The sequence below is a fragment of the Homarus americanus genome, unplaced genomic scaffold (assembly GCF_018991925.1).
Source record: "Homarus americanus isolate GMGI-L3 unplaced genomic scaffold, GMGI_Hamer_2.0 scaffold34360, whole genome shotgun sequence".
NCBI lineage: Eukaryota > Metazoa > Arthropoda > Malacostraca > Decapoda > Nephropidae > Homarus > Homarus americanus.
Genome location: NW_024739403.1, coordinates 3,267,401 through 3,324,366, shown reverse-complemented (window position 1 = coordinate 3,324,366; position 56,966 = coordinate 3,267,401). Strand labels below are relative to the sequence as shown.

The 56,966-nt window shown below is 39.7% G+C and overlaps 1 protein-coding gene across 2 annotated transcripts; it reads right to left on the bottom strand.

Annotated features, from left to right (window-relative positions):
• Positions 1–691: 691 nt before the first annotated feature.
• Positions 692–10,401, bottom strand: LOC121874531 (josephin-1-like). 2 transcript variants are annotated; one of them, XM_042378698.1, is made up of 5 exons: positions 10,291–10,401; positions 7,321–7,455; positions 6,261–6,478; positions 4,173–4,353; positions 692–3,688 (listed from the first exon to the last, which is right to left on the bottom strand). In XM_042378698.1, exons 2-5 carry the CDS (start codon positions 7,426–7,428, stop codon positions 3,374–3,376), a joined length of 822 nt encoding a protein of 273 aa, XP_042234632.1. In that variant the 5' UTR covers positions 7,429–7,455; positions 10,291–10,401; the 3' UTR covers positions 692–3,373. The 2 variants fall into 2 exon arrangements, with proteins under 2 accessions (XP_042234632.1, XP_042234633.1); XM_042378699.1 differs by having other exon boundaries at positions 9,979–10,309.
• Positions 10,402–56,966: the final 46,565 nt, after the last annotated feature.

Genomic DNA, 56,966 nt, shown 5'->3' with positions numbered 1-56,966 from the left:
CGCCTCACTCTCACTCTCGCTCAGTGGAATACAGCGCTGCGCCCATGTGTGAGATTTTCGCCACTATAACCAGTGGTTGTTAGGGTCGGTGATCAATAAGGGCTTCTGCATTTTTGCCTGTGGGGGCTAGGGGAGGTGGTGGAGGGAGTGATTTGCCACCTGAATGACAGGGAACTTTCAAAGTGAGGAAATTGAACTGTCCTGAGTCTACAGTGCGAAATATTAAGAGGAACTTAGAGGAGACCAAGAAGAGTATTGTGCTGGCTAAAAATATTTCGGTAGTGATGGAAATGCAAGGCGAGCTATGAATGATAAAGGCGATGGAAACAGGTTGTTAGTGATAACAGAGCATTTTCTTGTGAAATGGTTAGCCTGTAGAATGAAAGACAGTGCAAGTGTTAGTGACCCTCAGATATGGAACAACCACCACACCAAGCACCTCAAAAACTCCCCCAAGCTAAGTGTTATATTACTCAAACTCTTTATTTTGATGATTGAATAACAATTCTTTTTATTTCAGCTAACAAAAAGTGTTAGGAGGGCTTCAAGGGGAAAAAATGGGTGAAATTCTTGTGGCGGCGGCACCAATAAACCCTTTTTACATGTATTTTAAAGTCACACAAATAACGTTTTCGCTAATAACGGTGTTTTTCAGGCACCTATTAAACGTTATTGGTGAGAGCCTTCTGTATATGGTATTTAGCCCCCCCCCCCCCAACAAAATTGTAGAAATTTATGAAGACGGATAGAGACACATCACTAATCTGATGGCGTCGTATCCGTTTTCTTTCATCCAAACAGCAGCCCTGGACCGAGTGCAAGGTGCATGGCACTGGGTCCAGTAAGGTGAAATAAATATCTTAAAGGAAATTTTTGGTATACTTTTGGGGGGCTCCAGTCCCGCCCTCTGTATTTCCTATTGAAATATACGGTATAGACAAATAGATTGTGATTCACTACTTCATAATAATTCTCGGGCCCCTTCTTGAGATGCAACGAGGGTTTATTGTAGTAATTATAACGGTAACATCACCATTATGAAATGAGGTTAATGATTGCTGCTATATATATTTATAAACATATTTAAAACATTTAACCTTAATATAATATTGTATAGAAATCTAGTATTTACCCTTTTTAGTTTGAAACCATCCTTGGAAGATTGGCACATGTTTTCAACCAACTTGTGCACCAATAGACCAAAAAATGCATTATTAATTTATTTTTAAAGATTTGGATAAAATATCTATCACCCATACACTAGCTTAAGTATTTTGAATGAGGCAGTGTTTAGTATAAGTATTCCAGAACATTTAAACGGTTAGAGAAGGAACAGAACCTGGCCTTGGTAGATTAAATACTTTTGTTTGAGAAATAAGTAGTACATGATGAACCACTTGAAGGATTTGATCCAACAAATATATTCACACCACACTTGGCTTGATATCTCCTGTGATGACCTTGGAAACCTGTGGGTACTTAAAATTGGATACCATCGTTGGTAAAACGGTGTACAAAATATAAAACATTGATATTCAAAACCATGATTGGTAAACCCGTGATTGGCGATTGAGTTACTGTACAAATACAAAATTCAGAAAATAACAAATACAGCTATGAAGAGACCCCATACTCAAAACACAAGGAAATACCAAGGAAAAATACCAGAAGTTTCATGGTTCAGTTGGTGTCATTCTGAACTCTCAAGAGACGTGTTCAATCCCATGGCCAGGAAGAGCAGGTAGAACATCATGTGCCCCAATTTGGTCACTTATTACGTCATAGCCCTAAACTAACTCTTCCTCCTCAGTTAGATATTTCCATTCTACAAAATTAAAGATGGCATAAAAGATGCTAATTTTACCATTTAAAGAGCTGGTCACTCATTTAGTCAAAGCCCCCAGATTAAACTAACTGGCCTCAGCTAAGGATTACCACCCTATAAAATTAGAGATCATAGTTTTGCCTTTTTAAATGGTTCCATGTAATCTAACAATCTCTGAAAAAGATTATGTATGTCCTACCTGTGGCATAAATGATATTGACAAGTAGATAGAAAATATGGTGTCATGTTCAGTGACATCTGGGCTTAATGTAGGATTGGAACCAAGTCTTCATTTATGCTATACGTACTGTAACTACAATCATGAAATTTAGTATCAATATTTACAGTACATTCCTAAAAAATAGAGCTGATTCCAGATAATTATACCATTAGATGACAAAGAAGCATATGCACAAAGGTTGACACTTTTAACCATATTAAGCTCATATATCTCTTGAATACAGACATCAACCCCAGCTATTGATTACAAGGTGCATCATGTTAATGGGGCTAATTACAATGAAGATTATAAACTTTATTCAAATATTTATATATAATAAAACTACTATACTTCTAAAATCTTTGACATAAGGCCTATTCCACTTTTTTGATATTTAGGAAGTGGACATGAATTAAAAACAAGAACATAGTGACAAGTACTGTAGTTATCATAAATGTCTTCAAATAGACATTTTTGAGGCTCATCACTTGTACATTTGTGAGTATAATATATGCCTGGCTAGAAGTACCTCTATCACAGTAGCCATCTGTTGATACAACAGATACACGAGTGGAGGGAAGAGTGTTGGTGTCCCAGCTTACCACACTCGGTAAGTCATAATAATTATATACTCCACTTACGTGTCTTTTCCTCTAGACTCATAATAAAATTTTAAAAAGCTGATCTCTAAACATCAACACAATAGCAACTGTAATATATTTTATAGTTAATAGGAATGTTAATAATGTGTTTAATAATTAGATCTCCAAGATTAAAAATCTGTCCATCTTTGTGTGTGCATAAATATATTTATATCTGTCAATGCTCTCATGTACGAAAATCTAAATCTTTGTTTGTATGTCTGTGTGGCTACATTTTCATCCGAATGTCTGTGTGTTTTACTATGCATGTCTGAGTATGCACAAATATATGCGATACACATAATTTACACTCTCCAACAAAAGTCCTGTCTCTTAATGAATCCAGAGAATCAGAGACCTGTGAGGTCTCTGATTCTCTGATTCCATGAAGAGGCAGGTGAGGTGACAGGACTTTTGGTGGCCAATGTACATAAGTATGTCTTAAGTATGTGTGTTTTGCACATATGTATGAAATTTACATGTGCACAAGTTATTAAATAAATAATTTGAAATCATTACAGTACAGTATTTTAAATCTTGACTATTCTATGGCAGTGAGGTAGTAACTCATCTCATCCAAAAACACTCAAGACTTTACCCAAATCCTGATTCTGGCTGAATATTGTGTCTCCAGACTTTATTCTTTTTAATAATCATCCCTTAAAAACCAAGAAAATTCATTGACTATTATAACATTTCTTGACTACTTGTCTTCATAATATCATCACCAGACCAGTTATCGCTCCCCGGAGGTTCTTGATCTATGTAAGAAAATCCGGGCGGATTAAAAGCTTCCATGGGTTGTGGCTCTTCACCATTGACTAAAGAATTTGTACTACCCTTTGACATGAGGTCCTTTGCACCAACATTATTTGTACTTGAGCTACGGGTACTGATCAGGCACCAGTCCCGTGTCTGCTCCACCTCCTGCGTCACCACCACAAACAACTCCTTGTCCTTGTTTCTCAGTTCTTCTCGAAGATAATTTGTTAATTCTTGTTCCTGTAATAAAAAAATTAACAATTGGAAATGGTCTCTCAGATACCTGCATGTGACCATAATTTTAAAAATTTCTTGAACTTGCATAAACCCAACGCTTCTAAGTAAGAGCCGGTCAATATACAATTTCACATCAGTTAAAAATCACTGCACCAACTTCGGGGAAATTATCACGTGGAAATCAAATGTAACACGAACGGGCAGCATAAAAAAATAAAACCTGATGTGCAATACGTACATAGATTGTGTTTATTAACTCTTAAATGGTGGCAAATGATGTTAGCCAACATCAATAGATGTTTCATGTTCCTTGTGTTCCAGTTTTTGCACATATGGGGATGGATCAGAGAATCCTTGCATGTCATTTAAGGTTTAATACCTCATATTGTCACATGCTAAACTTGTGATAACAGTATGATTCAAGATATAGGTGCTGTTCCCAATAATAATATAGGATGATCTATGTGAGTAATGCTGCCCAACTCACCTTTCCAATTATTTCTGGAGTTTCTAACTTTGAATCTAAGTTGTAGTATATTCCTCTTATATTACGAATAGCAATCCAATGTTTGCGACGCAATGGAAGTTGTACAGGTCCAAGGCGGTACTCCGATGGCACATTCAGGATGAACCCAACTACTTTGTCTAATGCAATGACTTGAGGATCTCTGTAAAGGTTAATTGAAAATTAAAATACTTAATTTTTTATATCTGAAAGAAATCTAGTTATTATATACAGTGTGTGTGTGTGTCCTACATATGAAGTGCCTACAATGGGAGAGGCATAAGAGCCAAAATCACAATTTGGAGATATGGCCACAGGCGTGTTCACTGGCCTTTGTTCTTTTTTTTTTCTTTTTTTTACGGGGATTAGCCCACCCAGGCACAGGTCATTGTCCCACATTGGGGCCTAGGGGGCGAAAATGTAATACAGTAATAAAGAACCATAAAGAAATACAAAATGAAAAAAAATCAAAAGTGAGAAACAATATATGTATGTTGTGTTGTTAATATTAAGAGAAACAATTGAGGCCCTGCAATTGTGTGTAAATGAGGCAGAAAGTCAGATCAGCAACCTGGGACTACATGATCAAGCCTGACTGAGTGTCGCTTACACCGCCGCAAGGTCGAAAATTCCATTGGAAGAGCACGTAACTAACATACCCAGTTTCGTGATTTTTTTTTTTTTGGGGGGTTTGGGGATGTGGCATATGGGGTTTAATTTTCCACAGGTAACATCCCTTATACGGTCCAACTCTTGTGGAAAATTTCATTTAAATCCATGCAGTACTTTCCATGGTACATAAACTTTAAATGTGATTTACTCAAAACAGGCATTTTGGGGAAACACCATTCCCATTCTAGGCGCCTCATATATTGTCCAGTTTCGACTCTGTAAATGTGGGTTGGCAATAGGAAAGACTTCCAGCCATAAAACTTGACTAAAATTTCCCTGATGACAAATGGAACATCAGGTAATCATAGCTAATCCACACAAGTGTGGAAAATGGCTGTCAAACAGTGATGATAATGATAACTTCCGCCATCTTCCACCGGCCAGTCATGTCATTTATCCGTTATTAGACATCAGGAGCAGGAAAGTACATTATATAAGAACTTGAAGTTTTAACAATGGTAGATTTGCATAAATAATAAAAGGATTCTGCAAATTGAAAGAAGAACTACAAAGTAACATCATAGGTACTGAGAGAAGTCAACCAAATTCTCAGGACCATCCACCACATAAATCATTGTATGATAACACATCAACTTCGGCTAATCTCCAGTTGCCAATACTGTAGACATACTGTATTCATACCCTTACCTTGACACATATAGGCTATATTGCATATTTCTTAACCCTTAAGCCCCGGGTTAGGGTGGTGGTGGCAGTAAACCCCCCCCCCCCCCGGGATAAATTGAGAAAAAATCAACCTTTATAAAATAATAATAAAAATAAATAAAAAACCAGCGGGAGTACGAGGACGCTCTGGAACGTCACCCAGGGCGCGCTGGTCAGAAGTTTAACGTCACCCGGGCCTAAGGGTTAAGAGTGAATCATACATTTTTACAGTGATGAACTGGCAATGATATGGATCTAGTAACCTCTTCAAATCAGGTTTACCTGGTACACCATGGATAAGAAGGATGAAAATATTGTAGTATACTGTATGTTTAATTGTTTATTAAAAAAAATGGATTTATGCCCTATATTGAAAGGGCTGGAGGATGAAGGAAAGATGTGTGAGGGAAGGGAGTTCCATAGTCAAGAAATGCAAGGACCAATGCTGGCCTAGGTATAAGGAATGTGTCTAGAGTAAAGGTAACACAAAAAATGACCATGCATTGTAACTGAGGTTGAAAAGAGATATGATGGAATGGATTTCATTATCACTACTGTATTACAGTATCCACGAGTTTTCTAACCCTGAAATGTAATTACCGGTACATATTTTTTGTTAAAATAGTCATATCTTGCGGTTTACAATTAATTTTTGATCTTCAGATAATTGAGGTTCAAGACATTTTCATGCCAAACCTTGAACATCAGTGAGGATTACTGAATTTAACTTACTTTCTCTTATCAAACCAAATTACACCACAGCCTTTTGTAACAAGGGCTGCCATTATTACATTAATGTCATAATTCCCAGTGCCAAGAAGGGATTTGTGTGGATTAAACCAGTTGTCTGGGGACAATGCATAACAGATGCCGTCTAATTCACTCTTGGCAAAAGCCCCACTATCTTGGAAAAGGTTGTTCAGTGAGTGAAGGGCACATAACTCCTTAATCTGAAAAGAAAAGAAATTGTAACTATAAATGAGAGTCCATAACTAACAACAGAGTTTATGAAACATCATGTGCAGTATCTATAACTGCTAGTAACCTATTAACCCTCTTCCATCCACAACTGAGAAGGTTTGAATAAGAAACAAAAATTTAAAAAAATTAAACCAGTCAACTTAAAATCATGTCAAGTGAAAATATTAATTTTTGCTCATTCAGTTAATATATAAGTGAGATTTGCTCTTTTTTCCCTACCGTGATTTGTTCCAAGTAATTCCTGTAGTATGTTGATACAGTATTTAGCCAACATTTTTCAAGACCTTAAAATGTTTCTTCTTCTCCCAGGTGGGGTCAAGTGCAATTGGAAATGGGATATCTTCAAAATTCCCACTCCTAAGTTCTTCCAGACATGTCAGGCTGGATTTTGTAAGCACTTCCAATGTTCCATTTCTTCTAGGCCTGCCAAGGGGTATTTTACCTCTGGGGTTCCATTGCTAATATTTTTAAGCAATATTTTCTCTTTTCATTCACTTAACTATTTACAGCTATCCAGCTGTAAATATTGGTTGAGTGTAGCCCTGGAAACACTTCCTCCCAGTTTGGTGAAGGATTAGTATTCTGTATGTTGTATCCCCACTGCTCGTAACTAAATATCAGACCTATGGCACCTACTTTTAGTTGCAGTACTGTATGACATTTTCCAGACATCTTAGATTGTTCATCTGTACCCTTCCTATTTCTACCTGAATGAAAACAAAGAGTACATAGACAGTTATTATAAGTGTTGTATCATTTTTTAAATTATGTTTCTTCGTTTAAAACATCTGAGAATGAAGAGCTGTCTCACTTGTTTCTCGTGGTAGATGTCCGGAGTCATGACGATGCCAACCTGGTTCTCGTCGCATCTAATTACTTCCCGTACCCACGTACAACAGGAGCAACAACCCCCCGTCATGGGACCACACCATTATACTATCGTCACCTGAAAGAACATCAAGAGTATAACCAAAACCATATTTTGGCCCTATTTGAGTTACTTACATCTACATACAGTACTGTACTTTCATATATCCACAATTATAAAATAAATTTTTCTCACATTAATTTATAAATATGTGTACAATAAAAGCAATTTCACTACGAACACTGATCATATGGCAGTAATTTCATGTCTCCATGTCTTTTGTAGGTGAAAAAATAAATTATTTACTGTATTTATGGTGCCATCGCATCTCCCATGGTGACCATATTTTAGTTCACATCATCTGCTACATGAGAGCATCCGTGGTCTTTGTTTACATGTCAAAAAATGAATGGCGATCTCATCAGGCGTGTTTATTACAATTTATATCTGATTGAATTCGTTCATTTTTCTAGAGATGTTGTTTGGATGAAAGAAAGAACATCAAAATGACAATGCAGAGGTTAGGTTTGGTAAAGTAAGGTTCTAATAAGTTCTGTACATTGTCGCTTCGATTTTATTACTTAGTACTGTATCATCCAAACAACATCAGAAAATTTTGGGTATTATTTTACAAGTGGACTTTTGAAAGGGGTGTGCCCATTTCGACACCACATTTTTTACCCATTTCTTCACTGTTTTTACCCGTTTTGTCACCACGTTCATTCCCTTCACCATTTCAAGGGCATTACATAACAGAAAATTCTTACATAATTAATACATCAATATATACACAAAAATTTCACTAAATTTGCCAAAATAACTTGCTTAGGATAGAAAATAATCAAAACACCTAGTTTACAAAATTGTATTACGAAATTATGCCTCGGCATAACAATACTGTACGTTGGATCATGCAAGCATTTCACTAAGACAATTTATTAAAGACGAAAATAAAAAATAAAAACGTTATTACTCATGCAATAAAAAAACATTGTTCTTACTTGTGCAAGCTTGGAAGAAGACACTGACATTTTTTTTATGAAATTAGAAGTACGTAGTGATATTTTTTTCTTCACATTCATCCCACAGCTTCCAGCGACAGACTTGTTTGTCATGATTTCGATTTCTTGTGTACGATTTTAGCTTGTGCTCAGCAACTAGTTGTAATTGCAAATCAATGAAAAAGAAGAAGAAATCACCTTCATTTTTTCTGTATTTTGTTTATTTACCAACGTTTAATAATTTTCTTTAATAATTAATATTCATGTTTAATAATAAAACAATAATTCTCGAGTCGTCTGTATACATGTGTAATTTCTATTCATGTAAAATTATAACTTAAAATTTGTCACTCTTATACCAGTGACGAAACAGATTTGATATTGGTGACAAAATGTGTTTTTTGGTGACGAATCAGGTTGGTGATGAAATGGGGTGTATCCTCTTGAAAGATGCTTGCAAATAAATAGTTGCTATAGGTAGATTTCACCCACCTCTACCACTTTTCCTTACAGCACTTCTATTGCAAATTACATGAAAGCGAGATATTTAAAAAATATATATTATTTACCGTAAACACTCCTCCAAAAAAATCTGCTGTCACTGCGTGTCGTCTGTTTGTTTCAAACCAACTCGCTTGGTCCGAGCATGCTCTCACATCCACAAAAATGTAAAATTATGCCATGACCCTTCAACAAATTTGTCTTCATTGGTACCACATAACAAAATAAGTACGTATACTAGGAAGTTAGGTAAGTTTCTTTGTTTGGTTAGGTCAAGTTCTATTAGGTTCATTATTATTAATTTGTGACAAGTGTATACTGTAGAATGAAAGTTACTCAGAATGATGAGATATATCTATTGCATGTGTTAAAAATCTTAAAACAGCTGAGAGTTCACTTGTAAAAATTTACCAAAATTTGGTGCAATTCCATAAAGCCCTTCTGATGCTGACCATCTGCTCCACCATTACCATAACAGGATTAGTGATATTTTGCCATGTACATGTACTGTACCAGCCATGAAATACCAACAAACTATTTTCCCTCCAATATTCTTGTAAAATCAAACTACAGTACAGTAAATGAACTAATCTCACAATCTATAGTTAAGTTAGTTTACAGCAAACTTGTGCATCTGTATTAATTGTCAGCATGTTGAACCACTGGTTCATTGTAAAATAATCACTTTGTAAGTACTGTATAATAATAATAATAATAATAATAATAATAATAATAATAATAATAATAATAATAATATGGTTAAAATTGTCAATCAAAATGGGATTTTGAAGAGAATTAACCTCAAATAGTCGATTACTGTATAGTATGGTACGATACTTTAATTATTAAAAGATATTTAACAAACGTCTTAATTATATAACATTTTCAACCCAAAAATGTTTTAGGAAAACAAATACAGTTATCCTCAAAACTCTGTAAATGTAACTTTCTCTCTGTAGTTTGTTAAAAAAATTAAATGACTTCAAATATCCACCAGAGGTAAGTGAAACCAGTGTGATAACATTAGGAGACATGCAAAAGGAGACCTTTTGAGAGAACCAAGAGTCTTGTACAGTAATTATAGAATTAGAGAACTTACCTGATTAGTGGAGATACTGTACATTATTATGCACCTCAAATCCCAATTTATTCTTCATGGTAACTTATGAAAAACGGTTTAAAATGCTAGGTGAAGAAAAATGACCACAGCTAAGAATAGTCTCCCCAGCAGGTACTGTCAAAACCCCCTCTTCACTGACGGTAATTACCAACATACAATTTTGGGGTCACAGCAGGTTAGTGTTTTTTACAAAGTGGCACCAAGGCACAGCTATCACTCCCTGGGAGGACATTCAGCGTGGAAATCCCACTACATCTCATCAAACTGGTGTAAATTGTGTGTGTGGTGTACCTGGCAGCGGGGACTATCCATGGCATGCCAACTCTCGTGTTGAGTCGTTCACTCTTTTGCTGTCTCTCCCTCGATCAAAACAAACAGGTTCCTCAGTCAAAACAAAGCTTCCCCTTAAAAAAGAATCAAGTAATATTTTTTCTCTTTGCATATATTATGAATATATTATAATTGAATACCATTATTCAGAAAACCGATACATATTAATTAGAATGGGGTACAATTTGGGTATGAGATAAACTTTAGATGCTCAGTTTCCTCTAAATTCCAAAAGGGTTCATTAGGTGGAAGCAGACGACATTTGTCAATAGGTCCTAATTACTCTGAAATTATTTTTTCATCATGTTACGTGTATGCAATAATGACAAATTTATGCGTTTAAAAATTTTCAATGCCTATGATTTTTTTTAATTATTAACTAATTGTTAATTGTACAATGCAGTATACCTAGAATAATTCAACAGTCACCATACACCAATCCCCCTTTCTTAAATGTCTAGATCTGCTTTGACATATCAACACAAATTACGAATACAAGTACATATTTATCATCCAATAAGTTGCTCAGTACCATACCACAGTCTACCAACACCATAGTTCTTATAATACAAACAGGCGGAGCCTTGATTCGCTCTCCACTCCCGCTAACTTCCCTTCAAACTTGTTAACTACTGAGTGTCTTTACTGGTAGTTAACGTGGGACCGTATTGTTAAGGTAGGTAGTATGTAATACAGTACAAGGAAATATTGAACACACCAACTAAATACAACACTGCTAAATCCTATAACTAATTGTAAAAAAATATTTGCCGAACTAGGTCAGCACAACTAACATAACAAGTCACTGCTACTGTATTAGGTTGCAATATCTAGTAGGTCATCATAACTAGTATGTCAGCACAAGTAGCAGGTCACCATAACTAGTATGTCAGCACAAGTAGCAGGTCACCACAACTAGTAGGACATCATAACTAGCATGTCAGCACAAGTAGCAGGTAACTATAACTAGTAGGTAACTATAACATGTAGAAATATATATTGGACGCCATTCCTTTTCCCATTCTGTCTGCAGAGATTTCTAACAAAATATGAGTAAAATTTTAATTAAATAACATTTTTTTGCCAAAGCACTTGGTCACTTCTGTGTCCAAATTGCAGCTTCTTAACTCAAAAAGTGCCTGGGATATCACTCGAACAAACCTAACTTAACCATGAGTCTCTTGCACGTGCTTCGTACTGCTCATGGAAATGGGATGGACCCGGGGGAGGGGGGGGGTGCTATAAAGCTTACTGTAACTACTGTATATCAACTGACGGGTTCACGGCTATCACAATTGTTACTTACAGTTGGTAATCAAATAAAGAATAACTGGTGACTAACATGGCTTAATGACCAGATAGTGGTGACGAAACAAAAATCACATATTGTGACACTTCATGGTGTTAAATAACTCTAGCAATTAACTCAACATTACATTATTAGGTGTTGCTCTGAAAAAAATAGTAATCAGAACAGCAATTATCCTTAAAGCAAAAATTACTCGCGTTAACAATCCCACTAGTATAATAAACAACATTTCTAGCGACGCGTTGTATTGAGGGAATGAACTTTGTGACATGTTAGGTAACTTAGCTTCTCAAAATCATCCTAAATAGAACAGCAGCTCATAAGAAAGGTTGATGTTAAGTCCCGGGTGGCGCTTAAGAACAAGACGCCGGCGGGTTAGTAGTATTGCGCGCTGCCCACTGATGACGTCATCATTTAGGATGAAGGAACCCTTCAAATCTCGAGTGTGGAAGACAATAATTATAGTGCTGCAGTTCTTTTATTTTATCGCCGGATAAAGCAAGTATTCATTTTATCTACTGCTTCTTGTCAGGAAAATGTTTACCGTCACTATCTTTGAAATATACTACATTACGTGTTCTTTATTGTTTGTTTTTAGACAAAAGTTCTAACTATAAAAACAATACTTATTGCAATTAAGTATGGTGTAACACAATAGTATTGAGCAAGTAATGTACGTACAGTAATCCATAAATTATAATAGTTATATGTGTATTCATATAAATTCACACTGAATGCTGAAGTGTTGACATTTGTTGTTATGTTTTTACTACACTCTGCACTGTGTCCCATACTTCATTTGCTCATGATGTAACTTTCTCACATTACATATTATGCGTGTAAATAGTCATGCTTCTCATTGTACCTAAGACAAAAAACCGGCTGTAATAATATTTTTACTTCAGCTGCCTCAGTAAGTAAGTACGTTCGTGGTTCTTTGATTTTATTGGGTTGCTACTGAACACTGATGTTTGACTTGTAGAGAACTGTCTTATTTATCTCTTAAGTAGGCCATTTTATAGAATCTCATTAATTCGTATTAAAAGTCTATATTGGTTTTACATTCCATTCATTCATTTCTGTTCACTTGGAAAGCATATTGTGCTAATTTTGTGTTCATCCATTGTTGTCATCTCAGGTTTAATTGTTTCGGCTACTTGGGTTATGCTTTATGAAGCACTACTACTCCTTACACTGACTTCCTATAAACGAGAGATCAGATAGGGGAGGGTAACCCGTCTGTTCCCGGCTCCGGAAATGCCACTGTTAGCGGCTCATTCAAGTCAGTCGATGCTATGCGTATTTACATGGAGTTCAAGTCAACCTGAGTCAAGAGTGGTGAGTGGGTGTTGCCTGAGGGCTGCGGATTCAATACATCACTTTTGAGGACAATGTATATCTCTTGTGGCGGTGAAATCTACCCTGTACACCAAACTTTGGTAACCATAGTGTCATCCTCAGTTCTGAAGGCTGGTTATACGTTTACCAGGCCACCACTTAAAAACGTGTTGGGCTCTCTTAACCAGTCCTCCGGTATTTTGTATTTCTCCGGGGCCCAGCTTTTAATTTTGTTAAGCCATAACAGTTATATAACTTATATTGTATTGCCTTTCCTTGGCTCTCCTACCTTCAATATTACCCATTAATATTACTAGCATTATCTTCTCTAATTACATAACCTAAGTATTTTATTTTTCTTCTGTAAATTTCCTTTATTTATCTCGTTTCTCCAGCCATTCTTAGTTTTTATATTAGTATAAGTTATATTTAACAGTTCGAAATTAATTGAAAGCCTCTTATCTCCCAATAGTGTCATCCAAGGAGCCGAAGTTTATGACCTATGCGATAACATTTCAACGGCCTTCATACTAAAATGATGCCCCAATTTTAACATATCTTTAAGATTATTAAGTGATTTTGCTTAATCTATACTAACACTGGATAGACCAACCGGCCGAAAGACTAGTAGCTGATACGCGGTGAAACGATAAATTGAAATTGAAAATCTAAATAATTTCTTCACCACATCTGTCATCACAAGTAATTTTTCTTCCCAAATACACAATTTCTTTACATGTACATTTATTTTGTCAACCACTTTTTATTTTATTTTAGGATGTAACTTGAATTAGGTAATAAGCATTACATACTTCCTTGTTTACAGCGTAACTCATAGCCCATATTCTTCGCCTTTTCCATTAATCTGTTGATAATCACTATTAACAATGATAAGTATCATCTGTATGATAAATAGAAAATAGTTTATATTATTTTACCATTTAAATTATAAAATTTTATTTTTTCCTTACTACTGACAACCCATTTTAAATATTCTTATTAGACAGACATTTGTGACCTTACCGAACATGTTTCCCCGGGCACTCCATCATTTTCTTCCTAAACTCATGGGAGCCATGATGCCATGGGTCCTCTTGAGGACTAATGAGGCATAAATAATAGAGCTGAACTAAGAATGTTGCTTTTTGCATGTATTCTGCGCTAATTTGTAGACGCAGGTTAGTATTTGTTTGAAATAATTGTTTTTCAATATTATTTTTCTTCTGCTTTCCATACAATTTTGCGATCATCAAATATATTTAAATCTAAAAAAATAGATAATGAAAAATGTATGAGGCCAGTACTTTAGCTAATTCCAGTAGCATTAGGAATCCCAATGTGAGAGTGTTTTGGGACCCATGTGGCCTTTAACCGTACGTAAAAAAAAGTCCTAAAATTGGCTACAAACTAAAAAGAGCACGTACAAATCCATGTGTAGGACCCACATCAAAATATTTGGGTTTTAATTGAGTACATTGGGCTCATTGGGAGTTTAGTGTTGCGGCCCCGGCTGTGGATGCTTTTAAGTTCTCGTCAGACTCATCGAATGCACATTCACGTAGTGATGAGTCAGGAAACCACACTGTTGTATCTGGCTTCATGATCTCTGGGGACTTTCTATAACATGTTAGATCTGCATTATATTTAAATAGTGAAAATATAAGAAATTCGAATATAAAATATGAAATCCGGGGTTTTAATATAACGACTACTAGAACCTTCGAAATCTTTAAGTTGTATTCTGATTTAAATTTGGCGCTGCTAGGGAATTCATGGGTTAAGAAAATACATTTTTAAGGGTTCCAGGATATGCAGTAGGAGCTAAGCATTAATGTGATAATACAAAGAATCACTTATAGTATTGAAAAGTAATTTTATTGAGTTAAAATAGGGGTAAATCGTTGTTTAATTTATCAAAAGCTGGAAGTCTGCCATCTGTCAATTCCCCACTCCCTGTTGTGTGGCGTTTTCTATGGCGGCGAGCGCAGGTTTTCACGAGGAGTCTCGGTGCGGGAGAGACACGGCAGGTGTCAGTGAAAATTCAAAATTGATGTGATATAAGATGTGTTTGTGGAGTGATGTACGCCGAGAAAGACGTGCGTGAGTCAATGAGCCAGCGAGTTGTATGAGTGACAACATGCCATCGCTCGGCCAGTGGCTGCAGGTGACATAGACAACAGAACGGGGAGTTTGAACCAGGGAGGGCAGTACCCTGGCCCCGGGGTCGATTCTCGTCTTTTTTACTGGTTAATCATATGTAGAATTGGTCGGCCGTTTTGATCTGAGACGTGAAGGCTGCCGTGTTCGCTATGGGTACCTCTCGGCGAGGAAGCTACGACTGGGAGCAGACGGAAATTGTGGACATGGATGAATATGACACATTGAGGGTGAGTCCCACTACCTGTGCTCGACTGCTGCAGAGAAAGCTATATAAATAATACCTAATAAATCGCATGAGAGATAAATCACAATTGTGGCAGCAATGGGTGATGTTTAATCAACACACTTCAATATTGATGTGCATACCGTAGGGAAATAAAAAAGGAGCAGAGGGGGTGATGGTGTGAGAGGGAGGTGGGTGATGGCTCACTCGGGTGTCACTGACTTTATCCACCCGAGATAATACACACGGCTGTTTTGATACAGATTTATTTTATTTCCATGGCCTCGGAGCCTTTACTCTGTGATAGGGAAAGCTTATGATTTTAGTTTGTGTCAAATCCGGATTCCCTTTGTTCAGTACACTTCCCTGCTTAGTTCATACATAACTTAGGATGTAGAACATATAATTACTGGACGGCAGGGATCAAAAAAGGATTTCTTGGCATAATTTACAGCAAACTAAGTGGTTGTTCAACTTAGGCTAATGTCTTTATGATAATAATTATTCCATTGCATTTTGTTACATAATCTGAAATGGCTGTATACTGTATTTTGTTTATGATACAGTACATTGTTAATGGGCATTATATAATTGGTTTTTTTATCAGTTATCACAAAATATTTGGGTTTTATTATTGCTTTGGAGTAAAGGTTAAGGAGGGTGTTTGTATCAGTGATTTTAATAAACTACAAGCAGTTTTGAGGGTTTTGTTAATAAAATATGTTTATTGCTATTCTAGGTAAGTGACAGTGGAGTTTAAAGGAAAAAAAGACTAGAAATTTATATAGGAAATAGTAAACTGGTGCTTCAGTTTCGAGTACTGGGTGTACAGTATACTCTGACTGAGATCATCACTATATTTTGTTTGGCGTAGCGTGTTGAAGTGGTCGCCTATAGATGACTTGTCTAATATTCTACATGTTTTCAATAGTTTTAATCCCTTAAAAACTAATATAATATAATGTCAGACTCGTGGGAAGGAGATGTACTTAGGAAAAAAAATATATGAAAGAAAACTTGTTTTATGAATAGAAAGAAATGGGTGAAGGAATTGCAACTTTCTTACTTTGGTTTTCCCTTGTTTATTTTTTCATGTAAGAGTGAAAACAATGTGTGTGCTACTTGGACTGCCGTGTTTGCCTTCTATACTACATAAAGTGACTTGGGATATACTGTACAGTATAACAAAATAAAACCTTTCAGTCCTCTTTGCAGGAAATAAAATAGCAACCTTCTCATTATCTTTACAGGGTACTGTACTACTAAGTAGCCTTAAATTTTAGAGCATGCAGTACATTGTCTGGAGATGCCATTCTTTAGTATATTTTATGATATTTTTAATGGGACTTGTACATTGTTTTAATCCTAACATTATTATTATTACAGTATTCATTGAAGAGAAAATAAGTTATTATTGAACAGGTATAAGCTTGTAAAATGAAATGTCGGTTAATATTCGTTTTTATCCCAATATGTATTACAGATTTTTTACCATTATCGCCTGGGAATCTTTTTTTAGTTAGGAATCGATTTTCTTCTATGATAATAATAGGTTAGGTTAGGTCGCCCAGTTAATACAGTACGGTATTTCTTTTTTGTCCCAATAGGAATAAAAACAAATTTTTACCTTAATGTCAAAAGTACCCCCCAATAATATGCCGGTCTTGTCAGCAACACCCTTGGAGAGAGTGCAGGCTTGAATCATTAATTATGGCAGATAATATGAACTACCCTAACATGACAAATAATATACCAGTAGCTACAGTGTACAGTACCACCTGGTATACTAATGCATGTTTATGTTTGGTTGGTTTGTGCTATCTGCTGTCACTGCAATAAAGGCTGAGCTGGCGGCTTGTCAGAGGAAGTGCTGGTGATAAGACTGTATCACTTTGTATGAACACTTACCATTAATTTAATTTTCCTACTCAGATTTATAATCTTTCAATTTAAATACTGTATACATGTCCTGAAGGTTATCATATATACTGTATATATATATGTGGTCATCAGCATATACCTAGATCACGCGCACCTACAGTGATTTACTTGCATATATATATATATATATATATATATTGTGAAAATATAATGTACCTGTACTATATAATGTATCTTCATTGTACAGTAGTTCATAAGCAGATTATTCCCCAGTCATTTCTATTAATTTTGGGGTGAAAAGCTCAAGGTCACCATGACTCCATGACCCAGGGAAATTCACCATCGCAGTAGATGTGTTTTACTGTACTGTATTGTATCAGGGGCTGAAGCAGGGAAAGTAATTATTTCTCAGGCAATTCCTTAATTCTTTTACCAGAAACATGCACAAGTGTACATGGTTGCACATGTAGTCTTAAGGTCATTCATTTCATTTGGTCTCAAAATCTAACTCAGAATTAAATACACCTCATTTTTTTCTCTGTACTGTGCTGTATTTCCTTGTTCCCACAACTCCAACACTCTAATGCCCGGAGTTTTAATTCACTCTCCTTTCCTCTTCGATGAAGAACCCACAGGTGGGAGTCATTCCTTCAAGCGGTAGTTTTAATCGCTGAAACCTCTTCAACTCTGTGCGGGACTATTGAGAATTAGGTTGGTTATGCCTGTCCACCTTCACTGTTGCTTTATGGGTTGTTTTACTCGTGTGGTTGGTATGCCAGCGGTGACAAACACTGGTGCCAAATTCAAGACTGTACACGGATGATCATCAACATGGGAGTTTTTACTGTAGGTCCATCAATTGGCGAGGAAAATATTTTCCAGATGAAAACTTGTAAAACTGTTAAAAGGTTTAATTATTTATTTTAAATGTGCTTATTTTATTAATATTGCATATGTTACCGGTAGATGAAGTTTAGTGATGATGTCCTGCCAGTGAAATTTGGTTCTATACATTTTAAGATTTCTAGCCCAGAAAATCGCCCGTTTATATTTTCCAGACGAAAACTCCCAAAGCTGCAATTTTTTTTTTTTAATAAATCGTCTTAAATGTGCTTACCTGATTAGTACCAGCATTTGTAAGATGAGATGATGCCAGCAGCTGAATGAGCTTGGACTTGGCACATAAACAAGTCTCTTAAATATTTTGTCATATTGGCCATAAAAACATTAATGTAAACAAACTAGTTTTATAGAAATATCATTGTTTTTCTTTGTTAATTAATCATATTTACTATAAATATCCAATAAAACAATTATGAAGAGGGTAACAAAAATCATCTGCTAGCTAGTTCAAATTCCAATATTATTTGTTTGTTTTTCTGCCATCTCTCTGTCGTGCACTGCAGTGCGGGATCTTTTGTGTTCAAAACTATGGTTTTCGACATGGCGACCTCTGTCAAGGGCAGGTGTTGATTAAAACTCAGGGAATTAAACTCTTATTGACCAAAGACTCCAAATTTAAGTGTAGATTTGTATCCCACACAAGACTCTCCAAAGAATCCATACTTGGCAACAGACTGCCTTCAAGATCTGCCTGTAGTCTTACCATCCAAACAAAATTGCAAAAACCAACATGAGAATGTACTTCTGTTCAGTTTGAGAGTTTTTAAATACTGTACTGTACAGTACAGTACAATATACAGGTATATTAATTGTACGGTACATCTGTTTTAGATGAGAAGGCTCCAACTCCACCCAAGTCCAGCTTTAAAAAGAAAAATGGGAATGAGAGGTACATTTTAAAAATGAAATGATGGTTTGATACTGAAATCCCATTTAATGACTGATCCCAGATGTACTGTAGGTGACTTACGGTATAAACTTTAGTTTAATCAAATATATGTTGTAAACTGGAGCCAATTCATGATTAGTTTTAACCCTAATACTAAAATGGATCTTTAGATTTGAAACAACCATTCACCATTCAAAGTACAGTAGAAAGTAATGAGTTGTGAGCATTACATCTACAGATACAGGCTTCAAACTACATTCAGTATTCGTTTTATTTAATTTCCTTACTACCTATTGGGAATAAGTTGAATATCTGAGCTGTCAAGTTTTGGGCTCAGCCATAAAACGTAATTTCAAGATGTTCTTGATGAATTATTTATGGCCGATGCCCTTTACTGGGCAACTTGTGAATTCTGAAGTTCACTGTATGATGGGAGGGAGGGGATGGTTTAAGTGCTTCAATTGCTAACATGGCATGCATGCCATACTCTTGTGTATGGGGGTATCACTGTGCTGAATAAAAGCATATGTTAGGCAAATGCTGTAAAATATTAAAAGTGACATCCCCATATGTATCATAAAAAAGAGATTGAGGAAAGTGACTTCACTAAAAAATCCACATTTAGGGTAGATCTAGATGGGGTTGATAATGTCTTGGCCCCCAGTTTTTTGCAAGTGCCTTTTTTTCTCAGCTATAAAAAATAAAATAAAACCAATTTTGTTCAGAAAACTGGCTTTGATGACAAGCCATAAAATACTTTTGATATTTTCCGTTGTGCTCTGTAAGGGGGGGGGGGGTGAAGGTTTGGTAGCATTTCACAATCATATGAGTTAGCACGCAATATTGCTGTCATTTCAAATTCAATACATACAGTTCAGGTATCCGTCGTTTAGTGATTGGGATGCGCTCCTGAAAAACAGATTGCTATGTGAAATGATTGCTAAGTCAAAAGAAACAAGTACTAATCTCCTAAACAAGAGATAATGAGGAATAATATCCGTGGAGATGGCACATAATTGTATAGTGGAGTCGCTTACTGGTCGACTCGCCACCCACTAGCGCTCAGAGTGGGTGAGGCTGAACTGTGAGCTATTTTATTGTTCAGCTCATAATTTCGAGTAGATATATGTAATTTTCTTCATTTTCTTTTACCCTGTTACATGCACACACGATCGTTCAATACAAAATGTGCAAACAAAATAAAAAAATGAATTATAAGGTAAAAAACATAAGGGAATAAACAGTTCTTACGTAGTCGGCAGTGGCTGCTGTGTGGGGGAGCGAGGAGCGGAGTGGTGGGAGCAATGTGGGGATCTCAGCTGTTCTCTGTCTCGTGTCTTGTGAAATGGTTGCTAAATGGCAATGCAGTATTTTTTCTTATTTATAATAATTACTGTGCAGTACAGTACTGTATTTTTATTTATTATTATATTTATTTATTCCTCACATTTACTGGTACAGTGTACACATGACACAGGTCATCCAGGCAGTCACCAAGCTGACTCAAGAAACGTGTGGTTGCTGCCTGTATGCCGTGACATCACATAGGGGGGAGGGAGAATGCAGCTGGCCACAATCACTGCCTCAATACAGACCACTTCCCTCACGCACAGGTTCGGATACTTTCAGGAACCAGTGCAAGCTCAGTACTTGCTGACAGTGTGTAACAAAGACGTGACTGACCGTCCAAGCGTCTAAGGAGCCGATCAGTGGCAAAGACTATAAAAGTAAAAAGTACACCCATGCTCTTTATTTTATGGTTTTATCGTATACTGTACTGTACACAGTATATACTGTAGAACAATATTTTCTTTATTTCTAAGCCACATTACAGTACCGAATTGTAATGATGTGCACTTGGAAAACAAAATCCCCAGTTTTCCAACTTCCCTTTTAAATGTTTATCTGTGAAAATTGCAGATCGATAAACAACAAAGGGTAATAAGTTTTAAATCACTAAACCGAAATATCGCTACGTAAATGATCGCTAAACGATAGATACAGTACAGTCATTTCTGCTACAACGCGTGTTTTGTCAACACGAATTGGCTATAACGCGACTGATGAATAGAAGAACGATATTTGTAAAACGCTTGTTGGCTGTAACGCGATTCCACTCAAACGTTTTAAGTGTATACTGTCGCTTGGCGTGGGGTTCACGTTCGACATCACATGTTCAATTGATTCATGTGTTTTGTTTGTGAAGTGTTATTTGATAGGGACTCTATAAATTTCATCCTTTTTTGCAAATTTAGCTGTTCCCATAAACACTATATGGAAGAAAAAAATAATGTTTCGCAGTGCAGACTAATAGCGTTTTACACCCGCGCTCTCTGTTTCCATCACACGATCAATTGAAACACGTGGGTTGTTTTGAAGCGTCCTCAGTGATTTTTGCTTACTATTTCTCCAATTTTGTGGTATTAACTGTGAGTATGGAAAAGAAGAATATCTCCAAGAAGCGTACTGGTGATCGCATTCCCGGTGGTGATCGTAAAAGAAAGGCTATAACACTTGAAGAGAAGCTTGATGTTATCAAGCGATTTGAACGTAAGGAAAGAACATGTGATATTGTGCGTGCAACGGGAATAAAGGAGTCTACTTTCCGCACCATTAGAGACAATGCAGGAAAGATTAAAGCAAGCTGTACTACTGTATGATTTCATTATTAGATATGAATGTAACATTTATTTAGACTGTGCTATCCTTTGTGTTAGGCTAACTACTAAATTTTTTTTTATTTCGAGTAATCTGCACCTAACCCTATTTTCTCCATAAGCCCTGTTATTTCTATTGTGCGGATTTCTACAACGCGAGGTTTTACAAGAACACAACTATCGCGTTGTAGCATAAGTGACTGTACCTGTATATGCATTTTATTTTTTTTTAATTTGATTATCACCTCTATTATAACATGTGGAATGACCAGAAATGCCTTTATGGTAGTGGATGACCTTTCCATACAAGTTACCATTTTCTTGGCTGTTTTATAAAAATTTTATTTATTTACAATGATCATAAAATTCAATCTTTCGTCCAATGAATATCTTAAATTTGTTCACTTAACATTTTTTGCCTGACTGCATTCCTTCTGCTTTTGAACAAAAAAATGGCCACATGCATGTATTTGTAGATTTTGGCCTTTTTTTTTTTAGAATGTTTGACCTTTTACGTTGGAACTCGCACATGAAAGCAACTTCAAGGCTTTCACTCTTGGAGTATTCTCTCCAAGAGGTATTACATGGTTGATATGATGTATCAATACATTGTTCTGTCTGTAACAGAAATTTCTTTCATAGGATCATAAAGAATGGTTTGGCTGATAATCTTAGTGTAAATCCCTGTGTATAATATAAGACTTCCTGTACTGTATTCATACATTATAGTATGGTACACTTTAAGTGATCATGTTTGGAAGTTTTTTGTACTTTATAATCGATAGTTATGGTGTGACTTCACTTTGTTTCTGATACTGTAGTAAATGTTGTCAGTCATTTTGAAGGTGAAGCCTGTGCATTATAATCTAATTGCTCATGTGTACTTAAGCCACAATAAAAGATGAACTAGTACGATATTATTGGCTATACAATACAAACACTGGTGGGAGGCAACAAGTTGTTTTGTTTGTCAGCAGTAATAACATAGGCCTAACTTCAAGTGAGGTCAATACGTCGTGCCTGGCTATAAAATGTTTGTGTTTTCGGTCCAATTTGTACAAGGTGATTACTTTTTCATATGAATACATTTCAAGAAATTAATAACTGGATACAGAATTCAGTTTTGAAATTGTGTAGCAGAAAACATGAGCAGGTGACTTAAGAGGTTCATAGCTACTCGATGGATCAGTGCATGAACTTACAAGTAGCATTACAGTGCTGTATTTAATTATGCTTTTTGTCATTCATTAATTTTCATCTGTAACAATTGGGTTATTTTTGTGTGCTGGAATTCCTTTTTATCAGTAAGAATCAGGATATTATCTTTTGTATATACATGTACTATATGTACTGCAATCACACTAAAAACTATTCACTGTCTGGGTAAGAAAAGCTTGCCCACATAAAGATGTCCTTGGACCACTCTGTTTTATCAATCCTGTATAGATCTGTCATTAGTGAACCTTCCACCTTTGTCTAAGGTATCACAATACAGTAGTCTCTTAATGCTTTTGGAAATAATCCTTGAACGTTTCAAAGCATATAATTTACTCAGACTTAAATTTTGCAAAATGCTATATGTTTGTGAAGTGGCATGTATGTGGCACAGTAGTAACGAGGTAAAGACTAATTTGTAGACAGTAAGAGGTACAGGACACTTGTTTGACTATTTTATTACTATTTAAACTTAACAATCATTATTACTACTCCAGTTATTGATCACGATACAGTACTAGACTTGTGCTTGGGGGTAGAATTACATGAAGTGAGTCAAGTCCAAGGGCAAGGTTCCCACATCACAAAAGCTGAGAGAAGAGACTGGCAGGCTCTCATATGCGAGTGAAAATAAGTACCTACTTGGAAACATAATAAGCCTGTGAAAGATCATATGATGTGACCCAAAGCTCTACAGACGCACATCTTATGACGTGACCCAAAGCCTAGGCGTTAAGAATTTTACTGAATGTCTCGGCAAGCAGATTCATTTAACAGCTGTCTTTATATACTGTACATGTCATTATCACATACATTCATAATATACAATAGTTTAGATAAGGAAATTAATAAAAATACCCGGTATCTTATAAAATGATTTTGTAAGTACTGTACTAAACCTACAGTACTGTATTGATTAGGTTTTGTAAACAAACATTGGATGTTGCAGCCACATAGCGAGAAGTGTTGTTAATTTTTTTAACATCGTAAAACTGACTGATCATCTATAGAGCCATCGTATAATGATAAACACCTGTACTGTATAAGTATACCCTGTACAAGTACAGTACTGTACTGTACTGTACAGTATATGATAATGTCATTGGGAAAATTTGAATTTCCATTACTCATTTATTCAAGCATAATATGTTAGGGTATGTTTTAAAGATAATGACTTGTCACTTTGGTTTGACTAATGAATGTTCATTACATATTGAGTAATCATACCATTATTGTGGGTCATCCTCTCTTAGAAATGCATGTCAAAGGTGCAGAGTACCAGTGATGTACACATAACACTTTGGAAGTGTGGCAAATAAGACAGATACCAGATTACACTGCTAAGCTGCCTTCTGTGTTGTGACTTACTATGTTGTGTCGGTTTGTTGGGGATCTGAAGTGTAAATGCTGTATACTGGTACAGTATATCGTTCCTAAAATAAGCTCCATGTGTTGTTTCTTATGTATAGCAGCTACTGTTAGTCATCTTATATATTGTAAAGGTTAAGGCTGCAAAGATTTTTTGTTGTTCATTATTAGTTAAGGGCATTTAATGTAGTGTTTTGTTAGGACATTAATTTAGAACTGATTGGTTGTAATTTATGATTGAGAACATCTTAGAAAGTAATTATTGAATCATTAACTAAAATATACAATCTTCACAAAACTGTCAATAAGTAGAAATTATTATTCAGATTTTTTATTCCCAAATCAGTACCCTGTACCATACTGTACTTGTGCTGATTTTTCAAAATAAACATTTTGAAGTTCAATGACCATGGATATTTTCAAACCCGGTTTTGTAATATTCTTTTGCCTAAGGACTGGAGCAAGACCTCCCCCTCCCCCATCATAATAATAAAAATAATTCTCTAGCTGGTCTATTGTTTCTCAAAAGCGCCAGTTCTTCTGAAGACGTTACTAGCGCTCAAAACACTAGAGTCAAAGACTTGAAAATAAAAAGAAATACTATAGCTACTACAATTGAAGATCTTCTTGTTAACTATACCTAAGTTTACTTGTTAATCAAAAGTTGCAAAAATTAAATTTTTTTATTCATTTTCAGCAAAATTTTAAAGCATAGAATATAAAATTTCTAGATGTTAGTGCAAATTTTCATTATTTTGCTCTCGAAAACAAGGTGTTTTATAGGCCAGCTCGGGCAGGTATGGGAAGTTTGATGTACCAAATAAATTAAAATTATAAGGTAGCAGCAGCTTTAATACAATAGCTCGAAAAGTTGATTGAACCAGCCGGTTAAGCCAGCTGCTGGTTTCTTATGAGAAATTTAACCATTTGGATTGTGATAAATTAATAGCATTATCTTACAATATACTGTACTGTATAGTATTCATCAATGGTTTTTAGAATGAATTACATTTAAGAGTGCAGATACAGTACAAGTTTGTGACATGAAGTGTACCAAAAAAAATGAAGATTATACAATAGCTGGGTTATGAGTTTATTTTTGTTGAGGAATCAGCAGGTACCAACCTGGCTGTCAGCCAAGTTAATTTCATTCAAGAATTAGGTGAACGTACAGGACTGTCTTGTAGCTGAGTGTCCAAGCTATAGCAACAGATGCTATCCACTACAATTGTTTATGGTGTACAGTACACTACAGTATGTAAAACTGACTGAAAAATAACACTAATTCAGTAAAATTTTAGCTAATGGTGATAAAGGGTGGATGATAATAAGCCATACCCACAATGGTGATCATAAATATTGAAGTTAAACGGTGTTCATCCCTATCAGTACAGTATTGCTTGTGGATCATCTTTTTCCTGTAACTTTAAATTATATTGAGAACTGTCTTCTGTTTCATTGAATCCCTACTCTGCCAAGTATCTAAATTCTAAAAGCATATAAAAGACTTGGGGCCTACAGCCAGTTTGTTTGCAGTTGGTTACGAGAGGAAATGACTTCGTTTTTGAGGAGGTAGCCCTGATAATCACTTAAGGTAGGTGTAACACACCAATAATGACTGGATGCAAACTATGGGGGGGGGAGGGGTTAGGGCATAACAAATGTTATCAGATAAAAGTGAAGTAATTCCATGTTTTATGGGTGATTGTGGGGCAACAAAGTAGACAGCACCAACCAGAATAATTTGCCTTTTTGATAATACCCTGTACTGTACTGTATGTGAGCTTTGGTTAAATATTAGCTTCATAATGTGAACAAATAATACTTCATTTACTTCTAAATTTTAGGTTTTTGTCTGTTTTGTTTAGAATTTTGAGACTAGGTTTTTGTCATTCAGATTTTAAGAATGCTAACCTAAATCGCAGTTGGAAAAAATCGCGTTTAAATTTTTTGGGGGGTATTTTTATTAAAGTAGATTTTTTTTCCAACCTGACAATTTACATCTTTATGACTGAATGTCAGCCTTTCCGTAGTTTGCTCATACACACATCATACATACTGTACCTTTCTGTTTTGTTTACTTACTTAAATTCAGCTTATATTTCTAGCTTGTTAATAATACAGTATACCAGAGTACTGTAACTGAAGAATATTTGATTTATTAACATCAGTATCTATTAACAGCTGATGCAACCTGAAGATAAAGTTTACATCAATGTACAGTAATATCAACTAATACAGGAGTAATGGTAAAATTAATTTACCCACTTTAAATTTGATATCTAATGAAATAGCCTAATCCTGTACTGTACTGTAAAAGTCCTAGACAGGAATTGAATGACTCCACCTTACAAGTTCATTCTCTAAACTACTGTACTGTAGTTATATAAGTGATAACAGAATACAGATACAAATGAGGAGATACTGGGCACAAGCTGCATAACAGACTCAATGCATTATAAATATCTAGACAGGTTTGTTAGACAGCTCTGTAGTTATGAATTTCAGCTGTTGGTTGTGGCTAAAAATCTTAAACTGTTAATTCCAGTTAGAATTACAAAGCACATGGTAAACTTAAACAGTAAGCCTAATTACAGTGGAAAATTAGTTTTTTAATGGACTATAATGAGTGATACTTGAAGAGAAAAATTGCTTTGATTATACAGGTTTTCTATTTTTTCTACTGATTACAATCAATTGAAATCACTTGATTAAATTTGCTTGGTTATAATCATGCCAACCATTGCTAAAAACTGTATTTGGAACTTAAAATACTACGGGTATCATTTCATGTAGTGACTGTAGTGGACTTTTTTTTTTTTCACTAAATATCAATGTCTAATAATAATTTAATTTTATACTGAAAACAGCATGCCAAAGTAGTAGATATTTTGTGGTCCTTATTAAACTTGACAAACCATGACCTACATTGCCTCCCAATGATTCTTATTCTTTTTACCTTTCCATATAAAGTTTTGTTCCTGTATTTACATTTATTTGCTACTTTTGACAATTATTACTACTGTAGTGACAACACCAAACTACCCTGTGGGAATACTATAGCTGATAGAGCAGCTGAGTAAAGGATGGGTTGTGTTAAAAATAATGCTTCTTCTTTTATTTTAACCAACCCCATCATTGTGACAGTCAAAATAAGTAAAAATCAATAAAATTCACCAACATTTTACAACATGAAGCCCTCTTGTCGGATCATAATTGTGTTGTCAGCACCTAGTATTCTGGTATACTATACATAGCATAACTTGTGGATAATATAAACTGAGTCGAAATTATCGGTTTGCAGTCAAAGTTTGCCAGACCAGTTAATGCTTTAATAGGCTATAAGAAAAACAAATTTTTGCATAAAGTAATTTAGTGTACAGTACAGTACATGGTGAACTGTATCTCCAATGACTAGGCTACATAAAAATAGATAATACAGGTAGAACGTTGATATTACACGAGATACATTCCAAGGGGTCGCTTTGAATCGAATTCACACTAAATCAAAGTGTTGTTTCAATGGAATAATTTAGTTTGGTACATGAGAGAAACACAAAATACTAAAAAGACCGAGAGTCCACCAAAATGCACCACAGCTCATCTAGAATAAACAAAACATCGTTTTTTTTTAAGCATGTTAAAACAAACACTCTTAAATCAACACATAAAACTATGGGACGTGAAATGGTCTGTACTTGCGATCAGCTCATATGTGAGAGGGTGCACGCAGGTTTGCAAAGTCTGTCCTTTTAAGGACAACGTTAAACTCCTTATCTGAAATTTAAGTCTATACAGTACTACAAAAGGGTAAGTTAGTGTATATATATATATATATATATATATATATATATATATATATATATATATATATATATATATATATATATATATAATATATATATATATATATAATATTTTTTTCTTTATGTAGATCCACAATGAAAACGTAAATAGGATAAATCTTGATAAAATCACACGGAAAAAGGAAACAATGGCGCACCTTATTCAAGACATCTTAGCCCATCTAGAATAAACAAACACTCAAATCATCAAGGTTAAAAGTAAGGAATGGGAAATAGTCTGTTTACTAGCGATCAGCTGATGTGAGAAGGTGGTCGAGCTGGTGTTACTCTCAAAAATAGATTTTTACTCGACTTTAGTTAGGCAATTCATCCTCTGAAGATGCTCAGCTCAACTTGACCAGTTTATCAACCCCATCACTGTCTAGTGCTGTGGCTGTGGACATATCTGACACGGGAAACACCATTTCCACGCTGCAGTACTTCTAGCACCTTGTATTTCTGCTCCAGTGTATTTGCTTGCCTTGATTTCGTGGCGTTTGCGGTAGTTAATGGTGTAGTAGCTGGCCACTTGGACAGTAGCGATGGTTGTTGGACGTGGTAGAAGTCACACAATGTGTCGGTTCTCTTGAGCGTCAGTGCAAGAACTGAGGATGTGCCAGATTGACTCGAACAAAATAGGAAAGATTCGCTTTAAATTTAAACATTGTCCTTAATTATTGTTATGTCATTACTGCGCTTCAACAGCTAAGCTCTATAAGCGCTTAACGAGGCTGGTAATTACACTATTACAAAACATTTAAATTGAGTTAAAACTGGTTGAAAATTTAATACAATGAGGCCCCACCAATCTGGACCTCTCGAATTTGCACATTATCTCAAACTACCCCATGAAGGACTCGGGATCATGTTGAATTCAGATTTGACAAAAAATAAATAAAACACGCTGCCGAGTCGCGACGCCAAACTGCCTGACGGTTCCAGATCTGCCAAACGCATGGCGTGGCGTATGCCCGGAGATTTAAACCCCTTTCCGTTGAAGAGGGTCGTCAGTGCTTCAACCTGAGTTCTAAAAAAAAAAATGAGTCCTGAAGGACACTACAGTACTTGACGGGGTGGTGTATTATAAATTAATTTTATTGGAATTAGTTAATTTTACCGCCACACCACCCCGTCAAGTGCTTTAGTGCGGTGTCCTTCGGGACTCATTTTTTTTTAGAACTCGGGTTGAAACACGACGACCCTCTTCAACGGAAAGGGGTGTTTAAAACTCCGGGCGTTACCTTCTAGGATGTACTACATAAATACAGTTTACTGTATACAATAACGAAGTAACGAGTACGGCAGATTCTCGTTGTAATTTGAACTGGTTCTTGCCCAACATAAGAGCTCACGGCTTAACTATAACAGGTTTTCCACCAAATAATAGGTTCTTGACCTAAGTTCTCCGTATAATTAAAACAAGATAATTATCGACCTGTCTATAGCAGGTTTGCACTATATGACATTTATTTATCATGCCCGTTATGTGCAGTTACCAGTGTATTATTTTTATTTTTGCTAAGATAAAAGCAGCTTACGCTGATTCCTAAACCTTTGATACATAAGAAGGCAGTGTTGCTGGTGCTGTACGGCATTCAACTGCCTTTAAATGCCTAAATTTAAGGTGCCTGTTTTCAGCCGGATGGATTTTGTGTCCCAGGCACGAGCCAATGACCTCTATGCGTCCACTTACATTGGCATTAATGAACGTAGTGCATATTTGGTATTCTCTGGAAATTCCAAAACATATGACAGACCTCTGAAGGCTCAAATGTCTTGCAAGGAGTGGATGGCATGGTATTTGAGTTGGTTGGTATGAGGCAGGTATGCTGACGATGCTTACCCAATATGGGATGGTAGCTGACAAGAAGCTGACACCCACGTAGCCAACACCCACATATGCGGCAGCTACACCTGCAGCTGGTCAAGCACGCACACGCCCTCTGTTCCCCCGGCACCCCTTCCCCTGTGTTGACGAGCCGGCACGTTGTTCCTTATTCCCACATGTCATTCACGTGTTCACCCCTCTTTCCCCTTTTCTCCCTGTCAGTTTAGTGTACTCTCCTTCCCGTTCCGTCAACCATTGGTGTCTGTGATTACTTGGGTACATCATGTATCGAGTAGCAAGTGGGAACAAGAAATATTAATGTTTTAAGGATGATCTACTATATGTTTTGCGAGTTATATTGTTATTTTATATTTTAAGATACCGGTAGTCAATGTTTTACTTTTTTTCGAAAATTTTCCACTTTTTTTTCCGAGATAATCCACCTTTGTTTCAGGAAATGTAGAACTTGCAACCATGATGTTAATATTTTGCATTACAAAGATATGTGCTCGTTGCTGTGTTGAAACTAAATTTATTTAATTAAAATGTAACAACAAAAAATTTGTTTTGCAGGTATGTATACATAACAACCTTAACACATGAGAGAGGGCAAGTCGCAAAATCCTGGAACTTGGGGTAAGTAGTGTGAACAGCTTGGTGTAGACATTTTTGGGTTCTACCTCCGTAAAGATCATCATTACTGTGTTATTTGAACATTAAAGGGTTTGTTTGTCATGGCGTAGTTGTGGAACTCGGCGTAGGAAATACTTGTGTTAGTACGGTATGCCATTGTTTTGGGGGGCAGTGCTGTTTTTTTTTTGTGAAGTGTATATGAACTGGCAAAACTAATATACAGCAGAATTATTGAATATTGATTTAATTACGAAATGATCTGCGCAGATGCAGCAGATGAGCGTGTTAAAGGTAAGTTTATCTGATGTTGACTATTTTATTTATTTTTTAATAGGTTCAAAGTTTAAGAAATAAAAATATTCGAAAGGCAGTCTAGGCAGGGGCGCTCTTATTTTAATCCGATTTTGTCTTTATGTGCGTAAGGATTTACAGAAGGTCGAGATGCAGCTGGTGTTGATGTTAGCCTGGGGATGGAAGGGAGGTGATGACTTGCCTGGTGGGATAGACCAGTGGATAACTGGATGTGCTACATGTTCTTGTTTTTTTATTCGCCTTAGTCATGTTAGTTTTGCATATAACCGGTACTAGAATTGTGTTTAGTGTGTTGCTTGAATTATAATTATATACTTTATACTGTATTGCTGATAAATCGTGATTGAGTGGAAATCCTATGTACAGGTTGGAAGCTGTACATAGCTACTAAGTATTGATAGCCTCGTTGGCCATAGGCCTACCTGCGTTTACTGTATTATACCTACCCCCACTGTGGCTTTAGGACTACCTGCAATATTACTTTGCTCTCCGGAACATCAGTAAGGAGCTTGGAGTATTCCTGGTATCAGGAGGCAGATACGGTAGTTGAAATACTAGTTGGAACTTAGATCGTCTCTGGGATATTGATAGGAACATGTATGTTATTTGCAACACTCACAGGGGCTTGTAATACTTCCGGAACTATTAAGAGTATGCTGTCAGGAGCATAGAGCATCTCTGAAATATTAAGTGTATGAAGTAATCACGACAACATTGTATAGATCATACTGCATCCTTGCGACTAGTACCACTATGCAACTTCTCGGAAGAGAAGCAGGAGCGTGGATGGTAGCACTGGTCGTGTGGTGGCATATGAATGAGCGTTGGTTGGAGGGGGAGTGATCCAGCAGGCGGTGTGGTGCAAGCGTCGACAGACACCAAAGATCAACACCCAAATCCCGTGATCCTGGCAGCGCCTCGCAGACTTAATTTCTGCTTCATCTGCCTCCCCGCCCTCTCTCCACTGTGTCTTTCTCACCACTGCTCATGATGACCCTAGGTGTATCACAGGTGCTCATGATGACCCTAGGTGTATCACAGGTGCTCATGATGACCCTAGGTGTATCACAGGTGCTCATGATGACCCTAGGTGTATCACAGGTGCTCATGATGACCCTAGGTGTATCACAGGTGCTCATGATGACCCTAGGTGTATCACAGGTGCTCATGATGACCCTAGGTGTATCACAGGTGCTCATGATGACCCTAGGTGTATCACAGGTGCTCATGATGACCCTAGGTGTATCACAGGTGCTTAAAATTATTTAAATTGTTAGCTGCCTTTGATTTCAGTAGTTTTATTGATAATTTCATGAGTTTTGGTCCATTTCCAACATTTTGTACCATGAAAGGGAATTATATGCGGTAGCTTACAAAACCCTTGATATCTATTTTTTTTTATTTGGCCTTGTGTGTGTGTGTGTGTGTGTGTGCTCGCGCGCGCGCGCTATACGATTCGAATGTTTTTTTTCTGTACTGCTTCTAGCCAGTACATGTATTCTGTCCTCCTTGGCACACCCCGGCGCCCTCTCACGCCACGGTGATCTGACCCGACCCGACAGTGATAGGATTACCTGCCAGCCATTCCTGGTGGGAGTGATGGGTTGGGGGAGGGCTGCACCCCCCTCCAACCACCCAACCCCTAATTTCCAGTATCCACGGGTGAGGGAGAAACTCCTGCACGTACAGTCAGCCAAGGATCCAGCGACCCCACCCTGAGTCTCGTACTGGCAATACTTGGTAAAGTAAGTTGTATGTAGAGGTGACTGTGATTGGTGGATATATTTTCGGCTGCATTACTGTCAGGATAAATATTAAACAATCCAAAGGTAGAATTCTTATAATGATAAACTATTCATTCTTATTTAAGATCATGAGAAGTTTCCAAATGCTCTTATAGTTGCTTAAATAATGAAGAAAATTTGATCTGAGAATCTTGTGGCAGTCCTCGTCCCTCGTTGTAATTGAGCTGCCAATTCATTAGTATAATTTATACACTATTTAACCAAATACGCGAACTTTTGGGAACCTCATGATCTTAAATAAGAATGAATAGTTTATTATTATGAAAATTCTACCTTTGGATTGTTTAATATTTATCCTGACAGTAATGCAGCCGAAAATATATCCACCAATCACAGTCACCTTTACATACAACCTTACTTTACCAAGTATTGCCAGTACGAGACTCAGGGTGGGGTCGCTGGATCTTTGGCTGACTGTACCTGTGCTTGTACACCCACAAAAATTATTCGGCACACGTGTCATATTGTATCACGCCGTAAGGGTGCCGAATAATTTTTAGTGGGAGTACATGTATTTATCGTACATGTATACATGTGTGTGTGTGTGTACAATTATCATGTATACCCACTAAAAATTATTCGGCACCCTTACGGCGTGATACAATATGACACGTGTGCCGAATAATTTTTGTGGGTGTACATTGGAAGTGGAAATAGTGGTGGTTTTAGAGCGGTGTTTTTGGAGTAAGGAAAGTGAGGTGAAGAGGAGGAGCAGGCGATCTACTGTGTGAGGAGACTGCGTTATTGGGGAAGTATTTGTGGTCCAATGACCTCCCTAAAATAAAATACGGGGAGTGGTGTAGAAGCCTCTGTTTTGGGCTGCCCTTGTGGGGGGTCAACCAGTCGAGGCAAGATGACCGTGTCGCTCCACAGTTCTGGGTTGGTGAAGAGATAAGGGAATTTCCATAGCTGCCGAGAATATAGAAGGAAGTAGTACCTGAGGCTTTGTACCGTCGAAATGAATGAATGAATGTATGTATGTGTATGTGTGTATGTATGTATGTTTGTTTGTTTGTTTGTTTGTTTGTTTGTTTGTTTGTTTGTTGGTTGGTATCACAACATGTTTAACGGACTGACGAATATTATCGTCATATCTTATCGGGTTGATAAAGAGAATATTCATCAACAAAACAACAGTAATGTTAACGGAACAGTGATGGCGGTAGGGAGCATAACGGTAGGGAGCATGCATGAAACACCAAGGATTGGCAGTAGGGAGCATGCATGAAACACCAAGGATAAGTTATTGAAGAAGGACCTCATCTTCGTCAACACACACACACTACCCGATAATAATTCTCGTTATTACCTTAGAAAAAACCCTGAAGAAATAATAAGACCGAATGATAGTTATGATTCTTATAGTTAAATATTTTGAGATGGTGGTAATGAGGATGATTCTTATACTTTGAGATAGAACTCCTGAACGATTATGATGATGGTGATAAATGATGATTCTTATACTTTGAGATAGAACCCCTGAACTATTATGATGATGGTGATAAATGATGATGATTCTTATATTTTGAGGTAGAAACACTGAATAAGGATGATGGTGATGATTAAGAATAAGGAGTGATAGTAACTTCATTATTACATTATATTTTGAGGTGAACCGTAGTCGTGATAATTAAGATTCATTGTTGTGGCGGGTGACGGAAGTGTTGTGGGGGGGGGGGGGGTTGTTATCGTCTAGTTATCAAGGTAGTGTTGTCTCCCTGTTATGGTGTCTCCGTCATGGGCTACAAAAAGGCCAAGACCACATATTTTCTAGCCCACTAAAGGTTAAAAATAGCCCAGAACTCTTCCCTCCCTTATCCCTTCAGGAGTTACAAGCCTTGGACCGTCTGCCGAGGATGGTGGTTTTAGATGTCCTTGAACATAAAAAAAAATCCTGTCTAGTTACATGAAGGCTGAAGGATTTGTCAGTACTCTTTAGTGTTGTGAAGAGCTCCGGCTTCTGTGCAGTGTGTGTGTGTGTGTGTGTGTGTTTTAGTAAGGGGGTTCAGTGATATTGAGAAACTTTATTCCTTTAACTATAATAATGCCATCACCAAGTTATTCCTCCTTCCTTCCCTCCCTCCTTCCATCTCTCCCACAAACTGCCATAAGTCTTATTTGAAGGTGTGTGGAGGGGGGGGGGCGGTATAAAGTTTACAGGATATGGAAGCGGCGAGGCGAGAAGTTATCCTTAGATATGTAAAGTAAAGTAGGCATCTCTTGTGTGGTGCCAGGTCGCTGTGCTTATATCTTGGTAAACAATTTTACGTTGGGACCAGACGACTAATATATGTAAACAATGAGATACCGCGATCAGCTGATAATTATAAGTAAACAATGTGATTTTTTTATGAGGATTGGCCCGCCCGGGCACAGGTGGGCGAAAAAATAAGAGTAAAAAATAGAAAATACAAAGATTATGTTAATCTACACCACGAAGAGGCCGGAAAACCAGCCTTTTGAAGTGAGACAGTGTATATGTATGAAAACACAGGAGAAGGCAGAGTATTCCACAGTTTGGCTGTGCGAGGAAAGAAGGATGTACTGTAACAGGTTATTTTAGTGTGACCGACACCCACAGAGAAACAGTGGGCACCGCGGGCAAGACGAGTGTTAGGAGCCCACGGCATCGTAATCAAGTAGTTAAGGCATCGTGCTCAAGTAGTTAAGGCATCGTACTCAAGTAGTTAAGGCATCGTACTCAAAGGGTTAAGTTATCTTACTGTAATTATGAATTTTATTGGACTATATTTTTTAATCGGGTTGGGTTTAGTACGCTTAATCTGGGGTTACTAAGCTTATTTGCCAGAGATTAAAGAATGAGACGGTAGATTTGGGTGAAGTTCCTCAGTTCCTCGTCCGGGTTCCTTAGTTACGCCGTCAAGAACTCCACTGCACCCTCAGGAGGAAAAGGTCATCCTCCGCTGTGTCGCGTCATACGAGGGTCAAGGTCGCTGTTAAATGTCAGAGAGCCACCAGCGAGTCTCTCTCTCTCTTTCTCTCTCTCTCTTATATCAGTCGTGGCCGTGGTATTAACGAGGCGTCGCATCCTCCTTTTCTATAATTAGCGCAGTGCCTTTAGCGATTAAGATTTAGATCTACGCTTCTGTTCTGATATCTCCCCGCCCTGACCCCTCCTCGCCCTGACCTCTCCCCACCCTGACCCCTCCTCGCCCTGACCCCTCCTCGCCCTGACCCCTGCCCGCCCTCACCCTGACACCTCCTCACCATTACCCCTCCCCGCTCTTACCCCACCTCGCCATGACCCCTCTCTGACCCCTCCCTGCCCTGACCTTGACCCATTTACGACACAGATTGAAACATGGTGACGCATGAATCTGAGGACAATTAACATAATATGATTGGATATGTAAAGTGTGTCCTTGGAAACAGTTCTTCCTGTATTGGAGGTAATTTAAGATGTGTTCGTTGATAGTGTATGTACAGACTGTCCCTACATGTAAATTTATATACACGTACAGTCACCCAAAAAAGTCCTGTCTCGACCCACGATTCAGACTCGTGAACCCGAAGCAGTTGACACTGATACATTATTCTGTCCATAAATGCTTCGGATTCAAGAGTCTGAATCTCGGGGTTCATGGTTCGCGACAGGATTTGTTTTGGGTGACTGTACATGCCTACAATTTCATACATAAACACGTACATATATAATCACATAACATAAATTTATACCGTACCTACTGTATAGATGTACAGACTCTTAAGTACAGTACATACATGAGATTGTACTTTACATGCATAAAATCGTACACATACACACATGTTATTTTGTATTCACGTAGATTCTTACACACACACACACACAGGTTGCAGTACAATTATACATTATCCTGGGGTTCTTGTGTACACAGACTAGCACGAACGAAGGAGTCAATGATAGGCTGTTTTAGGTTCGTGCGGAGTGGCGCCACATCCTCCTGATCCTTAGCTGAGATTTTCATGTGGTTTTTTTATTTTTTTCCCATTATTTAGTTGATGTTACTGTAGGTACCTTGATCTCTCTTGCTTTCTCATTTTCTTTATTTTTTTCTGTCATTCTCCTTCTTTTTCTCTCATTGATATTTATGTTACCTCTTACCCTCACCTCCTTCCCTTCCTCCTTCCCCCACCGCCAAACCCCTTTTCCTCCTTCCCAGCCACTCCTACCCTGGCCCCTCCTTCCTCCACGTCGATTTTGAGATGAAAAGCCGACTAGCTACCGTCTCAAGGGCATTAGTCATTAAATATTAATTCTGGGACCGGTCTTGTCTCGCTCTTAATTACCAGGACGAGAACAAGTGCTGGCGATAATAGGTTTGGCTCATTAATTTGGTCATTAAACTTTGGGATATTTGGTTAGGTTAGGTTTGATATGTTTAATTCTTGAACTTGGTACGGGTATGTTTTGCTTAGTTACATTCCTGCCTTCACCCATTGATTCATTTATATGTGTATATATATATATATCTGACATCAACTGTTACCCTGACGTATATAATTGACAATCTGTTTAATTACATACCTGGCTTACTTGATGTGTTTAGACTTAATCTGTTCCTTTACCTACCTGACGTCATTTGTTGTCCTGGTTATATACGGTACGTGACTTCACCTACTATTTGGCTCGTTATGTAGTATCTGACTTGCTATCTCTCCCTACCTGGACCTGACTCGTGTATTGTAATTTGGTCTATTATTGAGGTTTGACATAGGTACAAATCCCTCGTCCCTCCTCCTCTTCCCCTTCTTCTCCGCTCTCCTCACACACCTTCTCCCCTCCTCTTCGCATTCCTCACTTTCCCTCCTTCCCTTTTCCTCACACTCCTCCTGTTACTCTCACTCCTCCTCCCTTCCTTCTACTCCTCCACCCCCTCACCTCCCCTTCCTTCTCTCCCATCTCTAGTGTGACAGAATTACTCGTAGCTGGGATTTAAATCTTAAGACGGTCTGCTTTAAGCTCTCTGTACGTGTTACTGACGAGGACGCTGCTGTTACGTCACTCCTTCAGGATCCCAGTGACTCGTGGTTGGTGGTGCAGGTGTTGGTGGATGAGGGTGGGTGGTAAGGGTGGTGGATGAGTGAGGGTGGTCATAGTGGTGATTGGTGGTGGACGTTGGGGATTGGTGTTGGGGGGGACCTTGACCTTGCCTCCAACCTGTTTCCTTCTATTCCTCCTCCTCTTCCCGTTGTCCTTCTTCCCCAGTCTTCTTTATGCCTCTCTCTCTCTCTCTCTCTCCTGTACACCTATTCTATTTCGTGCTATATTTTCCTTCTCGTTTCTCTTCTCCCTTTCTCTTCCCCCTCCCCTTTCTTTTTCCCTCTCCGTTCCCCTTCTCCTTTTCTCCCCCCCTTCTCTTCAACTTCCTTCCCTTTTCCTCTCTTCCCCTTTCCTTTTAGTTCCTTCTCCTGTCTCTTCCTTCCTTCTCCCCACCCTATCCCCCCCCCCTCCCCATGTTCCCAGTGTAACCCTACTTTCCCCCCCTCTCTCCCCTCTCCCCCTCCCCTCTCTCCCTCCCTTCTCCCTCCCCCTCCTCCTCCCCCTTCTCTCTCCCTCCTCCCCCCTTCTCTCTCCCTCCTTCTCTCTCAATCATTTTCAGACTCCATGAAGCGAGGAGAAAAGACGCGGTTGTAGTAGTTGCTCTCACCCTCGCTTAGTATTGTGGCTCTGGGATGGCTTGTTGGTATCGTGGCTCTGCGATGGATGGCTTGTTGGTATCGTGGCTCTGGGATGGATGGCTTATTGGTATCGTGGCTCTGGGATGGATGGCTTGTTGGTGTTGTGGCTCTGGGATGGATGACTTGTTGGTGTTGTGGCTCTGGGATGGATGACTTGTAGGTGTTGTAGTTCTGGGATGGATGACTTGTTGGTGTTGTGGCTCTGGGATGGATGACTTGTAGGTGTTGTAGTTCTGGGATGGATGACTTGTTGGTGTTGTGGCTCTGGGATGGATGACTTGTAGGTGTTGTAGTTCTGGGATGGATGACTTGTTGGTGTTGTGGCTCTGGGATGGATTGTTTTGGCTGTGTTATGTCTTGTTGTGGTGTTGGTGGTGTATAGTCCCCTTCACTAGTGCGTTTACAGGGACTCGTCATATATAAACATTCCACAAACTACCATTGAGGTATTTGTTTTAATGCTTTACTTTAATTCCATAGTGTGTTTACTATTGCGAGTTTCCTTCTGTCGAATGTAAACAAACACAGGGCAGCCACACTGCACAAAATCTGATGAGCCCCTGTAAACGCACTAGTGAAGGGGACTGTACGTGGTGGTTGTGGTATTGTATGTGGTTCGTCCATGTGATAGAGATTGTAATAGTTGTGGTGGAGTATGTGGCTAGCTGATTCATGTTGTAATAGTGGTGGTTATGGTTGTTGTTGTGGGAGTTGTAAATAGTGTCTGTTCACCTATCGAGAGAGAGAGAGCGAGCATCAGGTTACAGGGGTGAGGATGGGAGGCACAAATCGGGTGTTGCCTCTCCAGCGGTGATCGTGGCCTCCTGGGGATGGTGATTCACGGGGCAAGAAACAAACAGTCACGGTGACCTACATGCCTTCTCCTGGTGTGTGTGTGTGTGTAACTGAGAACTAAATTTTAAAGTATATAATTGCAGTTCGTTAATTTATTGAGAATACTGAACTTAGAATTATATTTTAAGTAATTGTAAGTTATATGAATTTACCTCGAAAATGACCTTGGGTTTATGTTAATTAATTAATGATTGAACTTCGAAGCTAAAGTTACAACTGTGGTTAAGTTTGTGATGTACTTTGATTTAGTCCCAAGCTAAAACTTAAAAAAATGAAAGTATTAAGTATATTGATTTACTCATGTACAAAGCTTATGTTAAAATTCTGTTGCAACTTTGCAAGTCATAAGTGCATTAATTTCTGACAGTTACACCACTCAGAGACGGACACGACATTATAAATTACACTGTAAATGATAAGTGTAATTAGTGTATTTACTACAAAGTTCAGTATAAGAGAGGATGTAGATTAGACGAGAGATAAGCCTTGGGTATTGGTTCAATTGTACTGGAGCGTCTTAAATTTGAAGTAGGTTAGTTTAGATTAGATTAGTGAGGTTAAGGTTAAGTTAGATTAGGTTAGGTTGTAGAGGACATTTAGTATAGGATATGACGTTGGTAAAAAAAAAGTTCCACTCGTTTTAGGTTATTAAAAACACACGTTGCTATATGCAGTTTTTATACATGTTCAGTGAGGAAGTCTGGAAATAGCGTGATGTAACCTCCCCTCCCAGCTACACCCCCCACCGCCTAGGAGCCACCCGCCAACCGCCCCAGCGTCTATGTGACTGTTGACCAACGGCTCTCAACCGCTTCTTGGGCGCGCCACCCCACCCCGTCCCACCCCACCCCACCCCGTCCCACCCCAACCCACCCCGTCCCACCCCAACCAACCTCTTGTAGCGCTCTTTGTGTATCTAGGGTGGGTAGTGTATATTTATCTGCCCTCTCTTAAGGTAGCCATTTCCTTTTGTCATATTTTGCGTAGTTTGAGTCGCACGGTTTCATTTTTTGTCGTATCTGCAGTAGTCTTATGTTCTATTGTTTTCGTTGCCGTATATGGGATAAGGTGTGTCGCAGGGCAGCAGTATTTTGTTAATTTCCGGGTAAGGCTGTGTCGGCTGTCGGTATTTCTTGCCATCTCGGGGGATAGACTTTGTTGTGGGTAGCTTTTGTATTTCGTTTTATGGGGAAAGTTTTTTTGTGGTTTAATTTATTGCCAATGTCTGGGCTAGACTGATGAAGCGCGCACGCACGCACGCACACACGCACACGCACACACGCACACACGCACACACACACACACACACACACACACACCAGATCTTCATAAGGGTTTGGTGTTACTCTTTATTTACACAAGGTTGTAAGATAAACATACTTGAACTCTTTTAAGGACGTGGTATTCCTGTGTATGTAAACAAACACTGTGGCCTCATCACCTAAGACACCGTCACCTCCCTTGGGGGACTTGAGTGGACATCAGTGGAGGCTCCAGGATTTCTGAACTTGATATTTTTTTTTTAAGGTAGTTTGGTGCGACTTTTGCGACCCAGTCCAGACGGCTGGAATAAACCCCTCTGGAACATGATTCTGGAAAGCCAACCCCCCCGGCCCAGGCAAACTGTTCCCTGCCCTTTAAGTTCTTCCAGTACAGATGTTTAACTCTCCGGGGTATGATAACTGGAGTGCTCGCTCCTTTGACTATAACTTAATGAATTTTGATCTTTGGTCTATGATAGTTTTAATCTCTTGACGGCGGCTTTGACACAGTAGTTTAGTGCTGTTTTAAATTGGACATCTTACCATTTCACATTGAATGAAGGTGACTTTAAACCCAATAATTGCTGTTGTGTAAAGTTGTAAACCTTTTTGAGTCTCGTAGCTTAACTCTCTTCCAAGACGATGAATGAACCTCTGCACTGCTGGCACGGATTTTTACTTGGACAAAGTTTTTTTTGGGGGGGGTCATCTGTCTTGGGAGGAAAATGAAACAGTAGCTTTTTATTTCCGGTAACCTGAAGGAGAAAGAAAGAAAGAAAGAATAAAAATTGTCATCAAGGTAGAGAGACGTCCTGTGAGTGTGTTAATGACTCTGTCTGAACGTCGACCTGAAGGAGTGTAGGTCTCGTCGCTGTCTCAGGTATTCCGTACTTTTCCAACTCCTGGCGCAGTGAAGATCCTACAGGGTAATAATGTGATTCCCCACCACCTCTCCCTGTCCCCCACCTCTCCCCCACCTCTCCCCCACCCCACCCCACTCTCTTGACAGAATGATTACGTGATCTGTTAAGGGGGAAAGTATGAGAACGCTTGAACTGTTTCTGAAAATTTCCCCTGGGATGTGACCAAGTGAGTATACCCCCCTCTTACCCCTTCCTTTACTCTACTCCCTGACCTCTAACCCCCCATCCCTTCCATCTCTCCATTTCCTTCTACCTCCTCTACTCCCCTTCCCCCTTCTACCTCCCCTCTTTATCTCCCTCTACCTCCTCTTCCCATTTCCATCCCCCTTCCCCTTACCTCGTTACTCCTCCCCTCTCCTCAACTCTTTCACCCCCTCCATTTCTCCATCTCCTCTACTTCCCCTTTTCCTTTCCATTCCTTTCAACCTTCCCCTTACCTCTCCCCCCCTCCTCTCCATCCCATCCCTCTTCATCCCCTCCCCATCCTTCCTTCCTTCTCCTTCCTTCCTTCCTTCCTGCACGGCGTCTCCAAGAAGTCTTTCATTTCTTTCATGCATTTGTCCTGAACTTTTATGTGTATTGTCATTATTTTTTTATCCCTTTTCGTCTTTTTGTCTTCTGTTTCTTCCCTCTTCTCTTCTTCCTCCTCCCTCATGGTATTTCCTCTTTCTATTCTCTCTCCTTCCTCCTTGTCCTTTCACCCAACTCTTACTTCTTCTTCCCTCACTTTCTTCTCGCAGTCATCCCTTTTCTCACTCTTCCTCCCCCTCCTCTTCTCCCACCTCTTGTTCTCCCTGCTCCTCTTCCTTTTCCTTCCGTTTCTCCTCCATCTCCCCCTCTTCCCCTTCCTCCACCTCCACCCGTCTTCCTCAACATCCACTTCCCTCTCCTCCACCCCTCTTCCTCAACATCCACTTCCTCCTCCTCCACCTCCCTCTCCTCCACCTCCTTCTACTCCACCTCCTCCTCCACCTCCTTCTCCTCCACCTCTCCCCCCTCCACCTCTTCCCCCTCCACCTCTTCCCCCTCCGACTCTTGCCCACCACAGAAACGCGGGGCCTGGTGGTGGGGGAGGTGGTTTCTCAAGAAATTGTATTATTATTTTTTTTTTTGTAGAGATAGAGAGGGTGAAAGAAGATCAGAGGTGGGGGGAGGAAGTTATAGTTCGGAAATTGAAGAAATTTAGGAGGAGGTAGGAGAGGGCGGGCTGACCGCCTTGCTGTAAGTTAGCTAAGCTAATAGTGTGTTAGGGTTGTGTCATGGGTTAGTTAGTTGTCCGTCGGTACAGACACTAGACATCCCACCCTATCCCATATATGGTTGTTTTGAGGGCCTTATTTCATATTCCGCCGACCCTACTGGCGGATTCTGGTCTAGGGAGGTTGTCTATTGCCTGGCCGTATAGATCGGGGGTGGTAATGAACCTTTTGAGATTTGGTAACTCTTTGGGAACCATGTATGGTTGTTGTCGTTATCTGGTGGGAGTCTTTGAAGGAGTTCTTGCTCTGATCGTTTATCTTTTCCCAGACTCTGCTGGCCGTGGTGTGTAGCTGATGGTTGACGGGTTTTATTATCAGGTCTCTATGTATCTCGGCTGTGGTTCTGGTGAAGGGATATCTTTCACCTGTGACGAACCTCAGGGCTTCTTTTTGGACCACCTGTAATTTTAATAATTGGGTGGTGCTCATACTGTGAAGGGGTACTGCTGGGTAAGTTAATATTGGTATGATTGGCTGGCTGATGCTGGTCCAGGTCTCCCCACCTTAACCGCTCCCCCTGCCTTGGGTTAGATTAGATTGAATTATGTTAGGTTGGCTGGATTAGGTTAGGTTAAGTTAGGTTAGGTCGTGTAAATTGCCTGAGAAAGATAATGACACACATACACTAGCTAATCATAGCCGTTTCCACTCGTTTGTACCTGCGACTTTTTTACCTGGGTGTCTGGTTGATGAGTTGGTTGCTAGGTTAATGATTTTTGGTTGGTCGATTAGTTGCATGGTCGGTTGGAATCAATTCGTTGTTGAGATGGTTATTTGGTTGGTCGATTGGTGTGTGTGTGTGTGTGTGTGTGTGTGTGTGTGGAGTAAGGTTGTCGTGGCAGCTCTCAGTGTTTCCACAGTTTTAAGACTTTGTTGTTGCTTCTGTTTCGTTAATTGCATTGACCCGGGTCCAGAGGCCATGCTAATGTGTGTGTGTGTGTGCTGTGTGTGTGTGTGTGTGTTTGTTGACTGGGGCACTAAACTGGTGGTGTTGATGGTTTCACAACCAGTCAACCATTCTCGCCCACGCCCAACGCCGCGATTGGCAGAGGATGACTTGTGTAACTATGCTCGTGTGTGTGTACCATCGTCAGCTTGAGAGCGATGAACTCGAAACGCGCGGTAGTTAAGCTGTCATTAGCCCCGACGGCCAAGAGAGAGAGAGAGAGAGAGAGAGAGAGAGAGAGATGTATACAGTAAGAGACTCTGCTCAAGGTAACAGGGTGTGGGAGAGAGAGATGTGAGATCGCAAAGGTGTGAGAGAATAAGAGATAGTGAGAGGATTTTAACTGTGAGAGGACGTAAATTGTGAGGGGTCTGAGAGAAAGTGAGAGGATGGAAGATGGTGAAAGGTGAGAGTGACAATGGGTGAGTAAACGATGAAACAAAAGGTAAATAAAAACCACAAAGACATGAAAAGAAAGTGAGAGTAGACAGACAGACAGGCGTGGGCGGGGAGGGCGTGTGGGAGGGAGCGACAGGTACGAGTGAAGTAACTTTTGGGTGTAAAAGCAGAGCAGGAAGAGGAAGACACCCCTTGGATTACCTGAGGACTTGGTAGGAGGAGGAAGTGAGGAAGGAGACGAGGAAATGAGGAGGTAGGATAAGGAGGAGGGGAAGACGATGCAGTAAAGGAGAGGAGGGAGTCAAGGAGGAGACGTGGATGGAGGGGGAAGGGAGATAGGAGCAGGGGGAAGTGAGATAGGAGCAGGAGAAAGTGAGGAAAGAAAGAGGAGATAGGAGAAGAAGGAGGAGGAGATAAACAAGTGAGTTCTCTAGCACAGGAAGCGAACAGGAAGCTGGAAGAGAGTCAGATAACGATGGGAGAGGTATATGGTGATAAACACACAAACACCAAAGGAGGAAGAGAGAGAGAGAAGGAATAACAGTGTGGAGACATAATGGACGTGAATGCATGGGCGAAGTGCATTATTACCAGCTGATGTCCACTGCATGCACCTATGAATCTCTCTCTCTCTTTCTTTCTCTCACACACACACACACACACACATGGAAAGAGAGAGCATCGGGGTATGTATGTATGTATGTATGTATGTATGTATGTATGTATGTATGTGATGGTGACTTAAAGATCAAAGTGCTATTAAACAGGATCGAGTCGCCCATATTATTGAATCCCTTTAAACCTTCGACCTAAACTAGGCTCTGGGGGGCATTTATATTGATAAGAATCTCTCCTCATTTGCATGGCTCATTAATTCATTTGTTTGATGCCCTTATAGAGGTGTGGAGGGCAGCGAGTAGTCAAGTGTGTGTTAGTTTAGAATGTTTAATGAGGGACTTGTGTTTTTTTTTTGTGTTTTTGTTTACGTGGTGTTTAGGTGGGCGAGGAAGAATGTGTCTTGTCTTGTGTGTACGGTTCTCGGTGTTTTGTTGTGGGCGTGAGCTGAAGGTAGGTAGTGGTGGTGTTATGGGCGTGTGCTGTAGGTGGGTGGTGGTGTTGTGGGCGTGTGCTGAAGATGGGTGGTGGTGGTGGTATGGGGCGTGAGCTGTGAGTGGGTAGGTAGTGGTGGTGTTATGGGCGTGTGCTGATGGTGGGTGGTGGTGTTATGGGCGTGTGCTGAAGGTGGGTGGTGGTGGTGGTGGTGTTATGGGCGTGTGCTGATGGTGGGTGGTGGTGTTATGGGCGTGTGCTGAAGGTGGGTGGTGGTGGTGGTGGTGGTGGTGAGCTGAGTAGGTAGTGGTAGTGTTATGGGCGTGTGCTGTAGGTGGGTGGTGGTGTTATGGGCGTGTGCTGAAGGTGGGTGGTGGTGTTATGGGCGTGTGCTGTGGGTGGTGGTGGTGGTGGTGGGTGTGCTGAAGGTGGGTGGTGTGGTGTTGGGCGTGTGCTGAAGGTGGGTGGTGGTGTTATGGGCGTGTGCTGAAGGTGTGGTGGTGGTGGTGTTATGGGCGTGTGCTGATGGTGGTGGTGGTGTTGTGGGCGTGTGCTGAAGGTGGGTGGTGGTGTGTGTGTGCTGAAGGTGGGTGGTGGTGGTGGTGCGTGTGCTGAAGGTGGGTGGTGGTGTTGTGGGCGTGTGCTGAAGGTGGGTGGTGGTGTTGTGGGCGTGTGCTGAAGGTGGGTGGTGGTGTTGTGAAGGTATGTATTGTGGTGCTGGTCTTGTCAGTGCCAGTGAAGAAGCTTAATTGACGGTGGTAGCAGGTGATGGTGACAATGAATGGTGGTCACTATAGGGTATGGTGTGGTGATGTTGGGGAGAGTGTCATGGTAGGTGGTGGTGGTAGGTAAGATAGTGGCGGGAAGTAAGATTTTTAGATTACAGGCGATAGGGGTGATGTTGGGGTGTGTTGGGGTGTGTTGGAGTGTGTTGTGTTGTGTTGTGTTGTCAGGAAGATGAAGATTGTTATTTGTGATGGTGGTGGTGGGGGGCAGTGGGTGAAGTCGAACTCAAGTCAGGTTGGTTTGAGAATTAAAGGTACTGGTGTTTTGTTTTAGTGTGGGTGGGTGGTAGAGTGTAGGGTGTGACTCAGCAAGGTGTGGTAGGGTAGTGATGGTAGCAGTGTAGGGTGTGACTCGGCAAGGTGTGGTAGGGTAGTGATGGTAGCAGTGTAGGGTGTGACTCGGCAAGGTGTGGTAGGGTAGTGATGGTAGCAGTGTAGGGTGTGACTCGGCAAGGACGCCGTCACCGCTGGCCCCGACCCATAGTAGTCAACCACATCGTCGACTCTTACACACACACACACACACACACAAAAGCGCATGACTACACACTCAGACATAAATGACCTCAAAACACCTGAAGGAGCCTGTTCGCGCAGCTGCTGTACACAATATCACAGTGCTTACGTTCACACAAAGCACACACACCTTCATTCATGCTACAGTAAAAACTTAGGCAGACTTATCACACACTCACGTACACTCATACACAGGTACACACACACACACACACACACACACACACACAATAAGATCCAGCTGTGACGTAAAGAGATAACTTACGTCATAGAAATAGACGACAAGGTCCGGGAGATGAATTACGTCAAAGAGGTAATTAGTGTGGGAGGAGGCGGCCAACATGATGGACACGGTAGATAACCAAGGCCTGACTCCCTCCCTCCCTCCCTTATACGGGCTCGTACCTGGCTTGACGTATCTGGACTTGGCTTAGCTGGACATGACTTACCTGTACTTGACTTACCTGGACATGGCTTAGCTGGACTTGACTTACCTGGACATGACTTACCTGAACTTGACTTACCTGGACATGAATTACCTAGACATGACTTACCTGGACTTGACTTACCTGGACTTGACTTACCTGGACTTGACTTATCTGGACATGGCTTAGCTGGACATGACTTACCTGAACTTTACTTGTCAGGACATGACTTAACCTGGACTTGACTTACCTGGACATGGCTTAGCTGGACATGACTTACTTGGGCTTGGCTTACTTGGACATGACTTACCTGGGCTTGATTTACCTGGTACCTGAGTTTGTAACTGACTATGCCTCGTTGAACGCCAGGCAGTGTGCGTAACATCACACGATAAAGTGACGCAATGCAACGCAACAGTGACTAATGGTGTCAGGGTGGGTCATGACAGCCAGGGTGGGTTATGATGTCGAGGGTGGGTTATGATAGACAGGGTGGGTTGTAATAGCCAGGGTGGGTTGTAATAGGCATGGTGGGTCATGACAGCCAGGGAGGGTTGTAATAACCAGGGTGGGTTATAATAGCCAGGGTGGGTTATGAGGTGGGTTTTTGGGTGTCAGGATACACTCATGGTCATGGAGAGGGAGGGTATAGGTGGGTTGATGGGTGAGTGGGGTGGGGTGAGGCGGGGTAAGGTGGGGCACATACTTTCCTTATATATGCAAGAAGAATCAGCCACCAGTTTGACAGGGCGTGTTGCTCCTGCTGGAAACCTGTAGCGCCGGGATGGTGGCGCCCTGGGGTAACAACAATAATCAGGGGTAGGTTTTTTTCCTCTTCCTCTCGTGTATAATAAGACTCGCAGTATAATAATAAAGACCGAGTAGTTTTGGTAGTGGTATCTTAGAAGTCTTTATGGTCCCTGTATTTAGGTTCGTGTTTTACTGGAAGGTTCATTTTAGTTTGTGTCGGACCATAAATGGTGTGTTTACTTTAGGCTTATTCCAATTACTTTATTTCCCTCAGGATTTAAAGTATTTTTTTTTTTTCTTAGCTTTTACTTTTTTTTTCTTCACACCAGCGCATTAAGAGTCATAATATATCCACATAAGGTTTTTGCTCAACGTTAGAAAGTAAACAATGGATGGTGTGAGGTATACTGTTGGACGCCCCCTTTCCCACCACGCCCACTTCCCACCACGCCCTTCATGACATGTCAGGTCTTCTCTTTAGATAAGTTGTTATTGTCTCCTGTCGTGTAGCGGGAGTGAAACCTGGAAATCGTGGGTCTGTCTGTACGTCCGTCAGTGTTGTGGACGCAATGGCTCAAGAAGAAATTGCTTTAGTGTCGAACCACGGTACAGGGTCACCTCACCTTGGCCTCCCGGATGAGTACCGTGAGCAGCTATTCCGTTCCGTATATTTTGGTTGTCTTTTTAGGTCACCAGACATGGCGGTAGGAGGAGAGATCAACACAACTGGATCTCTTTTTCACTGTCAGCTGGTCACAATACGTCGTTACAGAGGGTGGTAGTGGAGCCTTCATGGTCTAGCCTCCTCATATGGGGTCAGGCAGAGCATCCCACCACCGTCATGCTCCGAACCTCATACGGAAGTAATGGTAAGGAAGCGTAAGTTACTTCCGTGTGGTGGCTCTCGTACCTGGCCGTTTTTTTGTTGTGGTGACTGGTCAAAGGGGTCCAGCCTCGCCCAACCCAGCCCAACCCAACCTAACCTAACCCAACCTAACCTAACCCAACCCAACCTAACCCAACCTAACCTAACCTAACCTAACTTAACTTAACCTAACCTGAAACTATTTATCTCGCTCTTAATCGTTCCTGTCCAAGTCGTAAGGGGACTGTAATCTTCATGGTTAGGTTAATTATTTGGGGCCTGTTTGATCGATAACTTGTTTATGAGATCCTGGAGTAAACATTTGAACATTGCGTATTTGTTTGTGGTAAATATCATGTGTACCTAGAGATGCAGTGTGTGTGCGTGTGTGTGTGTGTGTGTGTGTGTGTGTGTGTGTGTGTGTGTGACCTAGTCCTCCCGAGGGTCTGTTTCGTCAGGTAGTTTTATGTTGGCGAAAACCATAAAAATATTCACAAATTTGGTGTGGAAGCTTACAGTGGCAGCTCCACCCGTGTCACTGTTTGTCTTTGGTAAGTAAATAATGGAAATATTAACTAAAACTCCAGTAAAAGCGAAAATACTGCTGAAGACAATAATAATCACGACCAGACACTACTTAACTCAGATAGCGGAACATATAAACATCATTAACCGAACTCTAAATAACTAAGTACCAGTATATAATGTTTAAATTTACTTTCATCACCAAATAATGAAAACTGTAGGAAAAAAAGATCCCCTTATTTTTTATAATAATGAAGCTCAAATATCATCTGGTAATGTAGTTTGTTTTAGGAATCAAGTAATACACGTGAAATTATGGAGAACATTTTTCAGAAACTACTTAAGACACACACACGCGGTCTGAAGACGTAAACAATGTATACAACTGTTTTGACTCAAGCTAAAAAAAAAAATAAAAAAAAAATAGCCCTAAAAAATAACATGAAAATTACACCCGAGACCCCACACTACCTTAACTAGATAGTGTGATATATTTTACTACTCTAGGAAACAAAATTAAGTTTAGAGATACTTTTATAAAGATTCTCCGTGTTGACTTTCTGTTCTAACTTGTGAAATGTTTGTAGTTAGTCTATTTTTTTTTCTTTTGTTGTTTTTGTTGGCATGATTCAACCAATTATGTATGTTCTTGCATCGTTGGCTGGAGAAATATTCACCACACGAACCTTTTGGAGTGTGATCCAGCGTTTTGGTATATGAAGGGATATTAGTCGAACCTTGGGGTGGGTGGGGATGGTGGTGGTTAAGGGGTGGTAGGGGGCGGTGGTGAGGTACATTAGAACCATCTAGGTGAAGGAGGGCGTTGTCTAGATAGCGTCCAGATGTTGTGTTCTCCCATAATGATAATACCTATCCTTTGCCCGCCTCCAGCCCTTGTGTTGTGGTGTCCCCCACCAACAAGCCATCACTTATTTTTCTTGTTAATACGGCTAGCTGCGGTTATTTGTGGACGAGGCTTAAGTACCCCACCTTAATGTTGGTTCTTGGTCAGTGTGGACCTCGTCTTGTCTCTCCTCTCTCCTTAAGTTAACGAGCAGTATGACCCAGTGTCAAGGAATGATCCGAGAAGACCGGACAATTCGCCAACTTCACTATCTAACCATTACCCGGAACACAATCTGGAAGTCGATTAACATCCAGGTCCTCAATTGCTGCAGATGGCGTAAAGAAACTTGTCAATAGTGTGACCCTGCCAAGGAGATTGAACCCGAATCTACTGAACTGGCTTGCGAGGCGAGCATGTTGATCATTGCACACACACACACACACACACACACAGTATAATCCGTATCGGCTTGAGAAAACTATAAACTTGTTAAAAAAACTTTATCAACTCTTAGTTTGACCTTGAAAGTGCTGGACATTTTACCGTACATCTCGTACAGCAAAGAACATTTTTAATTTCCCAAGACACTTCTAGCACTAACTGGCTTATACTTGAGGGCCATTTGGGTCAAATGAATTAAGATTTTAAGAAGTGTTTATTTAAGTTTTTTTATATTATAGTGTGATATAGTTGTTCTTTGTGTTATTCTGGAGTAATTTGGGTCGACCATCATCGTTCACGAGCTATAAACATACATGACTCACCAGTGGATGCTAGATGTAGCCTAGTGTCCATCCTGGCGAGTCTTGGCACCAGCATACCACCAGTTAAGTCATCTCACCTTTGACCCTCCAATTGAAGCCTAGAATGTAACACGTTTTAATCTGGTATTTATAGGATGTGAACGATATGGAATGGAAGCCAGAATTGTTTCACACACACACACACACACACACACACACACACACACACACACACAGGGCACCCCTACAAGTTACACAAGAGCAGGGCCACGACAGGTCTCAGGCAGCTCTTCTCCACAGTAAGGATAACTCTTTCTTGGAACAGTATCAAGACATCTCTGAGAAGGCTTTACAGACCAAGACATAAGGCTGCAGACACATACATACATACATACATACTATACGAATACTTACATGTATACATACATATACACGCGAGTATGAAAATGTATCATCCCCAAACTAGTAATCATGGCACAGTATAGTCGGTTGAGTGTTGAGGTTTGTTTTGCATATACTGTACACTAAGCAAGTCGGTGAACGCCTTTTCTGGGTAATTTACAGACTGACTGACCCACTGAGAGAACTTTTTTTCCCAGTAATCTCCTTCTCGGGGATCATGTTTACAGCTCACACCATGTTGGATTTAGGTGAGTGTGTATGTCAATGGTGTGGTTATCATATACCTGAGACACATATGCCACACCATGTTGGATTTAAGGGAGTGTGTGTGTGTGTCGATGGTGTGGCTATCATATACCTGAGACACATATGCCACACCATGTTGGATTTAGGTGAGTGTGTATGTCAATGGTGTGGTTATCATATACCTGAGACACATATGCCACACCATGTTGGATTTAAGGGAGTGTGTGTGTGTGTCGATGGTGTGGCTATCATATACCTGAGACACATATGCCACACCATGTTGGATTTAGGTGAGTGTGTGTGTCGATGGTGTGGTTTTCATATACCTGAGAGACAAAAGCCACACCATGTTGGATTTAGGTAAGTGTGTGTCTGTCAATGGTGTGGTTATCATCTTTTGCCTGAGACTAATGTGTGTTTGTATGTTTGGTTTGTGTGTACAGTAGTTTTGTTTATCATAAAGTCTAATCTGATTTGATATAACCTGACCTGCTTTAGCTTAGCCTGACCTAACCTAACCTAAACCTAACCTAACCTAACTTTTTTAGCCTTTGATGTGGTTGTTTTTTTTTTTCTCATTAAGGTTTTTTATATATATTTTTTTTATATTTCTCCAACTTTTATTTTTGTCTTGGTGTGAATTTATTCATACTTCTGTTTATACTTTTGGTTTTGTATTTTTTATAGTTTGTATTTTTGTGTGATTTTAATGATTTTGCTTTTATTTATTTATTCTATCTTATACTTTTATTTATCTTTGAGTTTATAGAGACGGTTGTGGGTGTTTCTATATACCATCTTTCAGGCAGCTTTTGTTTTGTGCTTTTTTATGATTTTTGTTTTCTATTCTTTTATCTCTTTTATCTTTCCTATTCTTTTAATTTTCGTCCATTGGTGTTAGTTGGGACTGACAGGTGTGGGTGTCAGCTCGTACCCTGGCCAATTGGTATTCTGGTCGAGCGCTTCACTATGAGGCGGAACAGTGAAAGCTTTATGTAAGGTGAGGGAGGGAAGGGTGCCATTTGGGAAGGGAGGAAAGGTGCCACTTGGGAGGGGAAGAAAGGTGCCACGGGAGGGAGGGAGGGAGGGAGAGAAGGTGCCATTTGGGAGGGGAGGAAGGGTGCCACTTGGGGAGGTAAGGGGAGAAAGGGTACATTTGTCACTTAACGAGGAGATGGAAGGGGAGATACTAGGTCGGGGTGTCATCAAGGGGAGAAGTGCCAAGAGGGGAAGGATAAGGGAGGGTGTCAACAGAGGGGATGGGGGGGGGGATAGGAGTGCCAATTGGGGTTAAAGGCACGACCTAATCATCAGGAGAACATGTTGCCACCACCACCTAATCATCATCATCACTATCACCTGTTATCACCATCACCTGTTATCACCATCACCTGTTATCACCATCACCTGTTATTAATCACCATCACCTGTTATTAATCACCATCACCTGTTATTATTACCATCACCTGTTATCACACAGCCTTATCACCGTGTATTGTACCTACTGTCACCAAACACCCACTATAAGTCATTACATGTTGTCAGAATTTACCTACATAAATTCATCATCATCATCATCATCATCATCATCATCATCATCATCGCAATACAGTTATCCATCACCGCTTGTCAGTCATCATCATTCATTACCATTCCATTGCACCATCATCACCATCAGCACAATAATCAGTCATCACCACACGTCATAACCATCCTTCACGTGTGTGTTGCTCACCCTCTGCCTGATACTGCTGCCTGTGTGTTGCTCGCCCTCTGCCTGAGACTGCTGCCTGTGTGTTGCTCGCCCTCTGCCTGATTTTGATAACTTTTATCAAGGCTACTGCTGCGACTAATGATGTTTTTAGTAGTTTTTTCTCTTCCCAAGTGATTTTGTTCTCAACTGGTGTCCCTGTAATATACTGGTCTGAGGAGGATATCAGTCGAGTACTGACCTTTCGCAGCTTAAGCCCGAAAGCTTATCACTACTTGCCTGATAGAAGTCAATTTCGTTTCCCATCTATCAGTACACTGCATCGTTGGATTCTCAGCTCAATGTGGAACCAGGTGTGTTGCATGCACTTCTGCAACTGTTGTACCATAAATGTGAGTCTATGGATGACTGTAAACGTCTACGTGTTTAATCTTTTGATGAAACAAGTGTCAGTGAAGGTAACACTTGTCTTGTGAGGTCATAATTCCTGTCACATCACTCACACCTGGAGGCAAAGGCAGCACCTGTGATCACCTGCTCTAACTGCCCCCTCCCCCCCCCCACCACCCATAATCTGATAATCTGTTGTCAGTGGCTGTAACACTTATCATATGAAGTCATAACTCCTGTCACCTCATGTCTACATTATTAGTATAATGGACAAACAGGGAGGAAAAGAACTCCTGTAGGCAACTGTATATATAGTCATCATTACCCTATCTTAAGCTGCAGTTATTTAAATACAAGACTATAACTGAAATACATTGTTTTTCTTTTAACCTTTCCTTCTGTGTATCACCCACTACACTGACTGGTGTCCTTAGCTAAAGTTATATGCAAGATTAAACTCTCTATTAGTATTATTTTCTATGTGAGATACTGAGATAACAAAGTACAGTATATAGAACCATAAAATGTTCTGTTTATAAGATTGATTTTTTTTGCCGCTTGCAGCGGCTACTTTATTGTGCACCCCACACTCATCCTGTGAGCGGTAGCGCAAAAGGATTACAGAGTAGGGTTTACAAAGGGTCATAATAATTAACCCCGGTTGTCAGGATATTATGGCACCGAAAGTTACACAGTATTTCATTTACATTATTTGTTTAGTTCTATACATAAAGGGTAACTTATTCACAAATGCGTGAGAACAGGCGTGTGAGGCAGTATGTCTGGCCTCACACTTTGTTATTCACATTTACGTGGGAGGTATTCAAGCACATTGCGTATTTGGTTCTGTACATGAGAACTGATATAGTTACTGAGTGCAACAAAGTGGATACAATCTTAATATGTCGGCTATCTTGCCATTAGAGATGAAGTGTTGTGCCATTTCACACACAGTGTGCTTGGACCTGTCCCTAAAAGGTTCTATCTTCACACAGTCGAGACGTAGAAGAAGTGTGTGGCCATATGTACAATACTACTAATTTTACATTTAGTTTTGTTTACATCTGCTTGAGGAACATACTGCCAGAGGTACTTATATCCTAACCTTAATCTAGCGGTTACAACATCTTGTAATCTAGTGATCTTGTTACTTGCTCCATATGCATGTTTCACTTGATACATCTCATCATGGTAAACTATGGATCGACTAGTGCCTGTTTGCACTAGTCTACTTGTGTCAAACTCATCAATAAGTTCTTTCCTAATTACAGTTTTAAGGGTTCTTTTGACAGACCCAAATTGTATTCAACGGTGTCTTTGTTAGACGCGAGTTTGGCGAGGGCATCAACTCTGTCATGTTTTATGAGGCCTATGTGAGAGGGGATCCACAACAGTTTGACCCTGACACCCCGGTCAACAAGGCACGCATATTTGTGTCTGGCTTCAGAGACAAGATCGTGACAACCTGAGTCGAGGGTACCAAGGGCAAGTAGTGAGGATAGAGAGTCAGTGATGATGAGACTGTCAGTAACAGTGGTTTCAATGAATTTAATAGCTGTGAGTATGGCAACTAATTCAGTTTGTAGAGTGGATGCCCAGTTGTTAATTCTAACTCCTTTCTCAATTATATTACCGTCAGGTTGAGTCACAACAATAGCACTTCCAGCCCTCCCACAGGCGGTGTTTAGAGATCCATCAGTGTAGATGGTCTGTGTGATATTATCATCAGTCTGTAGAGTGTGTATGTGTTCAAGGGCTCTCAATTTGGCAGTGTGTTGGAGATAAATGCTTTGTATAATTAATTTTTTAGGCGGATACGTCGGTATTGTGATATCGAAGGGAACTGTCCGCCAGGGTGGCAGGAAGCGCTGTTGTGTCTCAACTTTGTACAGGTGGTCTAGTCCAAATATCTTCATATGTGTAGCTGTAGTTTGGATCCATTTAGACTCAGTAGTCCCATGGTTCATACATTCTAGCAATTTTAAGGAAACAATGTTATCAGGATCACCACGCAGAAGCCTCAGGGCTATCATGAGGTTGACTTCAATTATTCTATCTTTAACACTGGGTATACCTAGTTCTTTCCTCATATTAAGTACTTTAGTGCGTGCATCAGATGGTGTAGTTGTGTATCAGAGGGTGTAGTTGTGTATCAGAGGGTGTAGTTGTGTATCAGAGGGTGTAGTTGTGTATCAGAGGGTGTAGTTGTGTATCAGAGGGTGTAGTTGTGTATCAGAGGGTGTAGTTGTGTATCATTGATTTTATTTGATTTTGCCGCTTACAGTGGCTACTTTATTGTGCACCCCACTCTCATCCTGTGAGCGGTAGCGCAAAAGGATTACAGAGTAGAGTTTACAACGGGTTATAATAATTAACCCCCGTTGTCAGGATATTATGGTACTGAATGTTACACAGTATTTCAATTACATTATTTGTTTAGTTCCATACATAAAGGGTAACTTATTCACAAATGCGTGAGTACAGGCGTGTGAGGCAGTATGTCTGGCCTCACACTTTGTTATTCACATTTGCGTGAGAATTATTCAAGCACTTTGCTCATCATGGTAACCTATGGATCGACTAGTGCCTGTTTGCACTTGTCTACTTGCGTCAAACTCATCAATAAGTTCTTTCCTAATTACAGTTTTAAGGGTTCTTTTTGACAGACCCAAATTGTATTCAACGGTGTCTTTGTTAGACGCGAGTTTGGCGAGGGCATCAACTCTGTCATGTTTTATGAGGCCTATGTGAGAGGGGATCCACAACAGTTTGACCCTGACACCCCGGTCAACAAGGCACGCATATTTGTGTCTGGCTTCAGAGACAAGAGCGTGCCAACCTGATTCGAGGGTGTCAAGTGCAAGTAGTGAGGATAGAGAGTCAGTGATGATGAGACTGTCAGTAACAGTGGTTTCTATGAATTTAATAGCTGTGAGTATGGCAACTAATTCAGTTTGTAGAGTGGATGCCAAGTTGTTAATTCTAACTCCTTTCTCAATTATATAACCGTCAGGTTGAATCACAGCAATAGCACTTCCAGCCCTCCCACAGGCGGTGTTAAGAGATCCATCAGTGTAGATGGTCTGTGTGATATTATCATCAGTCTGTAGAGTGTGTATGTGTTCAAGAGCTCTCAATTTGGCAGTGTGTTGGAGATAAATGCTTTGTATAATTAATTTTTTAGGCGGATATGTCGGTATTGTGATATCGAAGGGAACTGTCCGCCAGGGTGGCAGGAAGCGCTGTTGTGTCTCAACTTTGTACAGGTGGTCTAGTCCAAACATCTTCATATGTGTAGCTGTAGTTTGGATCCATTTAGACTCAACAGTCCCATGGTTCATGCATTCTATCAATTTTAAGGAAACAATGTTATCAGGATCACCATGCAGAAGCCTCAGGGCTATCATGAGGTTGACCTCAATTATTCTATTTTTAACACTGGGTATGCCTAGTTCTTTCCTCATATTAAGTACTTTAGTGCTCATGGGACATCCTAGGATAATTCTGAGGGCTTTATTTTGCATTTTCTCGAGCTTGTCAACGCCTTTCCCTTCACGAAGAACCAGGGCTGATGTGTGGTAATCTATCAGAGATCTTATATAGCCTAGGTACATTGTTTTAACAATTCTAATATTAGCACCATAGTGCGGGCTCTACCCCGCTACACTTCTAAGAGGTCCCAGTCTGTCCCAG

What these genes read in the sequence shown, in the direction of transcription:
- LOC121874531 (XM_042378698.1), bottom strand. Translation starts at nt 7,428, where the DNA reads ATGACGGGGGGTTGTTGCTCCTGTTGTACGTGGGTACGGGAAGTAATT. An exon ending in ACATCTACCACGAGAAACAA is followed by an intron (nt 6,479 to 7,320) that starts GTGAGACAGCTC and finishes TTTTCTTTTCAG; the next exon opens with ATTAAGGAGTTATGTGCCCT. An exon ending in CTCCAGAAATAATTGGAAAG is followed by an intron (nt 3,689 to 4,172) that starts GTGAGTTGGGCA and finishes TTTTTATTACAG; the next exon opens with GAACAAGAATTAACAAATTA.